Source organism: Triticum aestivum, chromosome 2A (genome assembly GCF_018294505.1).
Source record: "Triticum aestivum cultivar Chinese Spring chromosome 2A, IWGSC CS RefSeq v2.1, whole genome shotgun sequence".
Taxonomy (NCBI): Eukaryota; Viridiplantae; Streptophyta; class Magnoliopsida; order Poales; family Poaceae; genus Triticum; species Triticum aestivum.
In genome coordinates, this window is record NC_057797.1 from 421035538 (window position 1) to 421107626 (window position 72089).

Below are 72089 nucleotides of genomic sequence, written 5' to 3' on the forward strand. Positions count from 1 at the left end.
TAAATATCACTTTCCAAATAAAAATGACAGCAGTTCTCATGAGCGCTGAAGTTTCTGTTTTTTTACAGCAAGATTAACAAGACTTTCCCCAAGTCTTCCCAACGGTTCTACTTGGCACAAACAATAATTAAACACAAAAAACACAATCAAAACAGAGTCTAGGTAAATTATTTATTACTAAACACGAGCAAAAAGCAAGGAATAAAAATAAAATTCGGTTGCCTCCCAACAAGCGCTATCGTTTAACGCCCCTAGCTAGGCATAAAAAGCAAGGATAGATCTAGGTATTGCCATCTTTGGTTGGTAATTCTTCAATGAGGCATCTACCATCCTTAGCAATTTATTTCTTTTTATTGATTATCAAACTTTTAGGCACAAGATAGAGAAATTCATTTGTAACAAATGGTTCCTTAATGACAGCAAAAGGATTAGGATGAATACTTATAGATTTGAGATCCGCAGTTTCTTTGCTAGAGGATTCACCTTTATTTTTAGGAACATACATGAGCTTGGCAATTTTAGTTGGAGGACTTGGGGTATTCTTTACGGAAGAAAAAGTGGTTCCCAAGTTGGTAATGATACCCTCAAGTTTATCAATTCTAGTGGAATCATGATTTATTCTTTCATTAACTATAGGTTCCTTCTCTTTAATATTTTTCAAAGTTACTCCTAATTTAGATCCATATTGGGTAATTTGGTTGTGGATCTTTTTATCGAAATTTTCAATCAACTCAATTGTAGCAACTTTATTTTCAATAATTTCAAGCTTTTGCATTACATGCTCCGAAGTTAACATAGTTCCATTAACCAAGAGAGGTGGTGAGCCAAATAGATCTATCATAGCATTATAAGAATCAAAAGTGTGGCTACCCAAGAAATTCCCTCCGGTAATGGTATCAAGGACATATCTGTACCAAGGAGCAACGCCAACATAAAAATTGCAAAGAAGAACGGAAGTAGATTGGTTCCTGGTAGATCTATTTTGAGCATTGCAAATTCTATACCAAGCGTCTTTGAGATTTTCCCCCTCCCTTTGCTTAAAATTTAGAACTTCATTCTTGGGAGACAACGGAAGAGATAGAGGACTCGCCATAACGACAAGCAAACGGAAAAGAGGCAAATGGAAAAGAAAGGGAGGATAGAGAGAGAGGGCGAATAAAACGGCAAGGGTGAAGTGGGGGAGAGGAAAACGAGAGGCAAATGGAAAATAATGTAATGCGGGAGATAAGGGTTGTGATGGGTACTTGGTATGTTTGACTTTTGCGTAGACTCCCCGGCAACAGAGCCATAAATCTTCTTGCTACCTCTTGAGCACTGCGTTGTATTTCCTTGAAGAGGAAAGGATGATGCAGTAAAGTAGCGTAAGTATTTCCCTCAGTTTTTGAGAACCAAGGTATCAATCCAGTAGGAGGCTACGCGCGAGTCCCTCGTACCTACACAAAACAAATAACTCCTCGCAACCAACGCGATAAGGGGTTGTCAATCCCTTCACGGTCACTTACGAGAGTGAGATCTGATAGATATGATAAGATAATATTTTTGGTATTTTTTATGATAAATATGCAAAGTAAAATAAAAGCAAAGTAAAAAATCAAAGGAAATAACTAAGTATTGGAAGATTAATATGATGAAGATAGACCCGGGGACCATAGGTTTCACTAGTGGCTTCTCTCAAGAGCATAAGTATTTTACGGTGGGTGAACGAATTACTGTTGAGCAATTGACAGAATTGAGCATATTTATGAGAATATCTAGGTATGATCATGTATATAGGCATCATGTATGAGACAAGTAGACCGACTCCTGCCTGCATCTACTACTATTACTCCACTCATTGACCGCTATCCAGCATGCATCTAGAGTATTAAGTTCATGAAAACAGAGTAACGCCTTAAGCAAGATGACATGATGTAGAGGGATAAATTCATGCAATATGATAAAAAAAACCATCTTGTTATCCTCGATGGCAACAATACAATACGTGCCTTGTCGCCCCTACTGTCACTGGGAAAGGACACCGCAAGATTGAACCCAAAGCTAAGCACTTCTCCCATTGCAAGAAAGATCAATCTAGTAGGCCAAACAAAACTGATAATTCTAAGAGACTTGCAAAGATAACCAATCATACATAAAAGAATTCAGAGAAGATTCAAATATTGTTCATAGATAATCTTGATCATAAACCCACAATTCATCGGTCTCAACAAACACACCACAAAAAGAAGATTACATCGAATAGATCTCCACAAGAGAGGGGAGAACAATGTATTGAGATCCAAAAAGAGAGAAGAAGCCATCTAGCTAATAACTATGGACCCGAAGGTCTGAGGTACAATACTCACACTTCATCGGAGAGGCTATGGTGTTGATGTAGAAGCCCTCCGTGATGGATACCCCCTCCGGCAGAGCTCCGAAACAGGCCCCAAGATGGGATCTCATGGATACAGAAAGTTATGGTGGTGGAATTAGGGTTTTGGCTTTGTATCTGATTGTTTGGGGGTACGTAGGTATATATAGGAGGAAGGAGTACGTCGGTGGAGCAACAGGGGGCCCACGAGGGTGGAGGGCGCGCCTGGGGGGGTAGGCGCGCCCCCCTACCTCGTGGCCTCCTCCTTTATTTCTTGACATAGGGTCCAAGTCTCCTGGATCATGTTCGGTGAGAAAATCACGTTCCTGAAGGTTTCATTCCATTTGGACTCTATTTGATATTCCTTTTCTTCGAAACCCTAAAATAGGCAAAAAAACAGCAATTATGGGTTGGGCCTCCGGTTAATAGGTTAGTCCCAAAAATAATATAAAAGTGGATAATAAAGCCTAATAATGTCCAAAACAGTAGATAATATAGCATGGAGCAATCAAAAAGTATAGATACGTTGGAGACGTATCAAACGTTGATAAAATATTGGAGAAGAGTACCCCCGTTATGCAATGGTAAAGGAAGTAATGCAGATAAGGTTCAAGATAGTGAGACATCCCTGTTGGTCTCCAAGAAAGATGATAAAAACTATATTGAAGACACCGACATAACCCCAAAGTCCTATCTTGATGTAGTGTTCGAGTTACTGGCTACTACTACTGGCAGCAGCTCTTCGAACTTGCTGCCTGAATCAGTTCGGCTTCTTGAGTCTCAACTTCAAGTTGAAAGACATTGATCAGATGTTATGCGATAAGAGGATGAAGGACTGAGGAAGTCCCTGCAAAATTTAGATGCATACTTTCTGGTGCTACAGCAAGTGCTGGAGGATTTAAGCGCCAAACTAGAGAAAGTTAATAAGCTTGCTAAGCATCTTGCCAGCATTATGGGTACCCAGGATATTGTTTCTTGAGCTCTTCTGAAGTGGTTTCAGTTCTGGACTTGTTTTGCTGCGGCGTTTATTTGCATTGGTCGCTAACTTTGACAACCAGTGTATATGATATGCTGCTTTGTTCCCTATATTTGCACTGGTGGCGAACTTTGATGCCCAGTGGATGTAATATGTGTAATAGCCGTGATAGCCTAGCATAAGTTGCTTGCTTGTTTATTTCCTTGTTGTCTTGTTTATTTGTTTGCTTGTAGTTAGTGCAGTTATTTTTCCGCAGTTTGCTAGTGGCCGCAATAACCTATTTTTAAAAACTAGGCCACAATAACCAAGGGCTACATATTTACTGTAGTTACCATGGACCTCCTACAGGCTGTAGAAACAATGGGACTTCTATGGGTCGTAGCATCAATGGGCCTTCTACGGGCCGTATGATTGATTGGCCAAACATGGGCCAATAGCAGACCACATTATGGGTCGTAAACCGGCTAGATTTGGAATCGTCTGTTCATGGGTCGACAATAACGGGTCGTTGTTAATCGGCCGTATTTGATGGCGCTATGAAAATGGCCCAACAGATTAACGGGCCGATTGTAACCACGGGTAGAATTTGGCCCACAAGTGGAAAAGGCCAGCAACGGGCTGTAAGTAACCGAATGCTGGAAATGAGCCCAATAATAAATAGGCCCTGAGAAGGCCGAAAGATAACACGGGTTGGAAATGGCCCAATGGAATAATGGGCCGTTAATGGGTGTAAAGTGGCACACTGTTCATTGTGGGCCAGATTCACCACGGGCCGTTAATGGGCCAAGAGTTATAAATGGCCTCGTATGGGCCAAAAGACATCATGGGCCATACATGGGCCGGAAGTTACAACGGGCTGGAATCATATTGGACGGCCCAGATGAAGCTACTGGGCTTAATTCCGATAGGCCGTAATGGGTCGTGAGTTAGCGGGCCGTAAATGGGCTATATACGAACAGGTCGTTAACAGGCTTTCCGTGGGCCAGCCTGTTACCTTTTGACCAAGTCAAATGGGCCGGCCTTTTCACCGGAATGGGCCTCTGTTGGGTCGTGCCACATGTCGACGTATCATAGGCGCCTCCTGTCCAATGAATGGATGACATCTGTCCCAACGGTGAGCCAACACTTGTTTCCTTCGGCCAATGAGAATTTTACACGTGGAAAATCATCATTGCTCCGGGCTATTAGCGGGTTATTGGATCCAAAACCGGACCCGATAGCTTAATGGTGACCCGTTACGGTGGATGTCACGTGTTGGTCACCCTTGACAAAAGCACTTCCATGACGCACCATTTATCGTCATGGAAGTGGACACTTCCACGATGATAATTTTGGTTATGTCATGGAACACTTCTACGACAGCACAGGTATGACTATCTTGATTCTGTCATAAAATCATCATGGATGTACATGCATGACAGAAAACGTGACCTACTGTGACAAACACGTATCATCACGGAAGTGTATTTTTTTGTAGTGTCAGTGGCACACCCCAGGAGCAATGTCCAAGCCGAGCGCACCAACGTGGAGGTCCTGAGAGGCTTCAAGGCAAGAACCTTCAAGAAGAAGCTCGAGGCATGCGGCAGGGGCTGGCTGGACGAGCTCCAGTCCGTGTTTTGGTCCATTCGCACCATCGCGACCAAGCCAACGGGTGAGACTCAATTCTTCCTCATCTACGAAGCTGAAGCAATTCTCCCACACGAGGTCAGGCATCGCTCGGCACGGGTCTTGGCGTTTGACGAGGCACGCCAGGACGCCTCATGATGGATGGACATCATGTTGGGGAAAGAACACCGCTGCCAAGCCTCGCTCCGAGCAGCGAGGTACCAGCAGGCGTTGCGGCGGTACCACTGCCACAGTGTCCGCTCCAAGACGCTCAAGGGCGGGGATCTCGTCCTGAGGCGGGTGCTCTCCAGGGAGGGGCTGCATAAGCTCTCACCCATGTGGGAGGGCCTAGTCAGGATCACCCGTTTCTCCAGGCCTGGCGCCGCGCGCCTGGAGACGCAGAAAGGGATCCCCATCCAGAACGCCTGGAACATCCAGCAACTCCGAAAGTTCTACCCATGAAGCAAGGCCCCGTGCCTGTGAAGGTCTCCGCTCGTGACACTCTCACGTAATAATGAGTGGGGTTGTACACGCCCCGGAGTCTCCTGAGTGTCGCCCCCGGGCCTCATGGGGGCTCCTTCCCATGTCCTAGTGGCAGCACTTAGGTGCCAGACGCGACTGTTCTTTTGCTTGCTTTCCATAGTTGGTTGCAACTTTTTAATGGAATTCAGAGTTTCCGCGTTTTTTTAATTTGCCTAAGTTGGATTTTTCTCCTCTTGTTCGCTCGCCTCTCAGTCTTGACCCGGGAAGAGTGGCAGTTGCCCGTCGCTCCTCCTCACGTGTCCCACGCACGGGGGCTGGACAGTTGTGCACGTTTGGGTTCACCCGCATGCGAGCACACCTCGCCAAAACCCCATTGCCGCAGTGCTTCGGCCTTCTTAATCCTCGCGAGACGCTCTCGAATGAGCTCGTGGACATGTGCACCCTCTTAAGTCTATGCCCACCAGGCAGCACAACGCGGTGCACTAAGCCACGATTAACCCACGCCTGGGGGCTCGCGCAAGGAAGACGAGGTGCCCCGCTAGGCTTTCTAATAACTCTGCAGCTTTACAATGTCTCCTGAGGCCGACGGCTCCTGAGTCGTCAGGAAGGGAGCTTCGCCAGATGCTGAAGGGCGCGCCCTCGCAAGGTAGGAAACTATCGCAAGCATATCGAGCTAAGTTACCCTAAACGCACTTACTCGGAACATGGATATCACAGCATAACATCAAAACAATAAGCATAGCATAGTGGCATAAGTGCCATGGTTCATTACACGCCCCAGTGGGGCCCTCTACTTTTTTCAAAATGCAGGGGAAAGGAAAGGTTAAACAAAAGTGGCCCGCACAGCTGCAGCAGCTCCCGAGGCCAGGCTCCGGCAGCCCCTGGGTCCAGTCCAAGTCTTCCTCCCGCTTCACTGGAGGCGACAATGAGATGACCTGTCACCTTCCCCAATGCGAGCCCGGCGATGTGGTGGCTGGTCGTAGCCGTCGCTGCTCGTGCTCTCGCCAGAAGAGGAGCCGCCGCCGCTAGAGGGAGCAAGGCGTCGCCAAGGGCAAGCTCACCCTTGGCGGCGTCGCGGCCATCGTCAAGGCCAAGCTCATCGCCGATGATGCCGTCTTCAGGGCAGCACCCCGCGCAACGACCATCTTCCCCAAACACCCTCACATAGAGGGTCGCGAGGCCATCATACTTGAAGTGGAGCGTGCACCTCCTGCTCGGGCCGCGCGCGCGGGCAATCGCCTGCCAGCTGCGTGTCAAGGACACATTACCAGCGGCGGTGACTTCGAACCCAGCCCACGAAGCCTTGTTGCAGCAGTCGTTAGCCTGCAGCCAGAGGCCATCAAGCCCCGCGACCGGCAGCTCACCCGTGAAGGAGCGGGGGAGCGCGAGCCAGGTGCCGGCGGGCCTCTCCGACCACACGACGAACTCCGGGAGCACATCGGCCGAGTGGAAGCACGACCGAGGAGGCCGGGCAACCACGGCACGCCTCCCCTCATCGCAGGGGCTGCCTCGTCCTTGGTGGCCCCCACCTCAAGAAGAAGCGTCGTCGCGGCCGCCCAAAGTGACGCCTGCCACTGAAGAAGTGTGCCCGCGCCCCCGAGGAGCTACCACTGGGGTCGCAGCATGCTTGCGGGGGTGGCCACACCCCCTCTTGGGCGGTGGTGAATTAGGCCCCTCCTTGGGGGCCTTCCCCTTCTCAGCTGCGGAGAACTTCCTCGTCGGCACCATGAGAACTTCAGCAAGATGGCAAGGCAAAGAGGGAGAAGAAGGAGCGGGCAGCGAGAAGGCGGAGATGAACAAAGGGGGCTCTGCCCCTCCCCTTATTTGTAGCCGGAGGGAGGCCAACCGCCGGCCTCCATGATCACACGCAATGATGGTTCTCTCTGCATGCAGCAGGGTCTCGTCAAGTCGAATAGTTGCCGTGGCAGCATGGGGAAGCGGAGATGCCCATGTCCCATCAATCGCCAGGCATCGACCAAGGCTGCAAGCAGTTAGGGCCTGCGGTGCTCCGCACTTGCCCTTTGGCTTCGCCTCGAAGCCAAGTTCGAGTGCGCCTTGGGCCCGGGGGCTACTGTCGGCGTTCTGGGAACAGGGGTACCCAGACTTGCCTGCCTGCAGCCCACAACGTGGCTTCATCGACGGCCTGGTACGGCCCAGCTTTAGCATCAGCAACTCAAGACCCTTGTGAGGGGCCAAGCCTTGTGAGGCGGACGACACCAAGACCTCCACGAGGAGCGGCCTCCTCAGGCTAGCTCCCGGGGAGCGAAGATTTCTATGCGGGCTTCACCTCGTGAGGTTTGGATGACGTGGGCCATAACGACCAAGTCTAGGTGAGCGCCAGCGGGCGAAGTGTACCAGTTTCCTCTTTGGTGCTAAGGAGGCAAGCGCAGACGCGGAGTCCTGAGGAATCAACCAAAGGTTTCCATTCCGGTGCAACAAGACCAAGACCGCCAGGACGGCAGGATGGAGGTCATCGCCGAGCCCATCGTGGAGTCACGACCAGAGGCTTTTGCAGGAGAAGACTACTTTTGTCAGGATAGCATGTACTAGTTGTCTCCCTTTGAATTTGTCCATTGTGGGAACCCTTCCCGCCTTCATTTTGGGAAGAGGACCAATGCCACTATAAATAGGACTTAGCCACCACCATAGAGGGGGATCAGGATCCGAATCCTGGAGATCATCCTCTCCCCACCAGATCAAGAACACGCCTCCTCCTGAGGTTGTTCTCCCATTGTACTAGTTCGTCCTCAGCCCCTCGAGGCCAATCCACCACAAAGCAGGAGTAGGGTTTGACACCGCAAGGTGGCCCGAACCTGGGTAAACTGTTGTGTCTCATTTTCCTTCTAGTTCATCGAGCTAGGCCGTGAGTTTGGCCAGTAGGCAGACTGGGGAGGTTGAGTTCTTCATACGCACCCTAGAGTTCGAACCTCTCAAGGGTCTGCGGAACCCGAAATCCAACAGGCGGCTCACAAGATGGGCCGGCTTAGGGCCCGGAACTAGAAGGCGGCGGTGACGGCCCAGAAGCATAAGCCACCACATGATGACTTGCTAGAGGAGCAAGGCGACTTAGAGTTGGACTCATTCATGGGTCATAACATGACCTGGCTCTTGTAAACCCAAAGGCCTCGACCTGTATATCAAGGCGAGTCCCCGGGACAGATAGTTACAGGTTACAATCAATCGATAGCTAGGTCAAGGGAATCCACTCCCTTGTAATCAATACTAAAGCAATAAGCAGAAAAGCAGGAGTATGTCTTTACCTCCACCGTGAGGGGCCAAACTTGGGTAACTCTTGTCTCTCGACCCGCTCAACCCCAACAAGCTGATCACCGTTTGTGATGGCTTCACGTCTAAATCATCACACCAGGACATCTGCCGTGACAAAACCATGACATAATGCCCCTTTGCTTTCCCGCAGAAAGCGGGGCGGGAGAAATTTGATCTTAGATTTTTCTTTACTGTGTTTGGAAGGCTCAACTTCTTGAACTCCACATGCCTATCCCCTGGTTGAGGTAGGGGGACATCATCTTCATTTGAGCTCACGTCTTCAGCGTCCTCATCTGTCGACCATAGATAGGGATATATCTCCCCAAAGATCCTTGGATCTGCAACATAGTGGGCAACATAGCTCTCTCCATCTGAATCTTGTAATGACATACTTTCAAATCTGCTAGAGAAATAGCACGAAACAAGAACACAAGATATTGTCACAATACGGTGGTCAAAACCTTCGGGAGATTATAAAATGAATTTTTACTGTGCAAAACAAGTAATCTAGAAGAGAACGGGGTCTGGATGGCACACAAGGGCTCCACGAGCTCGGGAGGCGGGCCCCCCAGGCTTGTCGCCTGCTTGTGCACTTTCTGGACTACTTATGATTTTCCTAATTTTTTAAATATTCCAAAACAGAGTAAAATTTCTTTTGTGGAATTTTTGGAGTCGGTTTACTTATCGTATCACATACCTATTCCTTTCACGGTTCTGGAGCATTCTGAAAAGTTTCCTTTATGTATTCCTCTGGTGTTATGGAATGAATGGTATTAGTCTCAACATTTATTGGCGTACCTAGCATATAATGCTTGACTCTTTGTCCATTCACCACCTTCGGGTTGGCGCCTTCTGTAACGCCCCGGACACACCCGCCGGTGGCCGTTACTCCTGGCGGGATCTAGACTGGCCCCACAGATCAATACTAGTATTTTCTGCGCACTTTGTCCTCACTCATGCGCACCCGGGAGCAACTTCCCGGTCGATCACCCATCCTGAAACTACTCCAAGCTGAGCACGCTTAACTTTGGAGTTCTGTCCGAATGGGCTCCTGGAAAAGAAGGAATTCCTTATTGATATGAGTAGTCTATCATCCCTAATAAGCCAGGCTATCACACCTTCGGTGTTGTTGATCTTGATAGCACCGGACTGATAAACTTATTCGATAATGTGGAGTCCTTCCCATTTGGAGAGGAGATTTCCTGCAAAAAATCTTAAACAGGAATTATATAGCAAGACTTGGTCACCTACATTAAATTCCCGCTTTTGTATTCTTTTATCGTGCCATCTTTTGACCTTTTCTTTAAACAGTTTAGCATTTTCTTAGGCTTGGGTTCTCCATTCATAAGGTGAGCTAATATCAAATAACCTATTTTCACCGGCAAGTTTAAAATCATAATTAAGCTCTTTAATTTCCCAATAAGTTTTATGTTCTAATTCAAGAGGCAAATGGCATGCTTTTCCATAAACCATTTTATAAGGAGACATACCCATAGGATTTTTATAAGCAGTTTTATAAGCCCATAATGCATTGTCAAGATTCTTAGACCAATTTTTTTTAGATATATTGACAGTCTTTTGCAAAATTAATTATATTTCTCTATTACTTAATTCTACTTGACCACAAGATTGAGGGTGATTAGGAGATGCAATTCTATGGTTAACATCATATTTGGAAAGAAGCTTACGCAAAGCACCATGAATAAAGTGTGAACCACCATCTATCATTAAATATCTAGGGACTCCAAACCTCGAGAAAATAACTTCTTTAAGCATTTTAGTAGAAGTGTTGTGATCAGCACTACTAGTTGGAATAGCTTCCACCCACTTAGTAACGTAATCAACAGCAACTAAAATATGAGTATACCATTGGAGGAAGGAAAAGGTCCCATATAATCAAATCCACAAATATCAAATGGTTCGGTTACAAGGGAATAGTTCATAGGCATTTCCTGATGTCTACCAATATTAACAAATCTTTGACATTCATCACAGGATAAAACAAACTTACGTGCATCTTTGAAAAGAGTAGGCCAATAAAACCCTGATTGTAATACCTTGTGTGCAGTTCTGTCTCCCACATGGTGTCCTCCGTATGCCTCGGAGTGACACTTCCATAGGATTTGTTCCTATTCATGCTCAGGTATACAACATCTAATAATACCATCTACTCCCTCTTTATAAAGATGTGGGTCATCCCAAAAGTAATGTCTTTAATCGAAGAAAAACTTTTTGTTTTGTTGGTATGTGAAACTAGGTGGTATAAATTTAGCAACAATATAATTAGCATAGTCTGCATACCAAGGAGTATTACGAGAAGCATTTGTAACAGCTGATTGTTCATCAGGAAAGCTATCATCAATAGGTAGTGGGTTATCAAGAATATTTTCTAGCCTAGACAGGTTGTCGGTTACTGGATTCTCAGCTCCCTTCCTATCAGTAATATGCAAGTCAAATTCTTGTAACAAAAGAACCCACCTAATGAGTCTAGGTTTAGCATCTTTCTTTTCCATAAGGTATTTAATAGCATCATGATCAGCTTGCATAGTTACTTTAGAATGAACAATGTAAGATTTGAACTTATCACATGCAAACACAACCGCTAAGAATTCTTTCTCGATGGTAGCATAATTTCATCAAGCATTGTCTCAGTTTTTACTAGCATAATGAATAACATTTAATTTCTTATCAACTCTTTGTCCTAGAACAGCACCACCAGCATAATCACTAGCATCACACATAATCTCAAAGGGTAAGCTCCAATCAGGTGGTTGAATAATAGGTGCAGAGATTAAGATTTTATTAAGTATTTCAAATGCTTCTACACAATCTTCATCAAAAACTAATGGAACATATTTTTGCAAGAGATTGGTAAGAGGCCTAGAAATTTTAGAGAATTCTTTAATAAATCTCCTATAGAAACCAGCATGACCAAGGAAACTTCTTATACCTTTGATATCCTTAGGACATGGCATTTTATCAATTGCATCAAATTTAGCTTTATCAAATTCAATACCTCTTTAGGAAATTTTATGCCCCAAGACAATACCTTCATTCACCATAAAGTGGCACTTCTCCCAATTCAAGACAAGATTAGTTTCTTCACATCTCTGCAAAACACGATCAAGATTGCTTAAGCAATCATGTAAACAGAAAAATCATCCATGAAAACCTCAACAATCTTTTCACAAAATGCAGAGAATATAGAGTTAATACATCTTTGAAAGGTAGCAGGTGCATTACATAAACCAAAAGGCATACCTCTATAAGCAAAAGTACCAAAAGGGCATGTAAAAGTAGTTTTTTCTTGATCCTCTTGAGACTTATCTGGGAAAAACCCGAGTATCCATCTAGAAAACATAAGTGTGTATGTTTTGATAACCTTTCTAGCATTTGATCAATAAATGGTAAAAGGTAATGATCTTTCCTAGTAGCTTTGTTTAGTTTTCTAAAATTAATTACCATCCTATAACTTGTTATAATTCTTTCTGGGATAAGTTCATTTTTATCATTAGGGACAACTGAAGGAAATATGCCCTAGAGGCAATAATAAATTTATTATTTATTTCCTTATATCATGATAAATGTTTATTATTCATGCTAGAATTGTATTAATCGGAAACATGATACATGTGTGAATACATAGACAAATAGAATGTCACTAGTATGCCTCTACTTGACTAGCTCATTGATCAAAGATGGTTATGGTTCCTAACCATAGATATGAGTTGTCATTTGATAAACGGGATCACATCATTAGGAGAATGATGTGATTGACTTGACCCATTCCGTTAGCTTAGCACTTGATCGTTTTAGTTTACAGCTATTGCTTTCTTCATGACTTATACATGTTCCTATGACTAGGAGATTATGCAACTCCCGATTACCGGAAGAACACTTTGTGTGCTACCAAATGTCACAACGTAACTGGGTGATTATAAAGGTGCTCTACAGGTGTCTCCCATGGTACTTGTTGAGTTGGCATAGATCGAGATTAGGATTTGTCACTTCGATTGTCGGAGAGGTATCTCTGGGCCCTCTCGGTAATGCACATCACTATAAGCCTTGCAAGCAAAGTAACTAATGAGTTAGTTGCAGGATGATGCATTACGGAATGAGTAAAGAGACTTGCCGGTAATGAGATTGAACTAGATATTGAGATACCGACGATCGAATCTCGGGCAAGTAACATGCTGATGACAAAGGGGACGACGTATGTTGTTATATGGTTCAACCGATAAAGATCTTCGTATAATATGTAGGAGCCAATATGGGCATCCAGGTTCCGCTATTGGTTATTGACCAGAGAAGTGTCTCGGTCATGTCTAAATAGTTCTTGAACCCATAGGGTCCGCACGCTTAATGTTTGTTGACGATATAGTATTTATGAGTTATGTATGTTGGTAACCGAATGTTGTTCGGAGTTCCGGATAAGATCACGGACATGACGAGGAACTCCGGAATGGTCCGGAGATAAAGTTTGATATATGGGATAATAGTGTTTGGTCTCCAGAAGGGTTCGGAATTCACCGGAAGGGGTTCCGGATGTTTCCCGAAATGTGTGGGTACGTGAACACTTTATTTGGGACAAAGGGGAAAGCCCACAAGGTTTTTGGAAAGAGCAAAAGGAAGTTTTGCGGAGTCTAGCGGCTAGGCGCCAGGGTCCCTAGCGTCTGGGTCCAGACGCCGGGAACCCTGGCGTCTGGCCCTGGAGTCCGAGAAGGACTCTTGCCTTTCGGGTGAAACTGACTTTGTGGAGGCTTTTACTCCAAGTTTCGACCCCAAGGCTCAACATATAAATAGAGGGGTAGGGCTAGCACCCAAGACACATCAAGAAACACCAAGTCGTGTGCCAGCAACCCCGTCCCCTCTAGTTTATCCTCCGTCATAGTTTCTGTAGTGCTTAGGCGAAGCCCTGCGGAGATTTTTCTTCACCAACACCGTCACCACGCAGTCATGCTGTCGGAACTCATATACTACTTCGCCCATCTTGCTGGATCAAGAAGGCGAGGACGTCATCGAGCTGAACTTGTGCTGAACGCGGAGGTGCCGTACGTTCGGTACTTGATCGGGACGGATCATGAAGGTGTACGACAACGTCTACCGCGTTGATAAACGCTTCTGCTTTCGGTCTACGAGGGTACGTAGACATACTCTCCTCTCTCGTTGCTATGCATCACCATGATCTTACGTGTGCGTAGGAATTTTTTTGAAATTACTACGTTCCCCCAACAGTGGTATCAGAGCCAGGTTTATGCGTAGATGTTATATGCATGAGTAGAACACAAGTGAATTGTGGGCGATACAAGTCATACTGCTTACCAGCATGTCATACTTTGGTTCGGCGGTATTGTTGGATGAAGCGGCCTGGACCGACATTACGCGTACGCTTATGCGAGACTGGTTCTACCGACGTGCTTTGCACACAGGTGGCTGGCGGGTGTCAGTTTCTTCAACTTTAGTTGAACCAAGTGTGGCTACGCCCGGTCCTTGAGAAGGTTAAAACAGCACTAACTTGACAAACTATCGTTGTGGTTTTGATGCATAGGTAAGAACGGTTCTTGCTCAGCCCTTAGCAGCCACGTAAAACTTGCAACAACAAAGTAGAGGACGTCTAACTTGTTTTTGCAGGGCATGTTGTGATGTGATATGGTCAAGACATGATGCTATATTTTGTTGTATGAGATGATCATGTTTTGTAACCGAGTTATCGGCAACTGGCAGGAGCCATATGGTTGTCGCTTTATTGTATGCAATGAAATCGCCCTGTAATTGCTTTACTTTATCACTAAGCGGTAGCGATAGTCGTAGAAGCAATAGTTGGCGAGACGACGACGATGCTAAGATGGATATCAAGGTGTCGCGCCGGTGACGATGGTGATCATGACAGTGCTTCAGAGATGGAGATCACGAGCACAAGATGATGATGGCCATATCATATCACTTATATTGATTGAATGTGATGTTTATCTTTTATGCATCTTATTTTGCTTAGATCGATGGTGGCATTATAAGATGATCTCTCACTAAATTTCAAGGTACAAGTGTTTTCCATGAGTATGCACCATTGCGAAAGTTTGTCGTGCCGAGACACCACGTGATGATCGGGTGTGATAAGCTCTATGTTCACATACAACAGGTGCAAGCCAGTTTTGCACATGCAGAATACTCGGGTTAAACTTGACGATCCTAGCATATGCAGATATGGCCTCGGAACACTGGAGACCGAAAGGTCGAGCGTGAATCATATAGAAGATATGATCAACATATTGATGTTCACCATTAAAAACTACTCCATCTCACATGATGATCGGACATGGTTTAGTTGATATGGATCACGTGATCACTTAGATTATTAGAGGGATGTCTATCTAAGTGAGAGTTCTTTAATAATTTGATTAACTGAACCTTAATGTATCATGAACTTAGTACCTGGTAGTATTTTGCATGTCTATGTTGTTGTAGATAGATGGCATGTGTTGTTGTTCCGTTGAATTTTAATGCGTTCCTTGAGAAAAGCTAAGTTGAAAGATGATGGTAGCAATTACACGGACTGGGTCCGTAACTTGAGGATTATCCTCATTGCTGTACAGAAGAATTACATCCTGGAAGCACCACTAAGTGCCAAACCTGCTGCAGGAGCAACACCAGATGTTATGAACGTCTAGTAGAGCAAAGCTGATGACTACTCGATAGTCCAGTGTGCCATGCTTTACGGCTTAGAACCGGGACTTCAACGACGTTTTGAACGTCATGGAGAATATGAGATGTTCCAGGAGTTGAAGTTAATATTTCAAGCAAATGCCCGGATTGAGAGATATGAAGTCTCCAATAAGTTCTATAGCTCCAAGATGGAGGAGAATAGTTCTGTCAGTGAACATGTACTCAGAATGTCTGGGTACCATAACCACATGACTCAACTGGGAGTTAATCTTCCTGTTGATAGTGTCATTGACAGAGTTCTTCAATCACTGCCACCAAGCTACAAGATCTTTGTGATGAACTATAACATGCAATGGATGAATAAAACAATTCTCGAGCTCTTCGCAATGCTAAAGGCCGCGGAGGTAGAAATCAAGAACGAGCATCAAATGTTGATGGTTAACAAGACCACAGTTTTGAGAAAAAGGTAAAGGGAGGAATAAAGGGAACTTCAAGAAGAACGGCAAAAAAGTTGCTGCTCAAGAGAAGAAACCCAAGTCTGGACCTAAGCCTGAGACTGAGTGCTTCTACTGCAAACAGACTGGTCACTGGAAGCGGAACTGCCCCAAGTATTTAGCAGATAAGAAGGATGGCAAGGTGAACAAAGGTATATGTGATATACATGTTATTGATGTGTACCTTACTAATTCTCGCAGTAGTGCCTGGGTATTTGATACTGGTTATGTTGCTAATATTTGCAACTCGAAACAGGGACTAGGGATTAAGCAAAGATTGGCAAAGGACGAGGTGACGATGCGCGTGGGAAATGGTTCCAAAGTCGATGTGATCACAGTCGGCATGCTACCTCTACATCTTCCTTCAGGATTAGTATTAGACCTGAATAATTGTTATTTGGTGCCAGCGTTAAGCATGAACATTATATCTGGATCTTGTTTGATGCGAGATGGTTATTCATTTAAATCAGAGAATAATGGTTGTTTTATTTATATGAGTAATATCTTTTATGGTCATGCACCCTTAAAGAGTGGTCTATTCTTTCTGAATCTCGATAGTGGAGATACACATATTCATAGTATTGAAGCTAAAAGATGCAGACTTGATAATAATAGTGCAACTTATTTGTGGCACTGCCGTTTAGGTCATATTGGTATAAAGCTCATGAAGAAACTCCATTCTAATGGACTTTTGGAATCACTTGATTATGAATCACTTGGTACTTGCGAACCGTGCCTCATGGGCAAGATGACTAAAACACCGTTCTGCGGAACTATGGAGCGAGCAACAGATTTGTTGGAAATCATACATACTGATGTATGTGGTCCGATGAATATTGAGGCTCGCGGCGGGTATCATTATTTTCTCACCTTCACAGATGATTTGAGCAGATATGGGTATATCTACTTGATGAAACACAAGTCTGAAACATTTGAAAAGTTCAAAGAATTTCAGAGTGAAGTGGAAAATCATCGTAACAAGAAAATAAAGTTTCTATGTTCTGATCATGGAGGAGAATATTTGAGCTACGAGTTTGGTCTTCATTTGAAACAATGCGGAATAGTTTCGCAACTCACGCCACCCGGAACACCACAGCGTAATGGTGTGTCCGAACGTCATAATCGTACTTTACTAGATATGGTGCGATCTATGATGTCTCTTACTGATTTACCGCTATCATTTTGGGGTTATGCTTTAGAGATGGCTGCATTCACATTAAAAAGGGCACCATCTAAATCCGTTGAGATGACTCCTTATGAACTGTGGTTTGGCAAGAACCCAAAGTTGTCGTTTCTTAAAGTTTGGGGCTACGATGCTTATGTGAAAAAGCTTCAACCTGATAAGCTCGAACCCAAATCGGAGAAATGTGTCTTCATAGGATACCCAAAAGAGACAGTTGGGTACACCTTCTATCACAGATCCGAAGGCAAGACTTTTGTTGCTAAGAATGGATCATTTCTAGAGAAGGAGTTTCTCTCAAAAGAAGTGAGTGGGAGGAAAGTAGAACTTGATGAGGTAACTGTACCTGCTCCCTTATTGGAAAGTAGTCCATCACAGAAACCGGTTTCTGTGACACCTACACCAATTAGTGAGGAAGCTAATGATGATGATCATGAAACTTCAGATCAAGTTACTACCGAACCTCTTAGGTCAACCAGAGTAAGATCCGCACCAGAGGGGTACGGTAATCCTTTTCTAGAGATCATGTTACTAGACCATGACGAACCTACGAACTATGAGGAAGCGATGATGAGCCCACATTCCGCAAAATGGCTTGAGGCCATGAAATCTCAGATGGGATCCATGTATGAGAACAAAGTGTTGACTTTGGTTGACTTGCTCGATGATCGGCAAGCCATCGAGAATAAATGGATCTTCAAGAAGAAGACAGACGCTGATGGTAATGTTACTGTCTGCAAAGCTCGACTTGTTGCGAAAGGTTTTCGACAAGTTCAAGGAGTTGACTACGATGAGATCTTCTCACCTGTAGCGATGCTTAAGTCCTCCGAATCATGTTAGCTATTGCCGCATTTTATGATTATGAAATTTGGCAAATGGATGTAAAGACTGCATTCCTGAATGGATTTCTGGAAGAAGAGTTGTATATGATGCAACCTGAAGGTTTTATCGATCCAAAGGGTGCTAACAAAGTGTGCAAACTCCAGTGATCCATTTATGGACTGGTGCAAGCCTCTCGGAGTTGGAATAAACGTTTTGATAGTGTGATCAAAGCATATGGTTTTATACAGACTTTTGGAGAAGCCTGTATTTACAAGAAAGTGAGTGGGAGCTCTGTAGCATTTCTAATATTATATGTGGATGACATATTGTTGATTGGAAATGATATAGAATTTCGGGATAGCATAAAAGGATACTTGAATAAGAGTTTTTCAATGAAAGACCTCGGTGAAGCTGCTTACATATTGGGCATCAAGATCTATAGAGATAGATCAAGACGCTTAATTGGACTTTCACAAAGCACATACCTTGACAAAGTTTTGAACAAGTTCAAAATGGATCAGGCAAAGAAAGGATTCTTGCCTGTGTTACAAGGTGTGAAGTTGAGTAAGACTCAATGCCCGACCACTGTAGAAGATAGAGAGAAAATGAAAGATGTTCCCTATGCTTCAGCCATAGGCTCTATCATGTATGCAATGCTGTGTACCAGACCTGATGTGTGCCTTGCTATTAGTTTAGGAGGGAGGTACCAAAGTAATCCAGGAGTGGATCACTGGACAGCGGTCAAGAACATCCTGAAATACCTGAAAAGGACTAAGGATATGTTTCTCATTTATGGAGGTGACAAAGAGCTCATCGTAAATGGTTACGTTGATGCAAGCTTTGACATTGATCCGGACGATTCTAAATCGCAAACCGGATATGTGTTTATGTTGAACGGTGGAGCTGTCAGTTGGAGTAGTTCTAAACAAAGCGTCGTGGCGGGATCTACGTGTGAAGAAGAGTACATTGCTGCTTCGAAAGCAGCAAATGAAGGAGTCTGGATGAAGGAGTTCATATCCGATCTAGGTGCCATACCTAGTGCATCGGGTCCAATGGAAATCTTTTCTGACAATACTGGTGCAATTGCCTTGGCAAAGGAATCTAGATTTCACAAGAGAACCAAGCACATCAAGAGACGCTTCAATTCCATCCACGATCAAGTCCAAGTGGGAGACATAGAGATTTGCAAGATACATACAGATCTGAATGTTGCAGACCTGTTGACTAAGCCTCTCTCAGGAGCAAAACATGATCAGCACCAAGACTCCATGGGTATTAGAATCATTACTATGTAATCTAGATTATTGACTCTAGCGCAAGTGGGAGACTGAAGGAAATATGCCCTAGAGGCAATAATAAAATTATTATTTATTTCCTTATATCATGATAAATGTTTATTATTCATGCTAGAATTGTATTAACCGGAAACATGATACATGTGTGAATACATAGACATACAGAGTGTCACTAGTATGCCTCTACTTGACTAGCTCGTTGATCAAAGATGGTTATGTTTCCTAACCATAGACATGAGTTGTCATTTGATAAACGGGATCACATCATTAGGAGAATGATGTGATTGACTTGACCCATTCCGTTAGCTTAGCACTTGATCGTTTTAGTTTACTGCTATTGCTTTCTTCATGACTTATACATGTTCCTATGACTATGAGATTATGCAACTCCCGATTACCGGAAGAACACTTTGTGTGCTACCAAACTTCACAACGTAACTGGGTGATTATAAAGGTGCTCTACAGGTGTCTCCAATGGTACTTGTTGAGTTGGCATAGATCAAGATTAGGATTTGTCACGCCGATTGTTGGAGAGGTATCTCTGGGCCCTCTCGGTAATGCACATCACTATAAGCCTTGCAAGCAAAGTAACTAATCAGTTAGTTACAGGATGATGCATTACAGAACGAGTAAAGAGACTTGCCGATAACGAGATTGAACTAGGTATTGAGATACCGACGATCGAATCTCGGGCAAGTAACATGCCGATGACAAAGGGAACAACGTATGTTGTTATGCGGTTCGACCTATAAAGATCTTCATAGAATATGTAGGAGCCAATATGGGGGTTCCTCTATTGGTTATTGACTAGAGAAGTGTTTCGGTCATGTCTACATAGTTCTCGAACCCGTAGGGTCCACACGCTTAACATTCGTTGACGATATAGTATTTATGAGTTATGTATGTTGGTAACCAAATGTTGTTCGGAGTTCCGGATAAGTTCACGGACATTACGAGGAACTCCGGAATGGTCCGGAGATAAAGTTTGATATATGGGATAATAGTGTTTGGTCTCCGGAAGGGTTCCGGAATTCACTGGAAGGGGTTCCGGATGTTTCTCGAAATGTTTGGGTACGAGAACACTTTATTTGGGCCAGAGGGGAAAGCCCACAAGGTTGGAAAGCGCAAAAGGAAGTTTTGCGGAGTCCAGGGGCCAGACGCCAGGGTCCCTGGCGTCTGGGGCCAGACGCCGGGAACCCTGGCGTCTGGCCCTGGAGTCCGAGAAGGACTCTTGCCTTTCGGGTGAAACCGACTTTGTGGAGGCTTTTACTCCAAGTTTCGACCCCAGGGTTTAACATATAAGTAGAGGGGTAGGGCTAGCACCCAAGACACATCAAGAAACACCAAGCTGTGTGCCGGCAACCCCGTCCCCTCTAGTTTATCCTCCTTCATAGTTTCCATAGTGCTTAGGCGAAGCCCTGCGGAGATTGTTCTTCACCAACACCGTCACCACGCCGTCGTGCTGCCGGAACTCATATACTACTTTGCCCGTCTTGCTGGATCAAGAAGGCGAGGATGTCATCGAGCTGAACGTGCGCCGAACGCGGAGGTGTCGTACATTCTGTACTTGATCGGGACAGATCGTGAAGGTGTATGACAACATCAACCGCATTGATAAACGCTTCCGCTTTCGGTCTACGAGGGTACGTAGACATAATCTCCTCTCTTGTTGTTATGCATCACCATGATCTTGCGTGTGCATATGAATTTTTTTTAAATTACTATGTTCCCCAACAACAACAGTAGTATCTCCCTTCTTAGGACCACAATGAACATGACTTACCCATCTACTATCAGCTATAGGATAGATTCTACCTGCTTACAGAAGCTTTAATATTTCATTTCTTACCACTTACTTCATCTTAGGGTTTAATCGTCACTGGTGATCAACAACTAGCTTAGCATCAGGCTCCATATTAATTTTGTGCTGACATAGAGTGGTACTAATGCCCTTAAGATCATCAAGAGTATATCCAATAGCGGCATGGTGCTTTCTCATAATATCTGAAAGGTTAGAACTAATAATAACAGGATATATCCTCTTTTCATCAAGGTAGGCATATTTCAAAGTATTAGGCAATTGCTTAAGTTCGAACACGGGGTCACTCTTGGGTGGAAGAGGATTTCCAAGAGTCTCAACGGGCAAATTATGTTTCAAAATAGGCATTTGTTTAAATAATATATCATCCATTTGTTTTCTTTTGTTCATATGCATATCATTTTCATGGTCGAGCATGTATTGTTCTAATGTATTAGTAGGAGGCATGGCAATAGAAGCAAGACCAGTAATTTCATATTTACTAGACAATTCTTTATCACGAGGTTGTCTACGGAATTTGGAGAAATTAAACTCATGAGATACATCACCAAAATTAACAGTGACAATTTCCTTAGTGCAATCAATCTTAGCATTAACTGTATTCAGGAAAGGTCTACCAAATATAATGGGACAAAATCATCTTGTGGAGAACCAAGAACTAGAAAATAAGTAGGGCATTTTATTTTCCCACACAAGACTTCAACATCTCTAACAATCCCAAGTGATGTTATAGTATCTCTATTCGCAAGTTTAATAGTAACATCAATATCTTCTATCTCAGCAGGTGCAATATCATTCATAATTTCTTGATATAGATTAAACAGGATAGCACTCACACTAGCACCCAAATCACATAAGCCATGATAACAATGATCTCCTATTTTAACATAGACAACAGGCATGCCAACGACAGGTTTATAACTTTATCATCGGGTTTAGCAATTCTAACCGCTTCACCACAGAAATAAATAACATGCCCATCAATATTATCAACCAAGAGATCTTTAACCATATCAACATTATGCTCAACTTTAATTTGTTCAGAGGGTGTCGGTGTTCTTATATAACTTTTGTTGACCACAGTTGAAACACTAGCATGATCTTTTTTCCTAACAGGAATATGTGGTTTCTCAATATAAGCAGTAGGAATAACTGGATTAACACTGTAAGTAATAATTTCTTCTTTAGATTTAGTAGGTTCTTCTATTTCTATATCAACGGGAGACGATATTTAAACCACTTCTCCTTGGGCAGATCAACATGAGTAGCAAAAGATTCACAAAAATAAGCTACTATCTCAGAGTCAAGTCCAAATTTAGTGCTAAACTTGTGAAAAACATCGGTATCCATAAAAGATTTAACACAATCAAACTCAAGTTTTATACCTGAATCTTTACCTTTATCTAGTTCCCAATCTTTAGAGTTGTGTTTCTTTCCAAAAGATCCCATCTGAATTTCTTCATTATAAAAGAACTAGTACAAGAAGTAAGCAGCATGCATTGATCATTACGAGAAAGCCGAGCATAAATATTCTGAATGATAATTTCTCTTGAGAGCTCATGATTGGGGCATGAATACATCATTGACTTAAGCCTCCCCCAAGCTTGAGCGATACTTTCTCCATCACGGGGCCAAAATATATATATATATATATATATATATATATATATATATAATTCCGATCGCGATGAACCAGATGCATAGGATAAAACTTTTGATGAAATTCCAATTTCAATCGATTCCAATCCCAAGCTCCAATATCGTCACATAGCCTATACCATGTCAGTGCATTTCCCTTCAAAGATAAAGGGATGACTTTCTTATTAACTTCATCTCCGTGTAAACCTGCAAGCTTAAATAATGGACAAACTTCATCCACATAGATTAGGTGCAAATCAGGATGTAGTGTTTCATCTCCTGCATAAGGATTAGCTAGTAGTTTCTCTATCATACCCGAAGGAATTTCATAATAAATATTTTAATTAGGTGCAGTAGGTTGAGGACCAACTCTTTGTGCTTCCATTCTAGGTGAAGATACCCCAAAACGACCCCTCAAAGGATGGTTTTCCACAGTAACAAGTAATAGTAAATTTCAGCACATAATATAAATGTTTTCTTACCAAAGGTGCTTCACTCCCCGGGAATGGCATCAGAAAAGAGTCTTGATGACCCACAAGTATAGGGGATCAATCGTAGTCCTTTTGATAAGTAAGAGTGTCGAACCCAATGAGGAGCAGAAGGAAATGACAAGCGGTTTTCAGCAAGGTATTCTCTGCAAGCACTGAAATTATCGGTAACAAATAGTTTGGTAGCAAGGTAATTCGTAGTGGGTAACAAGTAACAAGTGTAGAAAAGGTGCAGCAAGGTGGCCCAATCCTTTTTCTAGCAAAGGACAAGCCTGGACGAGCTCTTATATAAAGCAAAGCACTCCCTAGGATACATGGGAATTATCATCAAGTTAGTTTTCATCATGCTCATATGATTCGCGTTCGTTACTTTGATAATTTGATATGTGGGTGCACCGGTGCTTGGGTGTTGTCCTTACTTGGACAAGCCTCCCACTTATTATTAACCCCTCTCGCAAGCATCCGTAACTATGAAAGAAGAATTAAGATAAATCTACCCATAGCATTAAACATGTGGATCCAAATTAGCCTCTTACGAAGCAACACATAAAGTAGGGTTTAAGCTTCTATCACTCTAGCAACCCATCATCTACTTGCTACTTCCCAATGCCTTCACCTAGGCCCAAATCATGGTGAAGTGTCATGTAGTCAATGTTCACATAACACCACTAGAGGAAAGACAACATACATCTCATCAAAATATCGAACGGATACCAAATTCACATGATTACTTATAACAAGACTTCTCCCATGTCCTCAGGAACAAAAGTAACTACTCACAAAACATATTCATGTTCAAGGTCGGATGGGTATTAAATATCATTAAGGATCTGAACATATGATCTTACACCAAATAAACCAACTATCATCAACTACAAGGAGTAATCAACACTACTAGCAACCCACAAGTACCAATATGAGGTTTTGTGACAAAGACTGAATACAATAGATTAACTAGGGTTTGAGTTGACATGGCGCCGGTGAATATGTTGATGAAGATTGGTCCTCCCATGATGAGAGGATCATTGATGATGACGATGGCTTCGATTTCCCCCTCCCAGAGGGAAGTTTCCCTGGCGGAATCACTCCACTGGAGCCCTAAGATTACTGTTGCTCAGGTTCCACCTTGAGACGGTGGCACTTCGTCCCAAAAGTCTTGTCTCCATTTTTTCTAGGTCAAAACCCTTCATATAGCAGAAGATGGGCACCGGAGGCTGGCCAGGGGGCCCATAAGCTCAGGGGGTGCCCTAGGGATAGGGTGCGCCCCCAGGCTTGTGGCCACCTGGTGGGTCCCCTCCTTGTGTTTCTTCGCCCAATATTTTTAGATATTCAAAAATAATTCTCCGTAAAGTTTTAGGACCTTTGGAGTTGTGCAAAATAGGTATCTCATATTTGCTCCTTTTCGGTCCAGAATTCCAGCTGTCGGTGTTCTCCCTCTTCATGTGAATCTTGCAAAATAAGGGATAAAAGGCATGAGAATAGCATCATAAAGTTTAATAGCAGTCCATAATGCAATAAATATCAATATATAAACATGATGCAAAATGGGCATATCACGTGCAGGCATGGCAGGCCAAGACTTAGGCCTTTCTATGATGGCCCATCGGTCCAACGAGTGTGCCTCCACGAATGAATGTGTTTTAGAAAAGGTGTCCAGCCTGCGGCCACTGTCGTTTGTCCCTGCTGTCGCTGCCAGGTGGGCCACTCACGTCCGCTCTAGCCTTGCCTAGAAAAAAATGTTCGCTCAAGACAATCAGGTCTCCTCTCGCGGATCGACCATGGCAAACCCTAGCGCCTGATCTAAACCGTCCCCGAATAGTGATCCAACGGCCCTGATGGTGCGGGGTTTTGAGAGGGGTTTGAGGGATTTTGAGAGGGTTTCAAAGGTTAGGGTTGAGCGTAACTAATTAAAAAAATTGAAAAAGATGAAACTTCCGCACATCATCCTTTTATGTTACTAAGTTGCTAGGAAAAATAAGAAATCATGACTATGGATATTTTCATGAAATTCCCTTCACATAACTTAGCTATCACAGACAAGGTTGTATGGTTTTCAAGGGGAATGAGCTAGGGTTTAGGATTAACCATGGCATAGTTTGTCCAAACGATCCCATAATGGGCATGGGTCTATATTTGCGTACTAGATGGTAAGAATTTTTTTAGCTCATTTGGAGAAGTTCGAAAAAAGCTTAGAAATACGGTTGTTTACCCTAGCTTTGGAGCTCATTTTGAGCTCATTTTTCATGAATATGTTATTTACTTCACAAAAGTGCTCGGATTGATCACCTAACATGCATAAAAGTTGAGAATGAACTGGAACATCAATACACATCAAAGTACAAATTTGAAATGTGCCTGAAATTTGAAAGTTGGTTCAAATTTGAAATCTGCCTCAAATTTGGAACATGGTGCATAGTTTTCAAAGTGCGGCACACATCAAAATACAAGTAGCATGACATCACACAAAATGAGACTCATAACCCAATAGTTTTCACTTTTTATGATAGCTTGCTCTTGATTTCACAACACAAAGCTTACTAATGCTCTTGGTTTTCTTCAGTGGACTAGCTTCAGTTTGCAATGTTGAATTAACCAAGGTTTAGCCTGCATGCTTCCTCCTGACAAACAAAGCATGTCATTTGGTTAGTAATAGAAAAATCAGCCAAATCAAAAAACATCACAAACATGAACATACTTTGGCCTTTCAGGAGTGTAACGATGTTTTGGAGATTCTTTTCGGTGCCCAAGTTCCTAGCACATCTTGCATCTATTCTTGTTACCTTTTTGGGACCTTTTAGGCTTTGGATCTTTCTCTCCCTTCTTACTACACTCACCTTTCTCAAACGATGCCTTGAATGCACTCTCCTTAGGCATGCCAGTCTTTCTTTTCATTAAGGGAGGACACATGGAAATTTTGATTTCCACTTCAGGCCACTGAGACTAATATTAAGTGCTGGCATTGGAGCTGCATACACAGCCAATCTTGCCACTGAGTAATATTCATGGAAATATTGGTTCATTCTTATATTCAGGCGGGAAGCCAAGAAAAGCATAGCATGCTCACATGGTTTCCCAGTGTGTTGCCACTCTAGGCAAGTGTAGTCATGCATTTCAGTGTTAACAACATGCCTCCTTCCAGACTTTGTATCTCTAACTTCAGCACCTCACACTGTAGATTTTTCAACAGAAAAATGTGTAACATTTTTACTCTTGTTGACCACATGTTGTACCACTATAGGAAGCTTATCCCCTTTAAGACAATCACCTTCTTCTCAATAACCACAAACGCATGATCATGATCCTTATTTGGTCAATCATGTCATGCACAGGCAAGTTTATAAACTGCTTCACCTTGTTGTTAAAACTCTCTGCCAAGTTGTTGTTGATATAATCACACTTGATGACAGTGTTAAATCCTGGCATGTACCATAACAGAGAATGGTAGGTGTTCATCCATGGAACAAACTCACTGCATGCTCCCATTATCTTACCAAGATGATATGAATGTGTCTGGGTAGTGTAAGATCTTGCTGCTGGCCACATATGCTCAAATTCTTCCTCGCTGATTTCTTTGATCAAATTCATCCACATATGGCCGAAGCACTCCCTCTGCTCAGCATGGGGAAAAACATTCTTGACTGCAGTTTCTAGCTCTTTACATGCATATGTGTGGAAGCCAAAGGTGACACTAGCCCTATGCATCTTTTCATCTACATCATGAACCATGTCCATGAAACCTCTGTCTTTGACTGAAGTAAGCCAATAGCAACAGGGAACATCCAATTGTAGCCATCTAGAGCATTGCATGATGTCAATTGACCATTCCACTTGTCAGTTAACGAAGAAGAGCCTATGCTCAAATATGGATGGCACCCTGTTTTGAAGCCATTGATGCAAGGCTTTAAAACCATAAAGAACTTAGAGAAAACGACTTTGCCATCCTTTGTTACCTCAGTATCTATCTCAACAACACTGCCAGGTGACCTCTTCTCTGCCTCTGCTTTGAAGTTATAAAGCATCCTAAAGGTATTTCCCCAATCACCATATAATTGTTTCATTGCCCTTTGTTTTGCCTTCCACGTTGTGGTATATTTCAACTTAATAGGGTACTGATTTTCTAAGTCTGCTAAAAGTTTTTTGGCAGTAGTGCTTGGTTTCTTGGCTAAAATAGGAGTGATCTTTTCTGCAACCCAAATGTGTGATGTCATGGTTGATACTCTTTGTGAACTTGTAATACAAGTATGTCGATGTGGAATTTGATTAACCCTGATGGTACTTCCATCAGATTGGCATCTAGAAGATATGCACCACTTGCAAGGCTTGGCATTTTCATCAAAACCTCTACACATCGCATAAAACTTCTTTCTATCAGTCCACTTAGTCTTGGCATCAAACTCATGCTTGACCGCATAAATCTTGAAACACATCCTAAACTCATCCATGTTTGGCCACAACTTCCCCACTTCATAATAAGGTTTTCTTTGTCATAGACATTTACCATCTCATCATCATGTGCATCATCAACACCATCTACAGCATCTTCCATCAACTATCCATCCACATCTTCGAATGAATCTATGTTAGCATCAACAGCAAACTCGATCCCCCCCCCTCCTCATTATCTCTATCTTCTACTGGAATGCCAAAAAAATTACCATCTCGGTATTGGCCATTGGTGCAGTGAACAAATATGTAGGGTCATCTAATTCTACTAAATTCCAATCAACGGTAGCAACCCTTGCGGCACCATCCCCCTTGTTTGTCAATGTTGGTTCCATCTCATTCAGCCCACCTGCCCTCCCCCCCCCCCACACACACACACAATCTAGATTCCAAATCATCCAAAAATAGAGGCACCATGGTCAGATCTAAATCAACACAGAGTAGGGTTCCGAATTACCTCACCTCATTCGTCGCAACTAAAAACGGTAGCTCCGCGTCCGTCGCTGAGAAAGAAGAGGGGAGCAAGGAGGGTTCAGCCTTGCACGGGGGATCTACCTGCCTTAACATAAGCTCATTTCGTTGATGATTGTTTATCAAATGGTCGTTACTTAGTTATTTCTACCTTAAAACATTGCACAACAACTTTTTATTACCAACTGCATCTCTCTCCTTCTATTACGTGTTAAAAAACTTCATGCAGGAAGTAGGTTGCCCCACCTGTCAGGATATCATGTCGGCCCACTAGTCAGGATGTAATGGTCAATGGTGTTAACTGGACGGCGGTGCTCAGTTTGACCTTCTGTGAGCAGGTGGCGGAGAAAACTTAGTTGGCTTGGACGAAATTGAGCACAACTAAGGAACCAGGGGCACGGAAATATAAATCACTATTCTTAAGTACCTCAGGAGAACGAAGGACATGCTCTTTGTTTATGGAGGGGATGAAGAACTCGTTGTAAATGTTTGCGGAGATGCTAGATTCATGACTGATATAGATGACTATAAATCTCAATCAGGTTATGTTTTCACACTTAATGGTGCATTTGTTTGGAAGAGTTTCGAACAAAACATTGTTCCAAATTCTACAAAAGAAGCGGAGTATATTGCGACTTCAGAAGCTTCAAAGGAGGCATTCTGGATCAAGAAGTTTCTTGAAGAAATTGGTGTTTCCCAATTGTTATGAATCCAATGGCTCCCTATTGTGTTAATAGTGGAGCTGTTGCTCAAGCAAAGGAACCAAAATCACCCATGAAGACCAGCCACATTGAACGCAAGTATCACATCGTCCGACAATATGTTGAGAAGGAATATGTGAAGATTCTCAAGATTAACACGGATTGGAATGTGTCAGACCCGATGACGAAGGCTCTACCAGAGCAAACCATGAGCAACACCGGATAGCCATAGGTGTTAAAGAGACTATGTAAACTAGATTATTGACTCTAGTGCAAGTGGAAGACTGTTGGAAATATGCCCTAGAGGCAATAATATTTGTATTGTTATACTTCTGTATTCATAATTATAGAGCTTATATTATATGCTATAACTCCTATGATCCGAAATATGTGGTTCAGTGGAAAACTCATATGCATGTGTGGAATGATAAGCGGTTAAATAAAAGTTTCCTGGTCTTGCCTCTGGGACTAGCTCAAGTGTTGTTAGTGATCACGTTTTCCAAATCCTAGGATATCGTTAAGTGTAACGATGATCCTAAAACAACATTGAGATTATGACATTAGAAGAATGGTCATATTGACGACCCAATCTGGTCCATTATGAATTGAGTTAATATCGCTTGTAATCAATTGTAATAACATGGAGTCTTAACATGTGATTTTTCTCCTTAGACCATGATAGCATCATAGTCCCTTCTTACCGTACAGTGGGCTTTGGGGTTGCTCAAACGTCACCTTTAACACGATGATCATAACGACAGTTTACACATTCATCGGAATGTTTGACAAGTGGTCGGATATCTCAAGAGTGGAATTTACCCCTCCGATGATGGAGATATATTCTTAGGGCCCTCTCAGTGTGACGTCATCCACATAAACACTATTCTGATCACGGGATCAGAATAATATTCTGATCACAACATGTACTGCCTGAGTAATGCACCTGGACTTTCCTCTATACGAACCCGACCTTCGGTCTATCTTCGCAACCGTGGCTTCCCCCGCGAATTATTCTGTTTAGTCATGTTCTATATGATGTTAGTGTAATCTAGAAACGTTTTTTAGCAACTAAATACCGGTTTTAAATAGGAATCTAGCTCGTTGGCGGATTTTGCTCTCGGGTCGTGATGAAATTGCGTTTTTTGCAATTTTACTGCCTGAGTTGTTCGACCTGAACTTCTCCCACTGCTAGGTTGAACTTCCGCCAACATTGCCCAAATGGGGCTTGCAATATACCGTTCAGAATCTATGGACACCAGTATCATGACCCAAATTAAATTTTTGACAAAATGTAAGCGGCTTAAGAGCAGTTTTGAAAACCGTTTTTTCTTCATACAAAAAACATGAATCGTATTTTCGATCGCATTTCTAAACCGTTTATCGAAATGAGGCAAATAATATGGCGTTGGAAAGCTGCTGCAAAACCGCTCCTTGCGCATGTTTAAAGTTTTCTCTAATTCCCTATAGATAAAGAATAATTTGGAAAATCGTAGAATTTCGTAAACTGAACACCCGAGTTCGTATTTTTGATGTCATTCCTAAACGGCTAATCCAATTGAGGCAAATAATATGGCATTGGAAAGCTTATGAAAATGCGCTACTTTTTCATGTTAAAAGTTTTTTCTAATTTTGAACGGTTTAAAAGTACTTTAAAAAATGATACAAGTTCCACCGAGTTCGTATTTTCAAGCTAATTTTTTAACCGTACGTCCGAATGCAGCAAATAATATGGCGTTGGAAAGTTTGAACAAATGCGAAACTTTTTTGTATATATTGTTTCTCCCAATTCCTTACGGTTTTAAGTTAATTTTGGAAATGTCTAAAAATGTATTTTCTCCGTAATTTCTACAAACTTTATCGGAATGAGGCAAATAATATACCGCTGAAAAGCTACAGAAAATGCAAAATGTTTTCATGTTGATGGTTTTCCCTGATTCCTGGCCGTTTTAAAGTAATTTCAAAAACGACGAGATCATTTGTTCTGCCTTTATCGCGAAACAGATTCTTCAAAATGCACCGCGTGAAAACCTGAACTTCTCGGCGCGTGTACCTGAACTTCACTCTGTTTTTCACGTGATTTTTTTGCCTGTAGCTCTCCATCCACTTACCGGAACACTCATCGGAATTGAGCAAGTAATATACCGGTGGAAAGCTAATGTAAACACACAACTTTCCCGTGTTGATCGTTTTTTCATACTCGCGACGATTTTAGAAGTTTTTCATCTGAAATTCATTGACTATAGTAGTCGAACTTCCTGTTGTTTTCTTGTTGAACTTCTATGACGTATTTTCATTTGTAATTTTCCCATTCATTTCGTCCGTGTTACACAAATGATATTTGTTTTGTACAAACCTCTCTCACAATAATTTTTTCAACTTTATCCGATGGAGGACTTGAACTTATAACAATAAAACTTTTAGATTTTGCTTTTTTATTCTTTTTTTAATACAAAATGCACACCGTGTAGTACGTGAACTTGTGGCAGTTATCAATCTGAACTTCTCCTCTGAAACGCCTTCCGTGTAATAGTTCAACTTCCCGCTGTTTTCACGTTGAACTTCTGTGGCGTATTTTCGTTCATAATTTTTCTCATCCATTCGTTAGTGTTACACAAATGATTTTCCTTCTGTACAAACCCTTCTCATAATAATTTTTTAATTTTCTCCGACCAAGGACTTGAACTTATAATGACAAAAATTTTGACCTTGCCTTTTTATTTCGTTTTTGTCATATTAAACACATATCATGTAGTATATGAACTTTTTCCACTTTTATAATTTGATTTTTTTATTTTCTTTTTGAAATCAAATCGCTCCCAAATAATAATTGAACTTCTTTGTGGATTGAGAGAATTATTTTAAAATGCAAAAAAACAATTTCTTTTTTGTGTTACCGAACATGGAAATACAAAGTGAACCTCTCTCGCAAGAATTTTTGAACTTCCCCGGACAGAGCACTTGAACTTCTTTCAACAAACCTTTTAAGCTTTTATTTTTCTATATTTTTATTCTCACCTGAAATGCATTCCTTGCAGTACTTGAACTTCTCATTGTTTTCACAATGAACTTCGGTCACATTTTTGTGTATACGTCGAATTACACGCAATTGAAGGTCGGACATCATTTCTTGCTATTTTAAAACATGTAATTGGAGGTCGGACATCCCGCAATATAAACTTTGAACCATGCACAGAGGTGCATGTGAACTTCTTGCAACGAATCTGAGTTTTTTATATACTTCGAACTTCTGGCTGTTATCACTTAGAACTTCTCTCTGTTTCACTTTAGTAATGGAAAAAATATGAGTTTCTTATAGACATCGAACCGCTCTAAATTTTTTATTTGAAATTTTTTGTGTGTTTTTTAGAAATGTGAAAAATTGAAGTTCTTAATTTTATTTCTTTTAGTACCAAGAAAATGTGAGTTTTTTAATAAATACTGAACTTCTCTATTTCTGTAATTTGGACTTCTTGGTTTTATTCTTAAAAAATATATAAATTTTAAATAAGAATCAAACATCTTTTTTAAATTGAACTTCATACTTTTATTTTTTTTCCTACATAAAGATATAATTTGGGTTTTCTTTGAACTCTCCAATTTATTAAATTTGAACTTCTAGTTAATATTTTCTAGGTGATGTTTTGTTTTCTTCGTGGTACATAAATATCGCACTACACTTTTACTTTAATTTGAATTTCTTGGTCTATTTTTTAGTAATTGGAGGAATCTGAGTTTGTAATAAACATTGAACCGTTCCGTTTTCTAAATTTGAACTTCTAGTTTTTATAAAAACAGGGAAAATACAATTTTTTGAAATAGTTAGTTATTTTAATTTGATCTTCTTGGATTCATTCATTGTAGTAACAAAAAAAAACTATTTTCTTTTGTACTCTGTTTTTTATTTGAACTTCCAGTTTTCCTAGAAACTGGAATAATCGGATTATTTAAGAACGTCGAACAACCCTGTTATTTTGATTTGAACTTCTTGAATTTTTTAGAAACACGGAAAACAAATTATTTTAGCATTCGATCCTTTGTTTCATCATTAGCAGAATGTTCCTCTCGTAGGTATTAACACAAGCACCTTTGTGTGCTACAAATGACATCCATGCATGAGGCACTTGAATCACAATATTAATAAATAATTTGGATACAAATCAAGCGAAAAAATAAATTGTGGACACATGAAGTCATGCGCCCATTACCCATAATGAAATAGTACTAATGAGTACAAAGTAATTTCACAAATCTGTACCATAGCATGGATCTCCCGTGGATATGTTCAGTGGTAGCACTAAGTGAAGAATGCATAACAAAAACTATAGGAGAGATCAGCAAAGGTTAGGCAATAAAAATTCAAGCTTTTTCTCACAATTGCACTACACATGTTCAGATTTTTCACCAGCATTTTTAAGTGCGGTCTAAACCTTTGACATTTCCTTCTTATATAAATGATCTTGGACCCCCTGGAAACTTGAGATATGAACACATCTCTCAAAAGCCATCGACCACTTCAGAACAATTCCTGGAATCCTCTCACACCGTGCATAAAACTTGGCCTTCGATCCCAATAATAATATTTTCGGAATCCTTCTTCAATCGCCATCAACATTGTTGTCCCTGCTGGTCAGCTATCAACTTACGGTTGCGAACATACTAGCTTTGGTAAAATGTGTACGAGCTACTAAAGAAACTAAAGATTGTTGGTGAACAACATCGGGTAGTACCTTCGTTGTCTTTGAACTTCATGGTTTCTTGATTCTGAACTTGCGATTTATTATATTTTTTTGCAGTTTGCAGGGCGACTGCTGGTGTTGGGAGGCCGGGCTTCATTCCCTCAAGTAGTCGCGTCCACTGCCGCACAGGACAGTGAGCAGGGAAGGAAAGAGAGACAAACCTGGCAGCAAGCACTATAAGATGATGAATACAGCGGACCATCTACTTATAAGTTCAGAAAAAAAATAAGCAATGTGACGCACGGATAATTAAGCTAGAGTAATCCTCCTCTAATGATGCCACGTCATCACATTACTGTTGCTAATCCTCACTTGATCCAAATCATGATTCAAATTCAAATTCAAAATTTAAAGTCAAAAATCCAAGTTTGTCAAGCATGAAAACTAAAATGTTCGAAAGGTGGCAAATAATCCTCGGATATTTATCAAGTTGGAACCAACCTCATTTGAGTTCCCAAAATGCCCCTGAGATTTTATCTTGTGGTCCAAAAATAATTAAATTGACCTTTCCAATTTCTGAAAATGGTTAGCCAACTCCTTTTGACCCCAAACTTTTTATGCCACTTCACTTTGCTCCTATCTATTTTTGTGCAAAGTGCCACATTTAACAAAAATAATTCACTAGCTCTTTTAAATAGGAAACGGAGGCAATTCAAAAAAATAAATAAAAGAAAAGGCCACCACCCCCTAGTGGGCCTCGTGGCCCAGCTAGCCATCCAGCTGGTCGGCCAGGCCGGCCCACTCGAACCACCCACGCCGCCGAGGGGATAAGTCTCCCCCTCGGCCTCGTCCTCGTCAGCCCCAGATCCCCCCCCCTTCTCGCTCGGCTCTCTCCCTCTTGGTTCTCTATGCCGGAGCGTCGTCGGCGCCGTTGTCGCGGCCTCGACCCCTCCCTCACCACGCCGACGCGTCCAACGGCTCCACCGGCCTCCTCCACGTTGGCTACAAGCCCCGGATGGAGCTCGGAGTCGGTGCATCAAGCGGATCGACGCCTCCCCGACTCGTCTCCCTTCTCGAACGCCGCTACCCTCGTCGTCGCCTCCGGCCACCTCGACCCTCCCTAAGCCCACTGTCGCCTCCCTACGCTCCGCTGTGAGCCCTCGCTGTTTCCCCTTTTTTCCCTGCCGTCCTCCGTCACCGAGGCCGCGCCGGGCCTTGCGCTCGTCGCGTCCGCGCCCGTTGCCGTGTGCTACGCACGAGCTCGCACGCCCCGCATCGTAGTCCCTATGCGCCCGTGCCGCGCCGACCACGCCCGGCACGCGTGCCCGCTTACCGCTGCCCTTCCCGGCGCGCTCACCGCGTCCCGGCAGCCCCAGCGCTCGCCGGCGTCGCCCTGTATAGCCGCCCTGCGTCGCCCTCCTACTCCACCACAACTGCCTGCCCATCTCCCCCTAGCGCCGCGTCGCCCCTGCCCTGCAGCCCCGCCGCCGCCGTTGTTGCTTCGCCGCGCCGGCCGCCCCTCCTCGCGCCGCCTACCATTGCCTCCTGCTGGCCGCCGCTCGTCGGCGCTGGTGCCTGCTGCCGTGGCCGGCGCCTCCCCTGCTGGCCTAGGCGCACGCCTGTTCGGGTGCGGCCCCGAACGCCAGCGCCCGTTTGGGCATCGCCTGCATCCGCCGCCCGGCGCCCGCACCCGTTAGCCCGTTTGGCCACATGGGCCTATGACAGTGGGGCCCGCCCCCAAAACGAAATTAAAATTAGTTAAAAATAATTAAATATTAATTAATTAAATGGTAATCGAGTTAATTAGCTTAATTAACTTAACTTAATTAGCATAATTGCCTAATTTAGTTAATTAACACGGTTAGTTTAGTTAGGTCAATGGCAGATGGGCCCCACGGGCCCTTTTGACCAGTCAACCTGGTCAGAGTTGACTGTTGACCCTGCTGACATCATGATGACGTCATGCTGATGCAGTAAACTTATTTTCGTTTTAAATTTAAATTGCAGAATGTCCTTAAAACTTCGGAAAAACATAGAAAATTAACCGTAGCTCGGATCGAAAAACTTTGTACATGAAAGTTGCTCAGAACAACGAGACGAATCTGAATACGCCCTTCGTTCGTCTGCCACACATCCCTAGCATAGCGAACATGCAACCTTTCCCCTCCGGTTCATTTGTTCAATAGACGTCCGGAACCGGGAATACTTTCCTGGATGTTTCCCCCCTTCGCCGGTATCACCTCCTACCGCGTTAGGTCACACCCGGCACATCCTATTGCCATGTTATGCTTTGTGGTGCTAAGTTTGCTTTATATTTACTGTTTCTTCCCCCTCTTCTCTCCGATAGACCCCGAGACCGATGTTGCCCTTGTGATCGACTACGTCGACGACGACCCCCCCTCCTTGCCAGAGCAACCAGGCAAGCAAACCCCCCTTGAGCATTCCGATATCGCCCATTTCTTTCCCTCTCATGCTTGCATTAGAACTGTTACTGCTTTCTGTATGATCCTACTCTGATGCATAGCCTGTTGTTGTTACGTGGAGGGATCTCATAGTTAACCTCACCGGCGGGCGCGGCAGGGACAGGGGTCGAGGACGGCTATGGGGTGGGGCGCGGTGGCCTCGGGCGGCAGCGAGAGGCGCGTCCTGACTCGGGGAGGCGGTAGGAGGAGCGTGGGGCCCGGGTGGGCCACCGGCGGGAGGCGTGCCAAAGCCTCGGGAGGCATCGACAGGCGCGTCAGCAGCAAGAAAGGGACTGCGTGGGGAGGCGGCCATGGACTGCGTGCCAGGTTGATGGTGCTCGAGGATCCCCGGCGGCGGCGGCGATTGGGACGCGGAGGAGCGTGCGGTCATGGCGGAAGTGCGGCAGCGGGTTCTCGGTGGCGTGGGCGGCGCCCAGCGACCACGCGCTGGTAGGTCAGGGGGGCGGCGGCGCCTTGGGTAGGTCGGCCGGCGGGAGGAGGCGCTGGGGGCGGCGAGATCCAGCGAGAGTGGCGGCGCTCAGGGGGAGGGGATCGAGGGAGGTCGGGGTGGGGATCGGGGCAGTGAGTGGGTGGGATGAAAGGGGAGCGATAGGCGCCGGCGCACCGGCCCAAATTTGGGTCGGGCCCAGGCCAGGCGTTGGATGCGTGCACGCACGTCCGTTAGATCTGGACTCCTCCTGTCGTCTTCTCTCCCAAAAATAAATCTGATGAAGCTCGTGAGGAACAGGAGCAGCGGTGCCGCTGGCACTCTCCATGGATGAGCGAACGACCAACCTCGAAGCACCATCACTTCACAGCCGCTTCGCCACTCGTCGCCACCCTCGCTGGTGGTCAGTGCCTCCCAAGCATTTCTCACCGGCTTCATGCATGCAACACCGAGCGCTTGCAGGTTGCAGTCACAAAGTGCCATGGGTCGCAGCTCCGGTTAACAAACGGGGCGCAGCTCCGGTGGCGGCGGTCGCCGGCTGCAGCGCTCCACGGACGAGCTTGCAATGTATTTTCCTCATTTTCTCGTCGTAGCAAAACTGCCTGCTAGTTGTAACAAACGTGAACAACGGTTGCAGCAAAAAAGCAGCTCCTATCATTGCCGCTCGCCATTGTCAGCTCACCGTTCTCTCGTTGAAGCTTTTTCAGAAGCGGGTTGAAGCTTTCTCATAGTCGGTTGCAGCTTTTCTCTGATTTTCGTCGCCAGTCACCGCCAAAAGAAGGGTGGTAACAAATTATGTCGCCGGTCGTAGCAAAAAATGATCGCGGTTGAAGCAAAAAATGTGGTCATCGTCGTCGCATGTTTAGCATCACCATTAATGATGTAGCAAATATCGATGATGGTAGTAGCAAACATTTACGACGGATGCAGCAAAACACGTCTCGCCATAGAACCAATGCAGCTCACGCGCTACAGGTTGCAGCTCGCCTTGTTACGGGTTGTAGCAAATTGCAATGATGGTTGTACCACTTTCACGGATAGAGAGAGAGAGGAGAGGGACCGAGGGAGGGTCAAGCTAGAGAATGCCCCTCATGGTAGCACTTGGGGGATGTTGTAGCAGCATCTGTGGGGGATTGTAGCAAATCGCGACTATGGTTGTGGCAGTTTCAAAGGTAGAGAGAGAGAGAGAGAGGAGATCAGGAAAGGGATGGCCAAGCTGGAGAACCCCCCTCGTAGCAGCACCTAGGGTAGCCATGGAGTTGTGCTCTAGCTGGGGAAGAAAAGGGGGAGGGATGAGTGGAGGAGAAAGCTACAAAGAAAAGATAAGAGAAGTACAGTGCATGGGCCAGAAAAAAGTATGAGTGCGTTGTCTCCCTGGTCGTACGATCCAGTTGGATCGTGTGGCCCGCGCGTGTCCGGCACACCGGATGGAAACGTTTCCCTTTATGTAATCGGTCCGGTGGGGTTATCAGGAGTTCGGGAAGACCTCGTGGCTCCTGTAGGGCGCGTCGTGATCCAAATAACTATTCTAATCCCGGAATTCGAATAGTGCCACTATATATATATGTATATGTATATATATATATATATATATATATATATGTATATATGTATATGTATATATATATGGGGGGATATTTCCAGGGATGTTAAATTATATATATAATAGTCTAAAAATATTTAGAATTATTTTATATGTAATTTAATATCAACGGGCCTTAAAAGGCAAAGAGGTGGAAGTCATCTTGGGCCACAAGGGCCCAAGAGGGGAGGCGCCCCTTCCTATAAGGAAGGAGGCCAAATTGGGAGGGGACCCCTGGCCGGCGCACGAAGGGGAAACTTTCCCTCTTGGTGGCAGCCCTCTCTCTCCCCTCTATCCTATATATACATGAGGATATGTGCTCTTTTATTCACACATGTTTATGGAGCCTCTTCTAGTTCTTCTCGTTCTAGTTTTAGTTGGTCCTAGTTGACTAATTAGAGCTTGGCTAATCCTCTATCCCTCATAACTAGAAGCCCCGTGTGATTCTAATCTCCTCCCTCTAATTCTCCTGTGATGATTAGCTCTGGACGGCGATGCGCTGCTGGATCGTGAAGGCTACACACTTGCAACCAAGTAGAGAGGTCGTGATTTTGGTCTTCGGTTTGAGGGACTGTTCGTGGGGGGGTAAGAGGGATCGGCCATCGACGGTTCGAGGGAGTCCAAGTACGATCTACACCGACACGTTCTTCTTCAGCTGCAACTCGGTGACGGTAACGATCGTGATTCCAACCCGTTATGCATCTTCATATTAATCTTGGGTGTGCATAGGCGCGGAATTTTTTGTTTTCTACTATGTTTCCCAATGGGTGGTGGTGCTTTGGCCAATGGAGTTGATGTTGATGCTTTGGCCAAAGAATATGGTGATGCTTTAGGGAAGCAAAGTAATCATTCTCCGGTCAATGTTGATGAAGATGATGATCGTGGTGCTATGGCCGGTGGTGGTGGCGGCGACGGTCTTGCCAACAATGATGTTGCTTGATTTGATCATGGCCGATGGGGCTTTGGTCATGTTTTATTTTGTTTGATTGCGCGTTTCTATGGACAAACTTGCTACCCCTTATATTGTGTGTGATTTTCCATGTGAACTATTGCGGCATGAATATTTATATGAATTTCTAGCTGATTTCGTGCATTTATATGAATTTCTGTTCATACGAGTTTACATGGTGTGTTCCACGTTAGAGCTCTTGCGGTACGCAAATAATTTTGCGAGTGGCCCTTGAAACGATTTTATGGGACGGGGATATGCAGGATCTGCTTACAATATCATCTGTACCCGACCCTAGCCAGACCGCGGTACACAGCGTGCTTCGCCGGTAGGCAGTGAGGCTGTGTCTAACCTTAGGGCATCTCAACATCGACCTACAAACCTCCCGCAACCATCTGTACCGCGCTGTCCAGACCGTGGAAGCCATCAGTGGTCCTGTATCGGTCTGAGGGGCGGTCCAGGCACGATTTCTACCGCAAACTGGAGAAAAATGTGGGGAGGGGTTTGCGGGATTCCAGACACGTGAAACGTTGCTCTCCATCCCCCCCCCCCTTAGCCCACCCAAAAGGAAGGAGGAGCCCGCGCTTTTGTAGCATCCCGCACTGTTCCGCGCCAAAATCCCCCACTCTCTTCTTCCATTCCCCGCCGCTCTCCATCCAATTACCGCTCTTTTCTCTCACCCTCTGCTTCCTTCCACCGCCGAGCATGGAACCGTCGAAGAACCTGTCAGAGATGGAGCCGGCAAAGGTGCCAGAGGCTCCTAGCATCACACTCATCCGGAAGATAAGCTCGGGGACGCGGCAAAATCGCCGCGTCAAAGCGAAGGCCACAAAGGAGGAGAAGCTCAAGAAGCGGTTGGTTGCCGATGAGCCTGGTGGTGGAGATGGACATGGAGGTTGTGGTGGTCGGTGCAGCCGTGGCAGACACAAGTAGACGGGCGCTCCGACAGTACAGACGGCATCGTGGCCAAAGCCTTAAAAGCCTCTGTACTACTACACTGCCAAGCAGCTCGGAACCCCCACCAGTACGGTGCCTTACATCGTAGGCGTTAACGGGGCACCGCTCTTCTCCGAGTATTCTTTGTCGTAGCTCGTCCGGGTGCGGCTGGCGACCGGGGAGCAGATGGGTGCCCGCATGCTATTCGCTACAATGCCTAGAGCGGGGGAGCCAGCGTACGACGCAGAGACGGAGATTCTCGACATCATCCACAACAGAGGCGAGGGAGGAGGAGGAGCACAAATCACCGAGTAAGTAACCTGATCACTGGCTGGATATGCTTTAGTTTTCTTGCTCACTAGACGGATATGCATTGTTTCACTTTGTAGCCTACTCGTGCTTGTGTGGTGTACAAGTTGAAGAAGAAGTCCTTCAGCGTCATGCATTGTTGGTTGAAGTTGAATGGGCAACCGAAGTGGAACCTTTTCATTGCCAAGACCGCCGCCCAAGCCAATGAGAAGAAACTTGTGACCCTGCCGACCCAACCCAAGAACCGCTGAAGAAGGTTAGAAGAAATTTACGGGGCAAGAAGAGGGAGGAGGAGAGGGCGAAGCGATAAGGTGTCGTGGCCAAGCCGACCAAGAGGTTCAAGGACATCTTGGCAAAGAAGGAGGAGGCATGCATGAGGCACTCGGACATCAAGGAGGAGAGGAAGGTGGAGAGGTTCAAATAGTTAATGGAGGCGACGGAGAAGAAGATCAAGCTTGAAGAGAGGAGGACCATGATCGAAGAGAGGAAGGACGCGCTCAAGGAAAAGAGGGTGAAGATCGCCGCCAATGCGGAGGACACCAAGATGTTGACCTTGATGTCGACTCTTTAGATGCCAATGTTAGAATGGTTGTGCAATCCGTCCACTACCAGATGTTGCAGTGGCAGAAAGATGAGTTGGCGGCGGCGGACGATGAGTACGCGACGGAGGCGGACGCGGAGGCTGCCTACGTGGCGGCGACAGCACCTCCTTGCTCGGGGAGCAGCTTGCTGGGATTGCCGGTCCAGCAGGGCAAAAATGCACGGACTACCGGACTGATTTTCTTTTGGATTCAGGCATGTAAAAACTAAGCATATTTGCCTCTTTTTGGTTGTGACCGGGGATGCGATCCAGCATGGGTGTGATCGGATGTGTTGTGTGGCGTACATTTGAATTTTAATTTACTGGCAGACATATACATGATACGGTTGGATGGCGGCCTCCTGCATCCGTGTCCACGGACTAGTCCCCCTGTCCGCGGACGGATGCGGGAGGGAATTTGCCGATTGTCGTTGGAGATGCCCTTAGAGCATTTACAGTCGGGCATCCCAAACCCTCCTCAAATGCCCGGGCGGGCCACCCAGTCACTGACCGGTCACGAAATTTCGACCCAGTCAGGCGCCTCAAATGGGCCTCAAATGCCCGGGCTGACCGACACCCCTCATATCCAGCCAAATATGGTGCGGACCCGGCCCACGCTGGCCCACCCGACCCCACATATATTCCTCCCCATCCGCTCGCTGGACCAAACCCTAGCCACTTCACTCCACTCCCCTCTACCATCCAAGCTCGTCTTCGACGGCGTCCGGCCGTGTCCGGCATGGCGGGAAGCGGATCCGGGTCCTTCACCACTAGATCCATCGACCCCGAGCTCATCCCATGCGGCCCCGAGGAGGAGATGGTCGTCCGGCTTGCACTCCGCCACTCCTGGGAGGAGGCCCATGCACAGCAGCGCTCTGACTCCTTCCTTTGGGAATTCATTGCGTCCGCTCAAATGGCGCATGGATCTGACGCTAGGGCAGCCGTCGCTGCCTCACCGGAGGCGGTGCGGTCCGTATGGCGTCCGAACATGGTGGCAGACGCGCAGCCCCTCCGTTAGCGTGCCATGGCCATGGATGCACAGTGGGCGTCGTCCGGCGCAAACATGGCACGCCGTGCCTACCGTGCGAGGCAGCGGGCACGAGTGGCGGCGGCAACCCTTGCGACGGTGGACGTCGGCGAGGTGGAGTCGCATTCTCCATGCCCCATACAGTGCACCAGTCCGAGCGCCGCAACCGCATAATGGTAGATGTCGCCGACTCGTCCCAGGATGGATCTATCATCGATCTAACATCCACCGGCACCCAACGGGTTCCGGGCTCCGACGAGGAAGAGTAAGGCATGGAAGGCGGCGATGCCTTGAGTCCCGTGAGCTGGCTCGTGTCCCATGTCCTACTCTACCTTGCCGGCGACTGGACCAACACTCTCGGGAGAGCAGCCGGCCGCCGAACATGGCCACGGCGATTGGACGAGCTCCTCTTAAAGATCGCTACGTTGCATGCAATAATATGGATTTAAGGTTTCTAATTTAAGGTATTCGGACGTGAATTATATTTTTTGAAGCATGATCGATCAGTGTCTGCGGATGCCGTCCGCGTGCGTTTTAGGGGCTAGATTTGCCTATCACAGTTGTAGATGCTCTTATTCTGAGTATGACTAGCTAAGCTGAACACAATCTCCCTTTCACCAGTGATCACAGACTGGATATCTCGCACGTGCACCATACTCCCTCCAATTTTGTATATAAGGCCACAAACCCATATTAGACTAGCCACGATGGATAGTAACATACACTAGTAACATACACATATTCCTAGACTATGTTACTACGTTCATAGTGGATAGTAACTTAAGTGTGGTAACATGCAAAGATTCATTTATTAAGTTGTAGACTTATATTGCATTGGGACATGTGATGTTACAGTAACTAGCTAAGTTACTACAACTATCTCTTTCTTCATTTACTCATTGCCACATAAGCAAATTTGCTGAGTTGGACTTGATGTTGCTGCTGAAGTTACTCTCACTGTGGCTAGTCTTACAGGTACCAAGATAGAAATTAATGGTCACTTAAGCCAATGTTGGAAACTAGTCTTTTCTCCTCACTTGACGTGTTAATTAATGTGTTTTTTCTCCAACGCACAACAAGACAACTCTCTCACTCCTCGTTGGTTGATTAATACGGTGCATTAAAACCAACCTTCTCACCCCCACATGCATGCATGGGATATCAATGTCCTTGATTGCTAGTACAAGGCAAATCTCATAAATTTTATCTCGATTGATGTTAGTGGCCTTGTATAGTTGCAAATTGTAATTTTAATAGTGGCTTTATATATAAAAATGAAGGAAGTACCTCGAGCGGTCACCGGATGTCGCATTGATCATCGCCACTGCCTCCGAGCAGTCCAGCTCAACCACTAGGGACACCGGAGTCCTGTGAATCGCAAGCTCCAGCCCCTCACGGCGAGCCTCCGGGCATGTAACTCCCTGTAGGCTGTGAAGATGATTGAGCCATCATGACCTCGCAGTACCATGTTGCTTCCAGCCTGTCCAGTAGCCGCTACAAGCCTACAAAGCTTCCATCAACGTTTAATTTTGCCCAGCCCTCTGGTGGTTTTTCCCAATGCAGCATCTCCTCGAGCTTGTGTGCAGCCGCATGAGATACAGGCTTCATGTTGCTAGCCATCAAGCCAGGCACCATCTTCCCCTTCTCCATGTCCCCATTGGGGAATTCCTCACTTTCAGTTTGACAAACTGTAATTTCACCTGCGGTTGTGCTCCTTCATCCCTGGCTGCCGCCTTCTTACTCCTCTCCTCCTTGTCAGTTCTCATGGCCTCTAACCTTCTTCCTCGCCTCCTCGGCTCATGTTTCAAGTGTTCCACCAGCGACAGTAGCAGATAAGGTGGTGATCGTTGCAACGAAATAAGATAAGAGATGTACTAATCTGTCCCATAATGTACGACGTTTTGCAGTTCAATTTAAACTGCAAAAACGTCCTTTGTTATGGGACGGAGGGAGTAGTAACTATGTGCAGGAGCCTTGCTGATCCTACCTGCGAACCCCTGCTACCGCGTAAGACCAGTAATCATCTGAATTTCACCCCTCATGCAAGCATGTGCCCCTTCAGTTGCAAACTCTGTGATAGGCTGCGGATTTACCTACATTTTGTTTGTGTTTCAGCAAGACCGTACGCATTCATGCGCCAGTGTGTGAGCTTTGCATCCTCCTTGCAATTTAACAAAACTTGACCTCAGTTCCATATATGCAATATGCAACAGATCATTGATAATACACGAGTCTTCTCATCTCCAGCAAAGAAAAAACATTCTCAAGCAAGAAAAGCATGCCCAGTTCATGCAACTAGAAATAATAAACACCCTTTAGGCAAGCAAATGTTCCATACATTATTTGTTACAACTTACAAAGAACAATTGTCCCAACGGAAAAATAATAAGTTTATTGTTCAAGTTACAACATTGCAGCATATAATTTAAACTGCAAGTCGAAAGCAAACTGCACTGCTAGAATTTATGCATGGTGAAACAAAGAAAATAATTAAAACAACCTGTATCATTTGTGAAACCATTCATAACTTATGTGTCGGCAGAAGTCAAGGCCGCTACGACCGATCCTGTCGTGCCGAAAGCAACGCTGACATCCGCATAATCTTTCAGGCTCTTGCTCATTTTTACAGATGGGTACAACCAGGGCTTAACAGCATCCACAAATGTGCCAGGATCTGGGGACAGGATCGCCTCCCAGTCGACCTGAACGCCTGGCGGGATGCTTGCTGTCACATCCATGCTTGCTGCCAGGAACAGGCCGAGCAGCACCACATAACCTACAACCGATGATCCTCTGGAGAGTGGCATGAAGTTGTACCTGCAAGTTACCCCAAATCAATTGGCACTTGGCGGCAGAGAAATAGACGAGAGTTGCAAGTTATGACTGGTACCAGTAATATGTCATGCGTAATATTGACGCCTTCACAGCATCAAGTGCATTGGAGTCACGCGTAGGATTTGGGTCGCTACAATACGCCTCGCAAATGGCCTGCAGAAGCATCATTAGAAGCAAATGTGGTCTATTATAACTTACTCTTTCCATTGCAACTGATGTGAAGTAACAGGTCCTCCAAAAATTGTAGCATCGCAGGATACAACATATTCAGAAGCAATTTGGTACTGCTAACTAAAGAACCAGCGACCAACAAGCAGAAGAAGAAATCTAAACTGTACCTCCCAGGCTGCGGTCATTTCTTCCTGGTATTCCTCCCATCTAGATGGTGTACAAGGAGTTCGTATGGCGAAGTCAAATCCTGTCTTACCCCTGTAATGCCATGATCACAAGTGAGCAGGACAGCAGGAAGGTATAGCAAAGAAAAAGTGTCCAGACAGCTTACACATTTTGAGTAGTTATCCTTGTCCCTTCAAGACGCCTCCTGAAAGAGGTTATGCTATGTTATTAAATAAGCACAAGATATGATGCTCATTACAAGTACTTCGCTTCAGTTTGGCACAGGAGCTATGATGAATAAAGACAAGCAACTTACCCCTGAAACGCAATACTATCACATCTAGTAGCAACCCAATAGGTCTCACCAACTACATTGTACAAATCTGAGCATGATGAGGCAACTTCTATCTGTAGGTTTTATTATCATGAAAATACTGGTTAGTTTGCGAACATAATATAGTAAGCTTCACTTGAACCATCAAAGGCGGAAGAAAGCCATGACAAACAAAGCATAATATTAGAATCAATCAACTCCTAGGTACCTACTGAAAATTTATCCAAACAGAAATCTATACTTGAGATTTTAGAGCTGATTGGGGATCACAATTTTGCTTATTTGTTTAGATATAGATGTAATGGAGTTACACAACCTTCTTTCTCTCTTGCAATCCTCCACTAGTTCCAATGTGACATTATACAACTAAAAGATAATTAGTTTGCTTGACTTCTACTCCCTCCGTTCCTAAATATTTGTCTTTCTAGAGATTTCAACAAGTGACTACATACGGAGCACAATGAGTGAATCTACACTCTAAAATATGTCTATATACATCCGTATGTGGTAGTCCATTTGAAATTTCTTAAAAGATAAATATTTAGGAACGGAGGGAGTAATAAGCATATGAGCCAAAACTTCACATTAAGGATAAATATTGATATGGTTGTGCACTCATGGCACTCAAAACATATTATTGCGCAGCTTACGTTTTTCAACTTCTCAATATCTGTAAGGAAAATTGCACGATCCTCTGCATTATTGACATACTTCAAGTCAAGCATAATGGTTTTCGCAGCTTCCAAAGTTCTGTCATGTAAAAGAAAATAAGCTAGGACTATCAGGGGCTGACCACAAATAACCAAACAGCAAAGTAAAACATCATGAGTGTCTACAAACCTTAGGTAATATGGATAGTAGCGAACAATTTTCGCTTGACCAAGAAGCAATGGGGTGTGAGAACCAAAACCAGAATTGAACTCTTCACTGGTACATCACAAAAGAAGTTAAGCAAGAAAATGGTTTAACAGATCACTCCTCGTGCAAGTATTTAGCTCACCTTAGCTTATTGACCCAAACAACTGGATCACAAGGTTCAGAAATCTGTCTCCACTTGACAGCAATATTATAGACATCCTGCCAGGACAGAGAAATCCCAGACGAAACCCTTTCCTCACTTGGACTAGATGTTGGAGATCCAGCGGATAAAGTACTGGTGCTACAGTAGCCTCCCCTGTTTACGCTCATGTTATGCTTATCCCTTCTCCTGACTAACTTTGCACTGTTCTTCGGATTTCTCAGAAAGCGCCAAGCCTTGGAAACTTTCTGAGCAATCTCAATAGCAGCTAAGCCAGCCATGCGGTACTACAAAAGGAAAATATAGCCTCAGTAAATAGAACGATGACAAAGCAAAGCATCAGGATATGGTCATTGGAACACTCCGACAAATGAATTTAGAAACTATAAAACGAGGATGGAGAACTGAAATAACAGAATGATCTGATTTGCGCAAATATGAAACAGCTGACCCCACACCCTAATGAAACAAGGCCGCTTTGATCAAATTCTGAAAATATGAACTATGACAAAAAAGTACAGCAGAAAAAAGAGTAATCAAGTGCACCAGTAGCCAACCTCTGCAAACACCAAAACAACAGGCATAGCTTTGTATGTTCTATAATCAAGGCATATTTATCTTCGATTGATACTGCCAACAAGAATGTTCTATGTATTTCTCGTATATACATCACAAAAAGGACATGGGAGGTATCAGAAAGTACTCCCTCTTTAACATTCATCAGAATGTTTACCATCAGTTGACATCAACCTCTTCAAGAACGTCACATTCAATTCGAAGAAAATTGTACTCCACTTAATTGACAATGTTAGTGATTCAAAAGGCATAGGAAGGAGGTCATGATGCACTACGAACATCCATTCACTATCTCAGATAAGTTAAACATTTAAACAGCATTTTGATGATGAAGCAGCAATGCAGAATCTGCAGAAATTCCAGGAAGGATACCTGGCGTTGATTCGGCAAGAAGCCGCGGCAATTATACTGAATCTTCTTCCCAATTGAATCTGCGGCTAGGAGAAGACTAGTTTGATGCTTTGTGAACTTGAAGTCTTGCTTATTAAGACGCCCACTTCTAAGTGAGATCCGTAATGGTGGTTGGCGATATACCTTTTCGGCCACATTTTTTGGGTGCAGTCGTTTGCACCAATATTCCTATTGCCATAAAGAAATTTAATTGATGCACCACAAAGATTATAGTAAGATAGATTTGAAGATGAAGTTAACCTTGAATAGTGGATCAACATCATCATCAATGTTGAACTGAGAGAACTCTAAATTCGCCTTAGAAGCAGTGTACAGAGCAATTTCCTTCTGCAAGAAGTAGCACATAAGAAAATCATGGTCAGCATATACAAATATAAAGGAGTATAAGGCAAGTCAGTAAATATTAAAACCTGCCCAAGAGCCACAACATTTGCATTTGATAAAAGCTGCTGGAGCTGAGCCAGGCATTAGAAAAATACCAATAGTGCACTATGCTAGTTGTTGCAAGAGAACGGCAGCTAAGTATACCTACAAATAAATATTTACAATCTACATAAACAGAAGGTTGACCTTGTAAAACTGAATGATGACTTAACAGACACTGTGGTTTTGGATTCAATGTTACAAGTCTTTGGTTTGCAGGATTACAATGGCATGCCTAGCCTTCTCCAATCCTAGAAAGTGGCATATAATCAACCAAAGGGCATTAAATTACACCATAGGAACTGAGTGTATAGTGGCCCATAGGAAAATTTCATAAGGTTACTAATAGTCCTACAGATCAAATAACCTCTATAGGTACGATTCCTAAAAATTAAATTTCTAAAAAACAAAGAGGCCCACATATGTAAATATCGCTGGAAAAGCAAAAAAGGACAGCAGGCCAGGTTTTAGTACAATTTACTTGAAATGCATTCGGATAATATATCCTTTTTTGATTGGGTATGGCTCCATTCATGTGGCCCGCCACGCCAATCAGTCAGACATATTTTACTTAATGTTGTATAGTCAATATACCAAACTTTCATTCGAAACCCCGATATATTATTACTACGAAAGATAATGAATGATTGACGGGTCTAGTTCAAACTCTCGCTTTTTCCGACCCGGGGAAATTGCCAAAACATTTGACGGTTGCCACGTTGGAATATAAAGGACTGGTAAATAAAATCCTAGATAGGAAATTTGGTAGGTCTAACAATACATGAGTTGTTAGTGGTAGAATATTACTCTCGATAGACTTCAACTTAACAGATAAGGAAGGTTTGTAAAAATTTATACCCCTTCCCCTTTCAAATCCTGCAATTTTTAGCCTGACAAGTTAGTGATAAATAATAGCTGTGTTATCTTATGTGGATTTCAGAAAGGGAAGGATGGGGCTGAAGCTTTTGTACTAGTTGGAACAAAACATATGTTCTTTCACATGTTGACATTTTACATGGCTTGCAGATTTTCATATCACGGAGTATGGTTATGTGTTCTGATATTAAGAACAGCAAATGAGAAGGAAGAAACTGTGTACCTGATAGAAGGCTAAACATTGCAGCACAAACTTATCCATGGAATCAAGCTCCAGATCGAGTACGTCATCATAATCTTTGATCTTGAATGGAAAAAGATGTGGACATCAGGAATAAAATAATAAACAGTCTTAAATTTGCTGCAGTCCATGAATAAAACTAGGAATTCAGAAGAGCAGTAACATATGGAAAAGAAAAAGATGCAGATGAAATCAGCTCAGCAAGAATCTTAGTAGTTCTAATAAAGTATCCTTCCTACCTATATATTATATTATATTATATATACCTATAAAGGTTGGAGTTGGTGGTGAGTTCACATGTGGGACCAACAACCTTGTATAATAAATAAATAAATGCACTCCTATCCACATGCGGACAAGCAACCTTCCAAAAGACGTAAATAAACAAATGTACATTTACTTCATGTAAGATCAACCCTCTTGTAAAAGGCACTAATGACAAATGCAGAAATGAGACTCTTAACTCGAAATTACGCTCTTGGTTTTGTTCTCCCAACCAATTCCTCCAGTGATATATCATAGCATAAGAGCGAACAAATTTGTAGTTCCAAAACGGAGATAAGCCTCGTCCTCCTATCCGATCCATGACAGTGTGCAGACAACTTACTAACATCTATCCTGTGTTTCAAAATTCGAAATGCTGTCTCACTTCAAATCTTGCAAAGGGCCTACTATGGTCGCTTAAGATTCTCTAATGCCTGTCACATGTCGGACACCAACGTCTTTCGATGATCTCCTAAGCCAGTGGCCGAACTACTCGTCTTTTTATGGCTTCAAAGCAACGCGTCGGCATTGTGCTAGTAATTATAATTCGCTAGTTCATTAAACAAGAGGGCAACGTACCGCAGCCTTATATTCTCCAATCGCATGATGGCAAGAGGCACGCAGGTATAGGCACTCAATACTTGAAGCATCAAGTGTCAAAGCAGTTGATAACTCTTTAATAGCACTCCTGCAAAACCAAAGTTGGGTTAAGAGTGACATTGGCAAGCTACCAGTTTGAGCTGAAAACACTGTAGTCATTACCACTAACAAAGAAAACAATCTATCTGCAGGTACAACTCGCTCATGTATTAGGTAGTAGGTTCAGAATTGAAGATAAACCTCATTATCCTTGTATACGAAAATCAAATATGGTGGTGTCTAAACCCAGCTCATGCTCCCAACACACTATGAGTCACTTTGTCCCTACTAATCTACTGGGTACCAAACACTTTGAAAATGACATTCATCATATTTTACCCGCTCGCATATCAACATCCAAAAGTATGCAGACAAAACTAAATATGATTATTTTTCAATAAATTATGATAAAACTATAGTAACTATACCCGAAGAAGCAGATGTATGCCATAAACAGGCAACACAACTACGGAAGTGTTAAGAGAATTAACTCAAACATTAACATGTAGATGTATGTATGATGACATGTAGTACTCCCTCCGTCCCAAATTACTTGTCTTAGATTTGTCTAGATACAGATGTATCTAGATACGTTTTAGATACATCCGTATCTAGACAAATCTAAGACAAATAATTTGGGACGGAGGTTGTACAACTTAACACATTTCTTCAGTTTAACAGCACCACATGTTGGTGGGCAGAGGGGGCATCTATATGTCACAGATTATATAGCATATTAACATAAAGATATAAGTATCAGCAAAAGGAATTACCTATGCCTACCCATTCCATGGTAGAGAATTCCACGTAGATGGTATGCTTTTGAAAACCTAGTAGGAAAATAAAATAATTGAGTAAAGAAAATAAATAGTCCAGTTAGGCAGAAGATGAACAATAATGAACACTGAAATTCACCTCGAGTCAATTTGAAGAACTTTCTCAAGGTTATCCAACATCTTCTCTGGATAAGCCAAATCAAGATAAAGCTACAACAGAAGACACCACAGAGTGGCAATTAATCAGCTCCTTACCAAAGAACAAATGTGCTTCTGGTATAATACAGAACACAAACATAAGCTTTGTTACAGAAAGTTAAATAGCTATGCTAAAGCCCACTTAAGGTACCCGAAGGCTGTATATGTGACCCCTCTTCTAAAACAAGAGTCGTGCTTAGACTAGATTCTTGAGTAACACTACTGTTTACTGGATTTTACCTAGGACAACTGCCAGACTCTTTGATAACACTTACCTATAGCATGATGAATTACTTCATGTAGTTGCTAAGTTACAGAGAAGACCAATCTTAGATCAGTAATTTGGCAACTTATCAGAATAATGCAAATCAAGTAATCTAACATGTAAGTTGAATTATCATGTGCAAGTACTTTTAATGTAAGTAGGGTTACGTCGACAGCTGAATTTACCACATGCAGTAACGAAATTACAAACTATTCCCTCTGTAAGTAGTGATCTAAAAGGTCTTATATTTCTTTACAGAGGGAGTACTAGCGATCTTAAACAGTATAGCTATAACCCCTACAAAATGAAATATACTCCTTCCATTCCTAAACATAAGTCTTTTTAGAGATTCCAATATGGACTACATACGGAGCAAAATGAGTGAATCTACACTCTAAAGTATGTCTATATACATCCGTATCTAGTCCATATTGGAATCTCTAAAAAGACTTAAATTTAGAAACGGAGGGAGTAGAAGGCATGGAAATTGCACACAGATCTCTAGGATCACAGAATAAACCTGAGAAAGGTGAGCCCAGCTATCCAGAAAACTCCCATCGTATTTTATGCCAAGGAGATGCTCGTCTTCAGCACGTTTGTACTCTCCAACTGCTGAAAGAGTAAGACCCTACAGTAATACAAAGATTATTACTCCAAAAGTAGCAGCAAAGCAAAAGAATCTTCATAGAAGCAAATACCTAATGGCTCATTCATTCAAATATCTGAAATTTTGCATTCTCTTGCATGCCACTTAAGAGTGCAGAAGCAAACAAGATTGGTTATCGTCTCAGAACTGACTAAAATTCAAACATTGTTGCATTACTATGTGTTCATGAGGAAAACAATTCCTCGAGGACTTATGGCTTTTATTAAGATTGTTTACTCAAACCCTAAGGCAATTCAAACATGGAATCTAGCTTGGAATGAAATTCAAATTGCGAAGGTACAAAGGAAAGGGTTTGTACAGAAGGAACACCGTTGATTCTCAAAATAAAACCCAAAGTAGGATCCAATAGTGAAAGTACATCTTTTTACACCAAAGAAAGTGCCAATTTGATGCAAAGGAAAAGATTTCCATTTGATTCTTGGAAGGATGGAGTTTGTGGACAAGGGGTAAAAACATTTACTTACCAAGTAAGTGTGTGCAGAACTGTTTTTCTTGTCACGCTTCACACATGTTGAGAGATCTTCTACTGCGGAATTGTAGTCCTTGAATTTGAAGTTCACAATTCCTACCATAAGCCAGTATGTGGTATCAGAATACAAGAGTGTGCTCTAACAACCTACCTATAACACTTTACTACTAAAATGCAAGGCAGCACGAATTGATCATGGAGCCCTCCTGGCCTTTCGTTTTCATCAAAAGATATATGAGAAATGACATTAGGCAAGATGAGATTTGGCTGTAGGTACCCCTTTCATGTAAAATATCAGGAGAATTTGGTTCAAATTCCAATGCTTTAGTCAAGTCGTCAATAGCCTGAAAAGAGAAGGAATAACAATATAAAATAGAATATAGCTTCATGTTTGTTAACGTATTGCTCTTACAATGCGACTACTACCATACAATATCAGAGTTTTCTGAAATATAATCTGTCTTTATCGACTTGACCCATATTAGTTTTGAAGTTTACACAAATATAGCAAGCTTGCCTCGACAAACTCTCCTAAAGCAGCGCGAGCTTGTCCCCGCCGCTTCCACGCCTCCCCAGCTGATGGATTTGATTGTATAGCCTGCCATTAGAGTAAGATCGTAAGGTCATTTCACACGAAAGTAAAGGGGAAGATCTGAATTTAAAAGTTCTACCTTGGTGAAGTCAGAAATAGCAGAGTCCAGTTCTCTTTGAAATGCATATGCTGTACCTCTCCCAATTAGTGCCTCTGGATAAGTTGGAGTTTCCCGCAGTATCTGCAAATGTAAGTGCAGATTGTCAGGTTCCTTTTCTGATTAGAGAGAATAAGCGAGAAAAACTGATAATAGACCAAAACAACACCTGATCAAAAATGGATATTGCTTGGTCGTACCTTCCTTCGTTTACCTGAAAAGATGTAGCTCAGTGATAATGGTCAAGATATGAATAACGCAAGTCCATCTAAAATACCTGTGCAATGCCTCGCGATAGTCGAAAATCCAAACTTATTGATTTGGATGATTTTGACACTTTTGTAGCAAACAGTGCTTGATCTAGTGTTATGGTTTCATCGGAACTTCTTCTCTCCTCCACATCTTCAGCCTGGCCATTTGTTTCTTTTTTAACTTTTGCTTTGTTTTTCTTATCTGTCTTTGGCTGTTTCTTGGGAGTTTGATGTGTCACTGTGGTGTCTTTTGCTGGACTGACAGAATCTTTATGGTCTTTACTGTTGTTAGGTAACAGTGCATCACTATTTGATAAAGATTTGGAATTTGCAGTGTTCTCTTCACACACAACAGTTTTTGTATCAGTTGTAGCTGCAGTGAATGACGTGTTGATAAAACGATCTTCTGAGATAACAACTTTGGTATCACATGGTGATGCATCCACAACGTCTTCACACTCAACCGTCTCATAAATTTTAACAGAAGAAACTAATTCTTCCAATTCCAGCAACTGTTTCAGGTCAATTGTGTCACGGACAGCAATCTCATGTCCTTGCTCCCAAGCAACCAAAGCTTCCTCATTTTTCCCCAATGCGCACAGTGCCTTGCCTGATTAAAAATGATAATAATGTAAAAGCTAATGGTGAAATTTGCTTCAAAACAACGGTATCCATATGTAAAAGAAATAGAGATGATATCTACGGAAGCTTCACTGGAAAAAATGAACTTTCTTCATTCAGGTGTTCTTTTGATCATTGGTGTACCTCCGACGGAGGCTTCGACGGTGGCAGGGAAGAGGTACAAAGAGGGAAGGCACGGGGATGAAAAGGAAAGTAAATTGCAGAAAGAGAAAGTAGCATATGTAACACAAGGCTCACATCACATAAATTTTGTAATTACACCATACTTGAATCAGCTGTGCATTAATGGCATCCACGCCTCTACCGTTGTTTGACAAGTGTCGGAATACACTTAGGTCCTTTTCCTATGAGCAACAGTTTATTTTCTGAGATCGTAACTAGAAGCTTCGACTTACAGCAAAACAGAGACATGGGATGGATACACGCTCATAAAGCTACTATACTCTTCGGTTCATGGGACATCATGAAATTACATAGGAAACAGTGAGTCCAGGCATTCAGGTTGCACTAACAAAATCTGATGGGCTATCAACACCCAAATACATCTAGCAGTGGCAGTTGATCCCCAAGCACAGATCAGGTAAGGCAAATCCACGACTGTGCGGGGAAGAACGAGAGGATGCATAGGGGGCAGCGAGAGTCCCTACCTTTGAGGACATAGGCCTGGAGAAGCGCGGGGTCGAGCTGCAGCGCGCGGTCACAGTCCTTGACGACGTGCTTGTGGAGCTCGAGCTGGAAGTAGCAGAAGGCCCGGTTGCTGCGAGGGGGGAGAAAGACAGATTCGGGATCGCCGAGTCATAACCCGTAACCCTAGACTGCTACAGTAGATCAGAGACCCCGTGGGGGCGGATCGGGGGGGGGGGGGGGGTGAGGAAGCAGTAGTGTACCAGAGGTCGTGGATGGAGGAGGGGGAGCGGGCGAGGATGGAGTCGAGGAGGCGTATGGCCTTGGACCAGTTGCGGCCGCTGCAGAGGCGCGCGAGCTCCCCGCGGTCGGAGCCCATGGCGGCGGCGATCGGTCGCCGGAGGAGGTCAGGGTGGGGGAACGAGCGGATGAGAGGTGTAGGCGAGGATTTGAGAATTGAGGGGGGCCACCTCACTTGCTCTGAGTTCTGCGCGACTTTAGCGCGTGGACCCCTCTCTTTTTCGGATTTTCTGTTAGGGTTGTTACTGCTGAATTTTGCTTTGCTTCGGATCTTCTTTTATTTGGCTTTGATTTTCTCCTCGAAATAGGCTTTCTCGCCGCTATATAGATATAGCAACAACCCGATATATCTAAGAATTCACTGCTGGGATAGGCAGCACAAGCAAGCCCAAAAAAATAAAAAATAAAAAGAAATTAATGACAACAAAGTCAGATCGACGAAACGATGATGATCCAGAGCCGCTGCGCCCTTCGGAGATTTCCACCACACTCCTAGCACTTCGGACCACTGCATACCAAACAACACCTTCATAAAGGAACGCGACGATGACGGTGTTGCTGCCCAAACTGGTCCTAGGGTTTTCCCGGTACGCGGAGGGGCATGGGTGAGGGGGATATCTGACGCCCTTCAGGAAGGAACGATGGCGCCCATGGGCGTCGGTGCCAGCCAAGCCGACAGGGATTTCTCCCGTCCGCCACACATTTACCACCTCGACCGATCCGTCGCGCTCCACTACACTTGCCGCCCACCACCATGCGCTACCACGGTCTTGGAGTCACCACCACCGTCTCACCATGGAGTCTGAAGCGAGACCGACGGGTCCAAGAGGGAGCAGCCGAGAACGAGGAGCAGCAACGTCAGCAGCCACGCAGGAGGGGACAACCTCCACCGCCATCGGCGGTCACCGACCGGATGTAGCAAGACGAGCAAACCAGACACATGGGTCTGGTCGAGCTTGAAATGACTCGTGAAGCTCTCGTCGCCGCGCTGCAGTGGGCGCGCCGCCGTCTCCGCAACCCCCCGCACGAGCCGCACCTCCGTCCGCCGAAGCCGTCGCAGGCAGAGCCGAGCCAGGCCCGCCCAAACCCAGATGGGGCCCCGAAGGGCCCAGATCTGGGTCAGGAGGGCGCCGCCACCAACCGCCGCGCTAGCCCTCCATCAAGTGACCGCACCAATGCGTCCTCACCACCCGGATTTGCGCCGCCTAAGGGGCTGCGCCATCACCGGAACCGTTGTTGCCCAAGGAGGGAAGACCCTACCACCACCGCTGGAAGTCCGAAGTTGGACCCCAATCGTCGCACACGCCGCCCGCGACCCGCACCGCCTGCCAGCTAGATACGGCTGCCGCGAGGCGTGCTCTACCGCCCACAGATGTCCATGCAACGCCAGCCCACCAGGAAGTCGCACGTCGCCACGCCCTGTGCCAGCCCCGTGCCCGTGCCCAACGGGGAGGCCCGCGCGTCCCATCGCGCTGGAGGGAGATCGAGCCCCACTGCCACTAGCGCCGGTCGGGCTTCGCCCGGCCGCGCCCCTTGGCGGCAGCGAGGGAGGAGGGAAGGAAAGGAGAGGCTCGCGACGGGGGATCTGGATGCCCTCCCCGGCCGCCTCACGGGTGGCGGCGCGGGAGGGTAGGTTCGCCTCGCGGGGCTATCAAGCTCATCTCATGCAATTCCAATCGCGAGTGATTGCTGGTCCATGTCTACCATATACATAGATTGACTCCTACATTGAAAAAAATACTATAAATCATACGTCCGATTTGTGTCAATTTCGAGCGAACGTTGTGCCTCACGTCTCATCTACAAAAGCACGAATCACAACACAGGGGTGTTGCCACGCCATCTAACTGGAAAGTCGCTCAGCAAGCATCTTCATTTCTGTCTCCACCGGGGAGAGAGACGAGAGTAGTCCCCCAATGCCCGAGATGCTTATCCATTTCTCGCGTCGATTCTAACGCACTGCCCATTTCTTGCCATCATCACGCACGAACGCGGGCTGCTCTTCACTTTCGCCTCCATCTCCAGCTCCGCTGAGGGTGGCGATGGGAATAGGGGCACAACATTTGGTGCATAGCATAAATACGAGGAGTGGCGGCGGCCCATGCGGTGCCGTGAGGGCTAGCGGCTAACGATGGTTGTGGTGGCGCAGCAGGTGTCGGAGCTTGGCCTGTGGGCTGCTATTCCCCTCCGCCTCCATATCCGGCACTAAATCGCCATGTAGCGGTTTGGTGCGATGGGATCTACGCGAGGTGCAAACGGTGGCGTAGATGAGGGCGGCAATGGAAACAGGGGCAGTAGCATACGACGCATGGCATTAGCGTGGCGAGTTGCGGTGGCACGTGACGCGGTGGGGGCTAGTGGATGGTGGGTTGTGGTGGTGCGACGGGTGTTGAAGCTCGCAGCGGTGCGCGGGGTAAGGTACAACGTCAGCTCGCGACAAACCGGCGGTAGCACGCGCATCCGCACCCATTCACTCCAAGAGGCTAGCCTCCAACCTCCGATGTGCCAATTTCAGTCCAAATCCTTCTAAGTCGATTGCTTATTGTTGTCGTGCATTTAGGTGTTGCTAAAATCATCCAATGTCCTTTTGATTCGTTCTAACACCATGTATTGTCTATCTTGTTGTATGGAATTTCATAATAGATTACTATGTTAGTACTAATGTTTGTTCTTCAAAGAAGAAATAAATTAGGAATGATTGTCATGTGTGAAGTCAAAGGCAATAAGTTTGAATCAAGAATAGTCTCATCAAAAGCAATATTGAGCCTACCCCCCTTCAAATCCATGACTAAGTAGTAAGTACTCAATTTTTTTGCTCTCTTTTTTCGCACATTCGTATATATGTTGCACATATTGAATAGAGTAAATTTGGTTCGACTTTATTATTGTTCATATGTGTTCCATGTATGAGAGAACAACTTTTACTAAATTTGCCATATGGCTATTATACTTCCTTTTGCAATTTTGCCATGTATGAGAGAAAAAAATCCTAGAATTTGCCATGTGGCCATTACAATTAGCTCTAATAGTTGCCATGTTTTAGCTAATTTTTCTAACTCTGCCATGGGACAAGATTTATTTTTTTTTCAAAATTTGCTATAATGTAAGTCAACAAACAAATTCCATGGCAAATGAAAAATCTTTTTTTGCCATTGCAAGTAAACCGAACCCTTTTGCGGGGCAACTAAATATATGTTGCCATGGCAACTGAAGATACTTTGTGTGCCATGGCAACTACATATGTGTTGCATGGCAAATGAATATACTTTTTCTGCAATGGCAAAAAGTTCCTTCTTTTTTTCCATGGCAATTAAATACTTTTAAATACTTTCATTGTTTTCATACACTTTAAGAGCATCTACAACCAGAGTTGGCAAATTCGACCCCCTATATGTCCGCAAACGCGCTTGGGCACGTCCATGAGCGCATCCGGATGGGCCCTCATATTTCTGCCCCGACATCCACATATATCAAATCCGGACTCTCAAATCCATGCAAATACATGCACGTCAATCATACAAGCTAATGTCGTACGTAAATAGCAAATGTTGGTACGAAGCATAGATAGTGTTTACATAAAATTTATTTTAAGTGCCAAACTCAAGCATTGGCTTCTTGGTTGCCATTGTGGATCCACATGTGCTCTACAAAATCATTGGGTAGTTGCATGTGCACCTGTTGATCTCGAAGATTCTGATGCATCTGCAGAAAGTTCATGAGCTGAGCCGCATCTTGATCTTCCGGGATTTCAACTTCTTCTCCAGGTGTTTCAAAATCATGGGTTTGGGCTACACTATCGCCCTCGTCCTCGACAATCATATTGTGCAGAATAACACAACATGTCATCACCTGCCACAAAGTTTCTGATTCCCACATTATTGCAGCGCTCCGCACAATTGCCCAACAAGCTTGAAGCACACCAAATGCCCTCCCCACATCCTTCCTAGCCGCTTCCTGCATTGTTGCGAAGTGGCTCTGTTTCCTGCCATGCGACTCGGATATGGTCTAAACAAACGCCGCCCACTGAGGATAGATAACATCGGCAATACGGCATCCCATGTTGTAGTCTCGGTCGTTGATGGTGTAGTTGCACAGCAATGATCCCCCATTGCAAAGCCTCGTGAACACCGAAGATCGTTGAAGCACGTTGATGTCGTTGTAAAACCCGACATGTCAAAGAAAGCATGCCAAATCCATAAGTCATGTGATGCCACCACTTCTAGTATGATGGTAGCCTCTCCGTTGTGACCTTGATACATTCCCCGCAAACTTTTGGGGCAGCTCTTCCATTGCCAATGTGTCGTGGTTTTGTCACAGCAGATTGAAGGAAATATTCCCTAGAGGCAATAATAAAGTTATTATTTTTTTCCTTATATCATGATAAATGTTTATTATTCATGCTAGAATTGTATTATCCGGAAACTTAGTACATGTGTGAATACATAGACAAACAGAGTATCACTAGTTTGCCTCTACTTGACTAGCTCATTGAATCAATGATGGTTATGTTTCCTAACCATAGACATGAGTTGTCATTTGATTAACGGGATCACATCATTAGAGAATGGCATGATTGACTTGACCCATTCCGTTAGCTTAGCACTTGATCGTTTTAGTTTACTGCTATTGCTTTCTTCATGACTTATACATGTTCCTATGACTGTGAGATTATGCAACTCCCGATTACCGGAGGAACACTTTGTGTGTTACCAAACGTCACAACGTAACTAGGTGATTATAAATGTGCTCTACAGGTGTCTCCGATGGTACTTGTTGAGTTGGCATAGATCGAGATAAGGATTTGTCACTCCGATTGTCGGAGAGGTATCTCTGGGCCCTCTCGGTAATGCACATCACTATAAGCCTCGCAAGCAATGCAACTAATGAGTTAGTTGCGGGATAGTGCATTACGGAACGAGTAAAGAAACTTGCCAGTAACGAGATTGAACTAGGTATTGAGATACCGATGATCGAATCTCGGGCAAGTAACATACCGATGACAAAGGGAACAACGTATGTTGTTATGCGGTTTGACCGATAAAGATCTTCGTAGAATATGTAGGAGCCAATATGAACATCCAGGCTCTACTATTGGTTATTGACTGGAGACGTGTCTCGGTCATGTCTACATAGTTCTCGAACCCGTAGGGCCCGTACGCTTAACGTTCGGTGACGATCGGTATTATGAGTTTATGTGATTTGATGTATCGAAGGTAGTTCGGAGTCCCGGATGAGATCGGGGACATGAAGAGGAGTCTTTAAATGGTCGAGACATAAAGATTGATATATTGGACGACTATATTCGGACATCAGAAAGGTTTCGAGTGATTCGGGTATTATTCGGAGTACCGGAGAGTTACAGGAATACGGGGAAGAAGTATTGGGCCTCATGGGCCAAGTGGTGGAAGAGAGGAGGCAGGGCGCGCGGCCCCCCTAGCCCAAACCGAATTGGACTAGGGGGCGGGCCCCCTTTCCTCCTTTCCTCCCTCTCCTTCCTTCTCCCCTTCCCCCTTCCTTTCCTCCTCCTAGTAGGAGTAGGGAAGGGGAGTCCTACTCCTACTAGGAGGAGGACTCCTCCTCCTGGCGCGCCCCACAGGGGCCGGCCGACCTCCCCCTTGCTCCTTTATATACGGGGGCAGGGGGCACCCTAGAACACACAAGTTGATCATTGTTCCTTTAGCCGTGTGTGGTGCCCCCCCTCCACCATAATCCACCTCAATCATATCGTAGCAATGCTTAGACGAAGCCCTGCGTCGGTAGCAACATCATCACTGTCATCACGCCGTCGTGTTGACAGAACTCTCCCGTGAAGCTCTGCTGGATCGGAGTTCGTGGGACATCATCGAGCTGAACGTGTGCTGAACTCGGAGGTGCCGTACGTTCGGTACTTGGATCGGTCGGATCATGAAGACGTTCGACTATATCAACCGCGTTCTCATAACACTTCCGCTTACGGTCTACGAGGGTACGTGGACGATACTCTTCCCTCTCGTTGCTATGCATCACCATGATCCTGTGTGTGCGTAGGATTTTTTGAAATTACTACGTTCCCCAACAGTGGTATCAAAGTCAGGTTTATGCGTAGATGTTATATGCACGAGTAGAACACAAGTGAGTTGTGGGCGATACACGTCATACTGCTTACCAGCATGTCGTACTTTGGTTCGGCGGTATTGTTGGATGAAGCAGCCCGGACCAACATTACGCGTACGCTTACGCGAGACTGGTTCTACCGACGTGCTTTGCACATAGGTGGCTGGCGGGTGTCAGTTTCTCCAACTTTAGTTGAACCGAGTGTGACTACGCCCGATCCTTGTTGAAGGTTAAAACAGCACTAACTTGACGAACTAACGTTGTGGTTTTGATGCGTAGGTAAGAACGGTTCTTGCTCAGCCCGTAGCAGCCACGTAAAACTTGCAAACAACAAAGTAGAGGACGTCTAACTTGTTTTTGTAGGGCATGCTGTGATGTGATATGGTCAAGACGTGATGAGATATAAATTGTTGTATGAGATGATCATGTTTTGTTAAAGTTATCGGCAACTGGCAGAAGCCTTATGGTTGTCTCTTTATTTCATAAGATGCAAGTACCATGTAATTGCTTTACTTTATCGCTATGCGATAGCAATAGTTGCAAAAGCAATAGTTAGCGAGACGACCATGTGACGACACATTGATAGAGATCAAGATGATGGAGATCATGGTGTCATGCCGGTGACGATAGAGATCATGATGGTACTTTGGAGATGGAGATCAAAGGCGCAAGATGATCATGGCCATATCATGACACATATTTTGATTGCATGTGATGTTTATCCTTTATGCATCTTAGTTTGCTTAGTTTGACGGTAGCATTATAAGATGATCTCTCACTAAATTTCAAGGTAAAAGTGTTCTTCCTGAGTATGCACCATTACCAAAGTTCGTTGTGCCGAGACACCACGTGATGATCGGGTGTGATAAGCTCAACGTTCATCTACAACGGGTGTAAGACAGTTTTGCACACGCAGAATACTCGGGTTAAACTTGACGAGCCTAGCATATGCAGATATGGCCTTGGAACACTGAGACCGAAAGGTCGAGCGTGAATCATATAGTAGATATGATCAACATAGTGATGTTCACCATTGAAAAATACTCCATCTCACGTGATGATCGAACATGGTTTAGTTGATATGGATCACGTGATCACTTAGATGATTAGAGGGATGTCTATCTAAGTGGGAGTTCTTAAGTAATATGATTAATTGAATGTAAATTTATCATGAATTTAGTCCTGATAGTATTTGCATATCTATGTTATAGATCAATAGCTCGCACATAGCTTCCCCGTTTATTTTTGATATGTTCCTAGAGAAAAAATATGTTGAAAAATGATAGTAGCAATGATGCGGACTAGGTCCATGATCTGAGGATTATCCTCATTGCTGCACAGAAGAATTATGTCCTTGATGAACCGCTAGGTGACGGACCTATTGTAGGAGCAGATACAAACATTATGAACATTTGGTAAAGCTCGATATGATGACTACTTGATAGTTTAGTGCACCATGCTTTACGGCTTAGAACTGGGACTTCAAAAATGTTTTGAACGCCACAGAGCATATAAGATGTTCTAAGATTTGAAATTGGTATTTCATACTCATGCCCGTGTCGAGAGGTAGAAGACCTCTGACAGTACTTTGCCAACAAGATGGAGGAGAATAGCTCAACTAGTGAGTATATGCTCAGAATGTCTGAGTACTACAATCACTTGAATCAAGTGGGGGTTAATTTTCCAGATAATATAGTGATTAATAGAGTTCTCTAGTCACTATCACCAAGTTACTGGAATTTTGTGATGAACTATAATATGCAAGAGATAACGGAAATGATTCCCAAGCTCTTCGTGATGCTGAAATCGAGGAAGGTAGAAATCAAGAAAAGCATCAAGTGTTGATGGTTGACAAGACCACTAGTTTTAAGAAAAGGACAAAGGGGAGAAGGGGAACTTCAAGAAGAACGGCAAGCAAGTTGCTGCTCAAGTGAAGAAGCCCAAGTCTAGACCTAAGCCTGAGACTAAGTGCTTCTACTGCAAAGGGACCGGTCACTGGAAAAAGAACTGCCCCAAGTATTTGGCGAATAAGAAGGATGGCAAAGTGAACAAAGTTATATTCGACATACATCTTATTGATGTGTACTTTACTAGTGTTTATAGCAACCCCTCAGTATTTGATACTAGTTCAGTTGCTGAGATTAGTAACACCAAACGGGAGTTGCAGAATGAACAGAGACTAGTTAAGGGTGAAGTGACGATGTGTGTTGGAAGTGGTTCCAAGATTGATGTGATCATCATCGCACACTCCCTGTACTTTCGGGATTAGTGTTGAACCTAAATAAATGTTATTTGCTGCTTGCGTTAAGCATGAATATGATTTGATCATGTTTATTGCAATACAGTTATTCATTTAAAGTCATAGAATAATTGTTGTTCTGTTTACATGAATAAAACCTTCAATGGTCATACACCCAAGGTGAATGGTTTATTGAATCTCGATCGTAGTGATACACATATTCATAATATTGAAGCCAAAAGATGCAAAGTTAATAATGACAATGCAACTTATTTGTGGCACTGCCATTTAGGTCATATTGGTGTAAAGCACATGAAGAAAATCCATGTTGATGGGCTTTTGGAATCACTTGATTATGAATCAGTTGATGCTTGCGAACCATGCCTCATGGGCAAGATGACTAAGACTCGTTCTCCAGAACAATGGAGCGAGCAACAGACTTGTTGGAAATAATACATACTGATGTATGCAGTCCGATGAGTGTTGAGGCTCACGGCGGGTATCGTTATTTTTTGACCTTCAGAGATGATTTGAGTAAGATATGGGTATATCTTCTTGATGAAACATAAATCTGAAACATTTGAAAAGTTTAAATAATTTCAGAGTGAAGTGGAAAATCATCGTAATAAGAAAATAAAGTTTCTACAATCTGATCATGGAGGAGAATATTTGAGTTACGAGTTTGGTCTTCATTTGAAACAATGCGGAATAGTTTCGCAACTCACGCCACCTGGAACACCACGTTGTAATGGTGTGCCCGAACATTGTAACCGTACTTTATTAGATATGGTGCGATCTATGATGCCTCTTACTAATTTACCACTATCGTTGTGGGGTTATGCATTAGAGACAGTTGCATTCACGTTAAATAGGGCACCATCTAAATCCGTTGAGACGACACCGTATGAACTATGGTTTGGCAAGAACCTAAGTTGTCATTTCTTAAGGTTTGGGGTTGCGATGCTTATGTGAAAAAGTTTCAAACTAATAAGCTCGAACCCGAATCGGAGAAGTGCATCTTCATAGGATACCCAAAAGAAATGTTGGGTACACCTTCTATCACAGATCCGAAGGCAAGATATTTGTTGCTAAGAATGGATCCTTTCTAGAGAAGGAGTTTCTCTCGAAAGAAGTGAGTGGGAGGAAAGTAGACCTTGATAAGGTAATTGTACCTTCTCCCGAATTGGAAAGTAGTTCATCACAGAAATCAGTTTCAGTGATTCCTACACCAATTAGTGAGGAAGCTAATGATGATGATCATGAAACTTTAGATCAAGTTACTACCGAACCTCGCAGGTCAACCAGAGTACGATCTGCACCAGAGTGGTACGGTAATCCTGTTCTGGATGTCATGTTACTTGACCATGATGAACCTACGAACTATGAGGAAGCGATGATGAGCCCAGATTCCGCGAAATGATTTGAGACCATGAAATCTGAGATGGGATCCATGTATGAGAACAAAGTATGGACTTTGATTGACTTACCCGATGATCGGTGAATCATTAAGAATAAATGGATCTTCAAGAAGAAGGCGGACGCTGATAGTAGTGTTACTATCTACAAAGCTCGAATTGTAGCAAAATGTTTTCAACAAGTTCAAGGTGTTGACTAAGATGAGATTTTCTCACTCGTATCGATGCTTAAAAGTCTGTCCGGATCATGTTAGCAATGGCCGCATTTTATGAAATCTGGCAAATGAATGTCAAAACTGTATTCCTTCATGGATTTCTTAAAAAAGAGTTGTATATGATGCAACCAGAAGGTTTTGTCGATCCTAAAAGGTGCTAACAAAATGAGCAAGCTCCAGCAATCCATCTATGGACTGGTGCAAGCATCTCGGAGTTGGAATATACACTTTGATGAGTTGATCAAAGCATATTGTTTTATACAGAGTTGCGGTGACGCCTGTATTTACAAGAAAGTGAGTGGGAGCACTACAACATTTTTGATAAGTATATGTGAATGACATATTGTTGATCGGAAATAATGTAGAATTTTCTGGAAAGCATAAAGGAGTGTTTGAAAAGAGTTTTTTCAAAGAAAGACCTCGATGAAGCTGCTTACACATTGAGCATCAAGATCTATAGAGATAGATCAAGACGCTTGATAAGTTTTTTCAATGAGTACATACCCTGACAAGATTTTGAAGTAGTTCAAAATGAAACAGTCAAAGAAGGAGTTCTTGCCTGTGTTGCAAGCTATGAAGTTGAGTAAAGACTCAAAACCCGACCACGGTAGAAAATAGAAAGAGAATGAAAAGTCATTCCCTATGCCTCAGTCATAGGTTCTATAAAGTATGCTATGCTGTTTACCAGTCCTATTATATACCTTAGCATGATTCTGGCAAGGGAGTACAATAGTGATCTAGGAGTAGATCACTGGACAGCGATCAAAATTATCCTTAGAGGACTAAGGAAATATTTCTCGGTTATGGAGGTGATAAAAAGAGTTCGTCGTAAAGAGTTACGTCGATGCAAGCTTTTTACATTGATCTAGATGACTCTAAGTCTCAATCTGGATACATATTGAAAGTGGGAGCAATTAGCTAGAATAGTTATGTGCAGAGCATTGTAGACATAGAAATTTGTGAAATACATACGGATCTGAATGTTGCAGACCCGTAGACTAAACTTCTCTCACAAGCAAAACATGATCACTCTTTGGGTGTTAATCACATAGCGATTGAACTAGATTATTGACTCTAGTAAACCCTTTGGGTATTAGTCACATGGAGATGTGAACTAATCACATAAAGATGTGAACTGGATTATTGACTCTAATGCAAGTGGGAGACTGGAGGAAATATGCCCTAGAGGCAATAATAAAGTTATTATTTATTTCCTTATATCATGATAAATGTTTATTATTCATGCTAGAATTGTATTAACCAGAAACTTAGTATGTGTGTGAATACATAGACAAACAAAGTGTCACTAGTTTGCCTCTACTTGACTAGCTCGTTGAATCAATGATGGTTATGTTTCCTAACCACAGACATGAGTTGTCATTTGATTAATGAGATCACATCATTAGAGAATTACATGATTGACTTGACCCATTCCGTCAGCTTAGCACTTGATCGTTTTAGTTTACTGCTATTGCTTTCTTCATGACTTATACATGTTCCTATGACTATGAGATTATGCAACTCCCTATTACCGGAGGAACACTTTGTGTGCTACCAAATGTCACAATGTAACTGGGTGATTATAAAGGTGCTCTACAGGTGTCTCCGATGGTACTTGTTGAGTTGGCGTAGATCGAGATTAGGATTTGTCACTCCGATTGTCGGAGAGGTATCTCTGGGCCCTCTCGGTAATGCACATCACTATAAGCCTTGCAAGCAATGCAACTAATGAGCTAGTTGCGGGATAGTGCATTACGGAACGAGTAAAGAAACTTTTCGATAACGAGATTGAACTAGGTATTGAGATACCGACGATCGGATCTTGGGCAAGTAACATACCGATGACAAAGGGAACAATGTATGTTGTTATGCGGTTTGACCGATAAAGATCTTCGTAGAATATGTAGGAGCCAATATGAACATCCAGGTTCCGCTATTGATTATTGACCGGAGACGTGTCTCGGTCATGTCTACATAGTTCTCGAACCCGTAGGGTCCGCACGCTTAACGTTCGGTGATGATCGGTATTATGAGTTTATGTGATTTGATGTACCGAAGGTAGTTCGGAGTCCCGGATGAGATCGGGGACATGACAAGGAGTCTCGAAATGGTCGAGACATAAATATCGATATATTGGACGACTATATTCGGACATCGGAAAGGTTCCGAGTGATTTGGGTATTTTGCGGAGTACCGGAGAGTTACGGGAATACGGGGAAGAAGTATTGGGCCTCATGGGCCAAGTGGCGGAAGAGAGGAGGCAGGGCGTGCGCCCCCTAGCCCAAACCGAAGTGGACTAGGGGCTGGCCCCCTTTCCTCCTTTCCTCCCTCTCCTTCCTTCTCCCCTTCCCCCTTCCTTTCCTCCTCCTAGTAGGAGTAGGAAAGGGGAGTCCTACTCCTACTAGGAGGAGGACTCCTCCTCTTGGCGCGCCCTACAGGGGCCGGCCGACCTCCCCCTTGCTCCGTTATATACGGGGGTAGGGGCACCCTAGAACACACAAGTTTATCATTGATCCCTTATCCGTGTGCGGTGCCCCCCTCGACCATAATCCACCTCGATCATATCGTAGCGGTGCTTAGGCGGTAGCAACATCATCATTGTCATCACACCATCGTGCTGGCGGAACTTGTTGGGGAACGTAGCAGAAATTCAAAATTTTCTTACGTGTCACCAAGATCTATCTATGGAGAAACCAGCAACGAGGGGAAGGAGAGTGCATCTACATACCCTTGTAGATCGCTAAGCGGAAGCGTTCAAGAGAACGAGGTTGAAGGAGTCGTACTCGTCGTGATCCAAATCACCGGAGATCCTAGTGCCGAACGGACGGCACCTCCGCGTTCAACACACGTACAGCCCGGTGACGTCTCCCATGCCTTGATCCAGCAAGGAGAGAGGGAGAGGTTGAGGAAGACTCCATCCAGCAGCAGCACAACGGCGTGGTGGTGGTGGAGGAGCGTGGTACTCCAGCAGGGCTTCGCCAAGCACCGCAAGAGACGAGGAGGAGAGAGGTAGGGCTGCGCCAGGGAGAGATCAAATCGTGTGTCTTGGGCAGCCCAAAACCCCCACTATTTATAGGAGAAGGGGAGGAGGGTGCGCCCCCTCTAGGGTTCCCACCCCTAGGGGCGGCAGCCCTAGATGGGATGGAGGGGGGCGGCCAAGAGGAGGAGAGGGGGGCGCGCCCTAGGGTGGGCCTTAGGCCCATCTGCGCCTAGGGTTTCCCCTTTCTCCTTGTAGCTATGCCTTGGGCCTTGTGGGAGGCGCACCAGCCCACTCAGGGGCTGGTCCCTTCCCACTCTTGGCCCATGCAAGCCTCCGGGGCTGGTGGCCCCACTTGGTGGACCCCCGGGACCCTCCCGGTGGTCCCGGTACGTTACCGATAAAACCCGAAACTTTTCCGGTGACCAAAACAGGACTTCCCATATATAAATCTTTACCTCCGGACCATTCCGGAACTCCTCGTGACGTCCGGGATCTCATCCGGGACTCCGAACAATATTCGGTAACCACATACAAACTTCCTTTATAACCCTAGTGTCATCGAACCTTAAGTGTGTAGACCCTACGGGTTCGGGAACCATGCAGACATGACCGAGACGTTCTCCGGTCAATAACCAACAGCGGGATCTGGATACCCATGTTGGTTCCCACATGTTCCACAATGATCTCATCGGATTAACCACGATGTCGAGGATTCGATCAATCCCGTATACAATTCCCTTTGTCTAGCGGTATGATACTTGCCCGAGATTCAATCGTCGGTATCCTGATACCTTGTTCAATCTCGTTACCGGCAAGTCTCTTTAATCGTTCCGTAACACATCATCCCGTGATCAACTCCTTGATCACATTGTGCACATTATGATGATGTCCTACCGAGTGGGCCCAGAGATACCTCCCCGTTTACACGGAGTGACAAATCCCAGTCTCGATTCATGCCAACCCAACAGACACTTTCGGAGATACCTGTAGTGTACCTTTATCGCCAACCAGTTATGTTGTGACGTTTGGCACACCCAAAGTATTCCTACGGTATCCGGGAGTTGCACAATCTCATGGTATAAGGAAATGATACTTGACATTAGAAAAGCTTTAGCATACGAACTACATGATCTTTGTGCTAGGCTTAGGATTGGGTCTTGTCCATCACATCATTCTCCCAATGATGTGATCCCGTTATCAACGACATCCAATGTCCATGGTCAGGAAACCGTAACCATCTATTGATCAGCGAGCTAGTCAACTAGAGGCTTAGTAGGGACATGGTGTTGTCTATGTATCCACACATGTATCTGAGTTTCCTATCAATACAATTCTAGCATGGATAATAAACGATTATCATGAACAAGGAAATATAATAATAATCAATTTATTATTGCCTCTAGGGCATATTTCCAACAGTCTCCCACTTGCACTAGAGTTAATAATCTAGTTCACATCGCCATGTGATTAACACTCACATGTCACATCGCCATGTGACCAACATCCAAAGAGTTTACTAGTGTCACTAAACCAGTTCACATCATCATGTGATTAAGACTCAATGAGTTATGGGTTTGATCATGTTTTGCTTGTGAGAGAGGTTTTAGTCAACGGGTCTGCAACATTCAGATTCGTATGTACTTTGCAAATCTCTAGGTCATATTATAAATGCTGCTTCCACGCTCCACTTGGAGCTATTCCAAATGGTTGCTCCACTATACGTATCCGGTTTGCCACTTAGAGTCATTCAGATAGGTGTTAAAGCTTGCATCGATGTAACCCTTTACGCCGAACTCTTTATCACCTCCATAATCGAGAAACATGTCCTTATTACTCCAAGGACAATTTTGACCGCTATCTGGTGGTCCACTCCTGAATCACCTTTGTACCCTCTTGCCAGACATGTGGCAAGGCACACATCAGGTGCGGTACACAGCATAGCATACTATGGAGCCTATGTCTAAGCATAGGGGACGACCTTCATCCTTTCTCTCTATTCTGCCGTGGTCGAGCTTTAAGTCTTAACTTCATACCTTACAACTCAGGCAAGAACTCCTTCTTTGACTGATCCATCTTAAACACCTTCAAGATCATGTCAAGGTATGTGCTCATTTGAAAGTACCATTAAGCTTTTGATCTATCCTTATAGATCTTGATGCTCAATGTTCAAGTAGCTTAATCCAGGCTTTCCATTGAAAAACACTTTCCAAATAACCCTATATGCTTTCCAGAAATTCTACGTCATTTCTGATCAACAATATGTCAACAACATATATTCATCAGAATTCTATAGTGCTCCCACTCACTTCTTTGGAAATACAAGTTTCTCATAAACTTTGTATACACCCAAAATCTTTGATCATCTCATCAAAGCATACATTCCAACTCCGAGATGCTTACTCCAGTCCTTAGAAGGATTACTGGAGCTTTGCATACTTATTAGCATCTTTCAGGATTGACAAAATCTTCTGGTTGTATCACATACAACCTTTCCTCAAGAAAATCGTTGAGGAAACATTGTTTTGACATCCTATCTGCAAGATTTCATAAATAATGCAGTAATCGCTAATATAATTCCAACAGACTCTTAGCATCGCTACGAGTGAGAAAGTCTCATCGTAGTCAACTCCTTGAACTTGTCGGAAAACATCTTAACGACAAGTCGAGCTTTCTTAATGGTGATACTTACCATCATTGTCCGTCTTCCTTTTAAAATCCATATGTACCTAACAGCCTTACGACCATCAAGTAGTTCTTCCAAAGTCTACACTTTGTTTTCATACATGGATCCTTTCTCGGATTTTATGGCCTCGAGCCATTTATCGGAATTCAGGCCCACCATTGCTTCTCCATAGCTCATAGGTTCATTGTTGTCTAGCAACATGACTTCCAAGACAGGATTACGTACCATTTTGAAGTAGTACGCATCCTTGTCATCCCACGAGGTTTGTTAGTGACTTGATTTGAAGTTTCATGATCACTATCATAAGCTTCCACTTCAATTGGTGTAGGTGCCACAGAAATAACTCCATGTGCCCTGCCACACACTAGTTGAAGAGACGGTTCAATAACCTCATCAAGTCTCCACCATCCTCCCACTCAATTCTTTCGAGAGAAACTTTTCCTCGAGAAAGGACCCGATTCTAGAAACAATCCCTTATTGCTTTCGGATCTGAGATAGGAGGTATACCCAACTGTTTTGGGTGTCCTATGAAGATGCATTTATCCGCTTTGGGTTCGAGCTTATCAGCCTGAAACTTTTTCACATAAGCGTCGCAGCCCCAAACTTTTAAGAAATGACAGCTTAGGTTTCTCTAAACCATAGTTCATACGGTGTCATCTCATCGGAATTACGTGGTGCCCTATTTAAAGTGAATGTGGTTGTCTCTAATGCCTAACCCATAAACTATCATGGTAATTCAATAAGAGACATCATGGTATGCGTCATATCCAATAGGGTGCAGTTATGATGTTCGGACACACCATCACACTATGGTGTTCCAGGCTGTATTAGTTGTGAAACAATTTCCACAATGTCTTAATTCTGTGCCAAACTCGTAATTCAGATATTCATCTCTATGATCATATCATAGATATTTTATCCTCTTGTCACGACGATCTTTCAACTTCACCCTGAAATTACTTGAACCTTTCAATAATTCAGACTCGTGATTCATCAAGTAAATGTACTCAACATCTACTCAAATCATCTGTGAAGTAAGAACATAACAATATCCACTACACGCCCCATCACTCATTGGACTGCACACATCAAAATGTATTACTTCCAACAAGTTGCTTTCTAGTTCCATTTTACTGAAAACGAGGCTTTCAGTCATCTTGCCCATGTGGTATGATTTGCATGTCTCAAGTGATTCAAAATCAAGTGAGTCCAAACGGTCCATTTGCATGGAGTTTCTTCATGCATATACACCAATAGACATGGTTCACATGTCTCAAACTTTTCAAAAAACGAGTGAGTCCAAAGATCCATCAACATGGAGCTTCTTCATGCGTTTTATACCGATATGACTTACGTGGCAGTGCCACAAGTAGGTGGTACTATCATTACTATCTTATATCTTTTGGCATGAACATGTGTATCACTATGATCGAGATTCAATAAACCATTCATTTTAGGTGCAAGACCATTGAAGGTATTATTCAAATAAATAGAGTAACCATTATTCTCCTTAAATGAATAACCGTATTGCGATAGACATAATCCAATCATATCTATGCTCAACGCAAACACCAATCTCGATGGTAGAGGGAGCGTACGATATTTGATCAACCTTGGAAATACTTCCAACACATATCGTCATCTCACCTTTAGCTAGTCTCCGTTTATTCCGTAGCTTTTATTTCGAGTTACTAACACTTAGCAACCGAACCGGTATCTAATACCCTGGTGCTACTAGGAGTACTAGTAAAGTACATATTAACATAATGTATATCCAATATACCTCTATCGACAGCCTTCTCATCTACCAAGTATCTAGGGTAATTCTGCTCCAGTGGTTGTTCCCCTTATTACAGAAGCACTTAGTCTCGGGTTTGGGTTCAACCTTGGGTTTCTTCACTAGAGCAGCAGCTGATTTTCCGTTTCATGAAGTATCCCTTCTTGCCCTTGCCCTTCTTGAAACTAGTGG

At 43.9% G+C, this 72089-nt stretch overlaps 1 protein-coding gene across 1 annotated transcript; it reads right to left on the reverse strand.

Moving 5' to 3' along the window:
* Window positions 1-43951: 43951 nt before the first annotated feature.
* On the reverse strand, window positions 43952-54672 carry LOC123188870 (suppressor of RPS4-RLD 1). The gene is made up of 23 exons (XM_044601143.1): window positions 54459-54672; window positions 54219-54328; window positions 52956-53539; window positions 52848-52892; window positions 52661-52762; window positions 52507-52587; window positions 52267-52333; window positions 51985-52085; window positions 51374-51481; window positions 50530-50600; window positions 50388-50444; window positions 49555-49663; window positions 48694-48774; window positions 47412-47498; window positions 47133-47339; window positions 46167-46471; window positions 46007-46093; window positions 45817-45916; window positions 45149-45240; window positions 44999-45037; window positions 44835-44925; window positions 44552-44649; window positions 43952-44478 (listed from the first exon to the last, which is right to left on the reverse strand). The coding sequence occupies exons 1-23, from the start codon at window positions 54572-54574 to the stop codon at window positions 44190-44192; spliced, it is 3027 nt and encodes a 1008-aa protein (XP_044457078.1). The 5' UTR covers window positions 54575-54672; the 3' UTR covers window positions 43952-44189.
* Window positions 54673-72089: the final 17417 nt, after the last annotated feature.

Excerpts from the sequence above, each read along its gene's own strand:
- LOC123188870 (XM_044601143.1), bottom strand. The coding sequence starts at position 54,574 with ATGGGCTCCGACCGCGGGGAGCTCGCGCGCCTCTGCAGCGGCCGCAAC. Across the intron at positions 53,540-54,218 it reads CCAGGCCTATGTCCTCAAAG|GCAAGGCACTGTGCGCATTG; the intron begins GTAGGGACTCTC and ends ATTTTTAATCAG. Across the intron at positions 52,763-52,847 it reads CAATATCCATTTTTGATCAG|ATACTGCGGGAAACTCCAAC; the intron begins GTGTTGTTTTGG and ends TTACATTTGCAG.